At 37.6% G+C, this 54868-nt stretch overlaps 3 protein-coding genes across 7 annotated transcripts; all 3 read left to right on the top strand.

Annotated features, from left to right (window-relative positions):
• Positions 1–209: 209 nt before the first annotated feature.
• On the top strand, positions 210–12428 carry znf143b (zinc finger protein 143b). 2 transcript variants are annotated; one of them, XM_053622959.1, is made up of 16 exons: positions 210–291; positions 1998–2113; positions 2200–2292; positions 2421–2504; positions 2646–2726; positions 5928–6112; positions 6273–6341; positions 6451–6567; positions 6712–6787; positions 6891–7016; positions 7146–7325; positions 7436–7663; positions 8496–8632; positions 9983–10138; positions 10307–10453; positions 12015–12428. In XM_053622959.1, the coding sequence occupies exons 2-16, from the start codon at positions 2005–2007 to the stop codon at positions 12096–12098; spliced, it is 1872 nt and encodes a 623-aa protein (XP_053478934.1). In that variant the 5' UTR covers positions 210–291; positions 1998–2004; the 3' UTR covers positions 12099–12428. The 2 variants fall into 2 exon arrangements, 1 of the variants encoding a protein (XP_053478934.1); XR_008385718.1 differs by lacking the exon at positions 12015–12428 and having other exon boundaries at positions 8496–8635; positions 9985–10138; positions 10307–10441.
• Positions 12429–12998: 570 nt separating this feature from the next.
• wee1 (WEE1 G2 checkpoint kinase) lies at positions 12999–20311 on the top strand. Of its 3 annotated transcripts, none has more exons than XM_053622962.1 (11): positions 12999–13800; positions 14137–14641; positions 15245–15450; positions 15746–15812; positions 15996–16168; positions 16426–16694; positions 17171–17263; positions 17360–17445; positions 18254–18424; positions 18542–18687; positions 19047–20311. In XM_053622962.1, exons 2-11 carry the CDS (start codon positions 14162–14164, stop codon positions 19201–19203), a joined length of 1848 nt encoding a protein of 615 aa, XP_053478937.1. In that variant the 5' UTR covers positions 12999–13800; positions 14137–14161; the 3' UTR covers positions 19204–20311. The 3 variants fall into 3 exon arrangements, with proteins under 3 accessions (XP_053478937.1, XP_053478936.1, XP_053478935.1); XM_053622961.1 differs by having other exon boundaries at positions 14105–14641; XM_053622960.1 differs by having other exon boundaries at positions 12999–14641.
• A 2467-nt stretch (positions 20312–22778) lies between these two features.
• On the top strand, positions 22779–51397 carry swap70b (switching B cell complex subunit SWAP70b). Of its 2 annotated transcripts, XM_053622963.1 has the most exons (12): positions 22816–22985; positions 26778–26918; positions 31150–31323; positions 32170–32397; positions 32894–33040; positions 33481–33589; positions 33756–33937; positions 41116–41223; positions 44747–44913; positions 46936–47134; positions 50391–50487; positions 50677–51397. In XM_053622963.1, exons 1-12 carry the CDS (start codon positions 22890–22892, stop codon positions 50793–50795), a joined length of 1767 nt encoding a protein of 588 aa, XP_053478938.1. In that variant the 5' UTR covers positions 22816–22889; the 3' UTR covers positions 50796–51397. The 2 variants fall into 2 exon arrangements, with proteins under 2 accessions (XP_053478939.1, XP_053478938.1); XM_053622964.1 differs by lacking the exons at positions 50391–50487; positions 50677–51397 and adding an exon at positions 49102–49383 and having other exon boundaries at positions 22779–22985.
• The last annotated feature ends 3471 nt before the right edge of the window (positions 51398–54868 follow it).

The following is a 54868-nucleotide window of genomic DNA, read 5'->3' as shown; positions in this document are numbered from 1 at the left end:
TACCCAGACAATACTCGTGTTTATTAATCGCTAAACAATACGAGAGACAAACCAGAATGGCGTGATCATGGTGCCCCTGACTCTGAATACCCTCTGAAAAACAAATTTCTATCAAATCAAAACGCTAGAGTAACAGCTAAGAGCCTATCAAAATAGTGCAGTGTGGACTCCACCCCGCCCTTTGACAGGCATCACGCCGTTATTCATGTTCCGGGGTTGTGTTCACTACACAGCGTTTCCTGCCCTGATGCATGGCGGTCGAACGAAGGGATTGTTGGAAAATTTTTGGAGGTTAGTATATAAATGTGTTTTTACCCAGTGTGCCTTATTTCCTCAGTCAGTGCAGAGCTGGAGAAGGCGCTGATGGAAATGTCATGGAAGTTCCAGAGGAAGCCTGTTTTCAATAAAAACAATTCAAATGCATTGGGAAACAATGTTTTATTTATTAGAGGCAACTGGACACGGTGTTCTTATCGGTTACAACGTTGTTAACCTTCCTGTTGTGTTTCTTCAAGTTAACGGAGCTAGCGCTTGCTTACAGCATCTTTCTTTGATAGCCGTATAACATTTTAACTTTAATAATTGCAACGCTTAAATGTATTGTATTGGATTACAAACTATTATAACACCGACTCTAACGTAAGCATCGTGCAGATGTTAAACAAACTCTAAAATCTAAACGCTTTAGCGTATTTGCTAACGTCAAACTAGCACAGTTAGCTGGTAACGAATTAGCTAGGTAGCTAGCGGGGTTTGTGTTGCTAACTGCTTGATGGGATTTCAACACTTACCTTAAAAAAAGAAATATTGAACGTATTTGTTTTATAAAATTATAGTTAGAATGCACTGTGTCATGCAAGGACTGGATTATCTAGCGCAGATGCTTAGCAGGTTGATGGTTCGCATAGCTAGGCTAAGGTGGTTAGTTAGCTAGGAAAGGCTCGTGCTTGGCGTTAATGCAGTTTTACAGACGGCTTACAAAATTTTAATGAAGACTTTTTAATTTTGACATGTTTTAGGATAATTAGGAATATTTAACAAAACGAAAGCAAGCCTTGTGATGACATTTGATTTGGTGTTGCGGCTCTTCTGAGAGAATACACACATTTGTAAAATTGAGTCATTTCAAAATCATAAGTACAGGCACTGGTTTCTTGAAATATTTGCTATGATGATTGTGTAGTTGTGTTAGGATTATGTTAGTTGAACGCTTTTCACAGCTGAATGACTTTTTTAAAAGCTCACATGGCTGGGTACTTGGTCATAAGCCTTAAATTAAAACGAAACCTTTAGGTTAAAAAAAAACAACAAAAATGCTACAGTTTTTTTTCTTTTAAATCCAGGAAGATTCTCATTTCCTTCAGATAGGCGTGCTATTAGATGTAACATCCGTTTAGAACCTTAGTCAAAACCTTCATATTTTGAATATTAAATATTTATCTGAAAAATAAGTTGGTTATAGTTGTTTGTTAATAAATCTTAAGTAATTGCTTTATCTTGGTCAGAGTCATGGTGAATCCTGAACCTATCTCAGGAACACTGGACTCGAAATGGGCAAATTCACCTCGAATTGGGCACAAATCCATGTATGCACACATTCACAAATTCATTCACACCTAGTTAGGATAGCCAAACTGCATACTTGCATGTTTTTCAACAGGGGGAGGAAAATTAAATGGATATGCAGAGGATATGTGAAACTCCCCACAAACAGTAACCTAAGCCTGGACTCTGGAGCTATGAGGTGGCAATACTACTTACCGTGCCACTGTGTCCTCCAATTACAGATATTGTGCACATTTAAAATGAGTCACTTTTTAAATGGAATTCCCAGTGTACACTGTTCATAACCAACTTGCAATTAAAAATGGACATAGGCACACCTTTAAAACATGAACAAAATTTTGTTGTTCATCATACATTATACGTTTGTTGTATGTCATACATACATATTTCAACCTGCAACTGTAAAAGTGTTGATTGGATGCTTCTCACAGGTAGACCATGCTCTTGGCCCAGGTGAATCGGGACACCCAGAGCATGGAGTTCCAAAGTGTTGACGGTGATCCACAGCAGGTCACCCTTTGCCTCACTGAGGCTGTGACAGTTGCAGGTGGGCCAACGTTTTATTTTATTTTTTTAAAGTATGTTTACATTCATTCCTGCACAGGTCTGTAACTTGCAAATTTTGCTTTATAGACAGTGACCACATTGAGGCAATGGATACAGTGAGTTTGCAGGCAGTGACTCTGGTAGATGGCTCAACTGCATACATACAACACAGCCCGAAAGGTATAGAAATTGTGTAATATCAACTCTTTTTTTGTGCATTTCAATTAATTCACTGAATGCAAATATGCATATTACAGTTATAGAAATATTTTCCTATAAGTGAGATGTATCGTATGTTTATTTTTAAGATAACAAGATAATGGAAGGACAGGTGATCCAGTTGGAGGATGGATCTGCTGCGTATGTGCAGCACCTACCAATGCCGAAAGCAGGTACCTTTCACAGGCCTAAAATTAACTCAGGTTATTTACTTAGTTGTGCTTCATTTATGATTCGATTATTATTCACATATGCATAATTTACATCTCCTTAATGATTCAAGACATATCTTTTAATCTTCATGTAACTTTCAGCTGGAGAAGGTCTAAGACTAGAGGATGGACAAACTGTGCAACTGGAGGATGGGACAACGGCATACATTCATGCACCCAAAGGTACATCTATGCCAGTAGTTACTGTTTTGTGTAACATGGAATGTGCCAAATATTTTACTTTTTTTAGGATGCGTTGTCCCATATTATTCCTAAAGCCAGGTTCACACTGTGTGATTTTGAATAGTCTTTTGCGACTGTTGCTTGCCAGACTGTACGGACATGATACCCACTGTAAGCCATGTCACACTGTAGGATCTCAGTTGTCATTAATGTCAATGTACAACAGTTAAGACATGAAAAATGGACGCACACAAGAAGACTCGTACGGAATAGGAGAAGCCACACTACAGTACTTTGCCTCAAATCTTCTGACACTGACTACGTTTACATGGACCGCAGTAATCTAATTATTGACCTTATTCTGAGTAAGACAATATTGTGATTAAGGTGTTTACATGAGTCGCTTTTAGAATACTCCTTTCATGTTCCCGTTTTACATGCTATAGGACGTAGTTCGATTAATGGCACACGTCATTACGTCTCCACGCCGACCGACGTTCCCTCCAGAATTTCACCTATCAACATACAGTTCGTCTTTTTTTATGGAACCATATACAGTTTCGGGTGTTTTTATTTTAAATTTTTACAAACGCTTTAAGTGCGGTTAATTAATTGTCATGCTGTACTTGCAAATAGCTGACTGCTTGAAGCCGTGGGCTGCGTCCCAAACCGTGTACTTACCTACTATATAGTAGCTGAAATACATGTATTTCGCCTACTATATAGTAGGTAAGTATGTGGTTTTGGACGCAGCCGTGCTCTCTTGTTTGCCGTAAAACTGTTGAGCACTGCCGTGTGTGATCGTGTCCTGTCGCGGTGAAAACTCCCACGTGACGTTAATAGTGTGATTAAGGTGTTTACATGTCTGTAACACACGTCAATAATGCAACTAAAACAGGAGTACTCCACATGTCTTAATTCGATTTGTGTTTACTTCGAGTATGACTTTAATCAGATTAAGGTAATAAAAAATTGCTGTTTACATGGTAGTTTCTTAATCAGAGTATTGTCTTAATTGGGTTAATATTGGATTATTGTTGTCCATGTAAATGTACTGAATGACAGAATTTCATCGGAGGAAAAATTTGATCGCAACCGCCATCAATCGGCTGTTGGGGAACATGTCAAACTTGCAATCAAAGTCTATAGATTTTGGCCTAGGATTATAGGAATCTTTTAAGATTCTCAAAATTTTTCTCAGATTACCAAATCGTGGCCAAAATCGTACAGTGTAAACCCGGCTTAAGTCTGAATCCAGAGTGAAAACAGAGTGAGATTTTACAGTTGCAGTCAAAATTATTCAACCCCCATTGCAAATCAGGTTTACTGGCAAAATTAAGACTTTCAATTGTTTACAATGAACAAATCAAATAAAAGCAATTGAAATAGTTCAACACAATGAATGCTTCAAGTGGTTTCCCCAAATTCAACTGAAAATGCAACTTATAATGATTTCTCCAGTTTTAAAATTATTCAACCCCTTCATGGCAAGAATCTTTAGTAGTTAGTAGAACACCCTTTTGCTGTTATGACCTGCTGCATCAACCCCCTGAATAGAATCCCTCACAACAGCACAAATATGCAAAACAGGTGTTGTCTCAAGCACACCTCATACAACTAATCAAGGGCTTCATTAGTTGCGCCAGCTGTGCTTGAGCTGGAACTCATGAAATACTTGAACTGGCTAGGGGTAGAAAAAATATATGAAATACCTGGACGGGGCAGAAAAAGGAAGCTGTCAATGGTTGCAACCAGATTTCTGAGAAGGCAGCTTGTGAAAAACCCTTGAGTGACTGCAAAAGACCTGCAGCAAGACTTGGTGGCAACAGGCACTGAGGTTTCAGTGAGCACAGTAAGGCGCGTACTAAACGCAGAAGGTTTCTGTGCCAGAACTCCAAGACATACACCACTACTGACCCAAAAGCACAATAAAAGTTGCTCTAAATTATATAAATAAGCCACAGAACTTTTCGGAAAACTGGAACTTTTCGGCACGATGGATCAGTGGGATGTCTGGAGGAAGAATGAAGAATTAACATTCTGTCCACAGTTAAGCATTGTGGTGGCTCGGTGATGCTCTGGGGCTGCTTTGCATCCTCAGGCACTGGAAAGCTTCAGCGTGTAGAAGGCAAGATGGATTCATTGAAGTATCCGGAAATCCTAGGAGAAAACTTCATGCCGTCTGTGAGGAAGCTGAAGCTTGGGCGTCATTGGACCTTCCAACAGGACAATGATCTCAAGCAGACCTCAAATTCCACCAAGGCTTGGTTGCAGAAGTAGTCCTGGAAGATTCTTGAGGGCCATCAAAGTCACCTAACTTGAACCCCCTAGAAAATCTCTGGTGGGATTTGAAGAATTCGGTTGCAGCACACAAACCCAAGAATATCACTGAACTGGAGGCCATTGCTCATGAGGAATGGGCTAAGATTCCTCAGGAACACTGCCAAAAGCTATGTATCTTGTTTGCAGCAGGTCATAACAGCAAAAGGGTGCTCTACTAAGTACTAAAGATGCTTGCCAGGAAGGGGTTGAATAATTTTGAGACTGGAGAGGTCTTAAGTTTAATTTTCAGTTGAATTTGGGGAAACCACTTGAAGCATTCATGTGTTGAACTATTTAAATTGCTTTTGTTTGATTTGTTCAATGCAAACAGGTGAAAGTCTAAATTTTGACAGTGAACCTGATTTGCAATGGGGGTTGAATAATTTTGATTGCAACTGTATTTGGTCTGCTTTGGTGTGCACATTTTTGTTAAGAGGTGTATGGGAAAGGGTGTGGCTTAAAAATTTTCAGTCACTAGTCAGAAATTTGCCTATGGAAAATGTAAACAAACCTTTTGCAAACACATGTAAAAATGACAGAACTCAACCAAGAATGTAGAACTTGGAACCAGTCCTAAACAAAAATGTGTAACTTATAAACATTAGTATATTCCAACATTCCTTATTTTGTTCTTTGACCCAGATTTACAGAATACATTATACATGTTCAGCACTTCTGATCTTTCTTATGATATTCTGTTTGCGTTGTGCAACCCTATTATATACTTGGGTCAAATCAAGTTCTTACTGTAATTGAATTACAAGTATGCACCCATTCATTTACACTGACCCAAAAAATTTACTAAATATTGCATATGTGAAGGTGTCCTTTGACTAAAGTCTGTAATAATATATAACAAATGCATGTAATTATTTGCAGAAACATATGATCAGGGTGGATTACAGGCTGTCCAGTTGGAGGATGGCACGACTGCCTACATCCAACACATGCCCCAGTCAAGCACCATTCTGGCTATTCAGGCTGATGGTACAGTGGCAGACCTGCAAGCAGAGGGCACTATTGACCCAGAGACCATCAGTGTGCTGGAACAATATTCTGCCAAGGTTACAATTACACCTCTCACCAAAAACAAACAAACTAAAAAAACACTCAGGCCACAATAAGATTTTCTGCTGTGGTATTCAAGTGATGTCACTTTTAAAATTGTAGTACTTCTTTTTGAAGCACTAATTACTACTTAATACACTTGAACTGCTCTTTCAGATGGAGGGAACAGAATGTGGCACAGGGCTGCTCAGTAGAGGTGACACTGACGGTAGTGTGCATATGCAGGTACAGTCTTCTGTATTATTTTTTATCATTCAGTTTTGCCGCAGTTTACAGTTTCCATGGGACCTTTTGAATCACATTTGATGTGTTTTTGTGTGACTGGTGTGTTCAGATTGTACTTCAGGGTCAGGAGGGCAGGTCTCCTAGAGTGCAGCATATTGGGGAAAAGGCCTTTCGCTGTGAACATGAGGGTTGTGGAAAACTCTACACAACAGCACATCATTTAAAGGTAGAGCTTTGATTGTTTGCTTAGAGTGTAGCAAAATTAAAGCTAGAACAGCTGTTTTATTTAACATTTTTATTGATGTATTTACTTATTTATCTGTTAATTACTGTGATTAAAGTTCAAGTGTCATTTGTTTCTCTTGAAAAGGTACATGAACGATCACATACTGGGGATAAACCTTACATGTGCGATCATCTTGGATGTGGAAAAAAATTTGCAACAGGTACTGTATCACATCCAGGTGTACCTTAATGTGTGTTTTTTTTTTGTTTTGTTTTTTTTTTCTCCTGTACAATTTTTCACACTGATTTTATGTTAACTAACAGGATATGGCCTAAAAAGTCATGTTCGAACACACACTGGTGAAAAACCATATCGCTGCCAGGAACTCAACTGCCTTAAGTCTTTCAAGACATCTGGAGACCTACAAAAACACACACGAACACACACCGGTGCGTTTTCTGTAGACGGTATACTGCTTAAGCCAATGAATAGCATTTATAACAGTGGTTATCCAATAATGTTTTGTTATGCTGTAAAAGTGTTTGTAGTTTATGATTCCTACATGATTGTATTTGTAGGGGAGAAGCCTTTCAAGTGCCCATTTGAAGGGTGTGGGAGATCTTTCACCACCTCAAATATTCGAAAGGTTCACATCCGAACACACACTGGTGAGCGGCCGTACTACTGCTCGGAACCCAACTGTGGAAGAGCCTTTGCCAGCGCCACCAACTACAAAAACCACATGAGGATCCACACAGGTACCTACATTTTTCTACCACATCCTAAAAAAATGAGTATTTGATAGCTAAAATAGCAACAATTTTGGAAAATATGTAAATAATAAAGTAAATTTTGTTTGCATCTGTAGGTGAGAAGCCATATGTGTGCACTGTGCCTGGCTGTGATAAACGCTTTACTGAGTACTCCAGTCTCTACAAGCACCATGTGGTCCATACTCCCTGCAAGCCCTACAACTGCAACCACTGTGGGAAGACCTACAAGCAGATCTCCACTTTAGCCATGCACAAACGCACTGCACACAATGACACCGAACCCATTGAGGAGGAGCAGGAGGCCTACTTTGAGCCACCTACAGGTCCGTGCAAAACTGAAATGAAAATGTATAGAACTTATTAAAGCTTTGAGATGATCATATTTTGATTTAACTAGTCCTGCTCAGTCACCTATGTTGGAGCTGTTTTAATGCTAGCAGACTTTTGTGAATAGGTGTGTCATGGGTTGAAATTTTCATTGATGACCTTGATATACAAAATATTGTGGTTTCTGGTGTCACGGTATTAATTGATGTTTTAAAAACACATAAGCTGCTGGTGAAAATGAAAAGGAAAAAAGCTCAAAAGTGTCTTTGCCCAAAGAATCCCCTAACTGTTGTTCTTTCTTAGAAAGATATTTTTTTCCATAAAATGTCTAACGTTGTCAGTATTTATCAGATTGTCATTATAAGCTGAACAAGAGAGTAGATGTGAAAAAAGGCAGCTTAACAAACAAAATGGACAATAGTTGTTTGGTTTAGTTCAGGTCAGCAATGCCATGTTCTCATGTGCATTTGATGATTGTGTATGAAAAAGTTATAAACATTCTAGGAGGGGCAGTAGAGAGAGCCATGTAGCATGTTCTGGTTTACACAGCAAAAGGGTTTCAGTGCATTGTGTCCACTGCATTCAGAAACTGAGGTGGATGTGTAATGTCTTTTAGGGTGAGTTCAGGGACGGGACACAAAAGAGATAAGAACCACTGGAGTACTTGATTGGGCAAAAAAGTAAATGGGTAGACAATAATAGAGGAAATGCATTTTGATCACTATTTTGTGACCAACCAAGAAACTGTAATGACACTACTTGTGAAAATTGTTTTTACTATAATCACATTTTTCACCAGACTTGACTCTGTGTTAATATCTTGCTCAGAGGCCATTGATGACCCTGCACTGACTTTTACCCCTGCTGTGGTGGATGAGGATGGAGGATCAGACCAGGTTTCAGGAGGAACGGAGCTCATGAGTCAGCAGCACGTAGCACTCATATCTCCGGATGGCACACAGCAGGTTGGGACAGTTTAAAATAAAATTAATATGTACATTTATAGTCATAATATATGTAGTTCTGCATTTATTCAGATATTCCTCTTATGAATTTCTGTATTGTATAAATGTTCCAGCTTCATTAAAATTCTAATAGCCTAAAATTTGGCCCTCAAAGTGTTACAACAAGGAATTTACATTATATTAATTAGAATTAGGTTTATTTACCTGTATCTATTCTGCAGCTTAAAAATGCTTAAGTGATAAATGCATTCATTAGTAGTTGAATGGGGAAAATCGTATGAACGTAAACAATTAAGCATTAATAGGAAAGAAGAAGGTTTTACCAGGTCTGTCTAGTTATTCTCACTTTTTTTCTTTTTCATTTTTTTCCAAATTTAGTAAGCTTTATGGGCATGACCATATGCAGTTGCAGTACTGCTAAAGTTTATATCGAGGAATGGAGATTAAAGAACAGAAATGAACATTAATAATAGTGACAATAATAATAGTAACAAACATACTATCTCTCTGTCTCTCTCAATCAACCTCTGTTCCTTTCTGTCTGTCTCTCTGTCAGACTGGTCTGTCTGTGTTACAATTCTGCTGTTGAAGTAAACATTTTACTGTTTTATTGTTTCTCCACCTGCACAGTTGCAGCAGAAACTGTTTTGGAGTAATCTGGAAATTGAGCAGGTGCTGATACACGGTTACAATGTTAAGTTTCGGTCCTCACAACTGCGTTAACACTGCAACTGTGACTGAGAAGGAGGTTACAGAAGTCTGGCATTTTAGCTGACTTTGAAACTCTTTTTTTTTTTTTTTTCCCCAGTTAAAATTACTCCTTAGATGCTGCTATGGAGCTCGTTATGTTTCAATCGATCATTTTCTCAAGGCCAGAGACTTATCTTTGGGAGAATTTATAAATGTTTGTTTATTTTTAAGATATGGTGAACTTAGTACATATTGTTCTCAATATTAAACCTCTGTTCATAGCAATTTTTATTTAGTTTTATACAGACAAAAATGCACATTGTTTGATTCAGAATTTTTTTTTTTTTAAAGGAATGTTTTCAGTCATCATTTTTCTTCTATTAAAATTTTGTTCAAAATATTCTGGGAATCAAATAAAATCAAATCGTGAAGCCAAGGTCATGAATCGAATCAAATCATGTAACTGTGTATCATTACACCCCTACTTGCTGTTTTTTTGTGTTTTTTTGTGTTTTTTTTTTTTTTTTGGTAGGTTAATATTATCCTTACTACATATTTTCATTACATATCTTCATGAATATGCTGAAACTAAGTGTTACACTACCTGATAATGTAGTGTATGGAAAATATGAATAACTAATACTTCCACTGTCCATTCAGGTTTTTTCTCAGGCAGACGTTCAAGCAATGAGTGGCACAATAACAATGGTAACACAAGAAGGAACGACTATAACCATCCCTGCTCATGAGGCAATGCTCTCCTCTGGAGAAGGTCATTCTGTCACCATGGTTTCTGCAGATGGCACAGAAGGACAGGTATTGGCTCACATTTGCTTTAGATTTCTTTCAAGCGATTATTTTTTCTGAAAGGTTTTTATCTGTATTTATATTAATTCAGCTGAACTAAGTGCTCAGCTAACATGTGCTATGCCATATTTGTCCTATGTGTTTGCTGAGGTATCTTGGTTTTTATTTGTGTTGTAGGTGGCAATTGTGACGCCAGATCTGTCTGTGTTCCAGACTGAGGACGGAGAGCTGGTTCAGGAGCAGCACCAGCGGCCAATGGTGTCCACCAGCCCACATCCAGTTACTCTGCTGGCTACCTCTAATGGCACACACATTGCTGTGCAGGTACATAAACACAAACGGAGTTCACTTAGTTAAAATAGCATTTTCTAAGCCTTTAAGCAAGCGAGGTGAGGATGTTAGCCTGACCTAAATACTATTTGGGGTGGAGCTGACTAATTACCCTAATCCTGTGTTTTATGTGATGAAAACTATTAGTATGTTTACATGGACAATACTCCGATATTAACCCGATTAAGACAATACTCTGATTAAGAATCTACCATGTAAACAGCAATTATGGATTAACTTAATCCAGCTAAAGTCATACTCGAAGTAAACACAAATCGAATTAAGACATGTGGCGTATTCCTGTTTTAGTCGCATTATTTAAGTGCCTTATAGACATGTACACACCTTAATCATACTATTAATGTTATGTTGACGTTTTCGCCGCATTTTGCAACAGGACACGCACACACACGGCAGTGCTCAACCGTTTGACGGCAAACGAGAGTATGACTGCATCCGTAACCGCATAGTTACCTATTATATAGTAGGCTAGATACATGTACTCATGGCTCCAAGTCGTCTATTTGCACGTATAGCATGACAAATAATTAACTGCCCTTGAAGCTTTCGTAAAATTAAAAATGTAACACCCAAAACTGTATATGATACCATAACCAAGAGGAACTGTATGTTGATGCGTGAAATTCTGGAGGGGAACAGTGTGGTGTGGGGACGTAATGACTTGTGCCATTAATTGATCTGTGTTGTATAACATGTAAAACCGGAACGTGAAAGGAAAATTCTAAAAGCAACTCATGTAAACACTTTAATCAGGATATAGTCTTATTCAGAATAAGGTCAATAATTAGATTATTGCTGTCCATGTAAACGTAGTCAGTGGTGTTCATGGTATAAGGGTGTGGAAAGCAGATGTAGTCCCTGTGTGGCTTTATAACTGATTATTTCCTATCAATTTATTGTTTTATGTTAATATTTGAACTGCCCAAAATTTTTCTGAATTCCCTGACTATACTAGAGCTAGACTCTTGGATTTACTCTTCACTCAAGCTGAAAATAACAATATCATCCAAGTTCTTGGTCATAATTAATTTCTTAATTGGACCTGATTGTCACTTCTTTCTGCTGATTGGGGTTTAATACACTCATTTAATGTACAATCATCAAACCATTCATCTCAGACTGACCTGTCAATTACATCTGATTAGAGAAACCTACTACTGACTGAGGTAAGCATTGAGGTGAAGTGGGTACATTTTCAAGCAGTTATAGGGCATAAGGAGTGAATCATAAGGTATAACAATTAGATTAAAAGCTGTAATAACCTAAATTCACTCAAACAAATGCATGAAACACTTCTGTATTCTACTGCATTGTTAGATGCCCATACATTCTGATGATGAGGGTAACTTAAAAATTATCGCCTGTTCAGGTGTATGTACACCAAAGCATGACATGCTGATGCGGGGTGCTACTGTCCTAAAAAGGCCTCCACATAAATTCCTACTGCACAACAGGAAAAATATTAAATAAAATGATTTAATATATTCTGTGAAAGAAAGCATTGCATTATATTTCTCTTGCTTTTGTCTTGTAGCTCAGCGACCAGCCTTCATTAGAGGAGGCCATCAGAATCGCATCACGCATTCAACAAGGAGAAACCCCAGGCCTAGACGATTAAAGCATGACCTTCAACATAGCAAAATCAGTGTGTGTGTGTCGGTTGGATGTTCGTGCGCGTGCATGTGCTTGCAGTGAACAAATGAGTCAAGTATCCAAAAAATTTTTGCTAGCATCCTGATTGCTCTATTTGAAGAGGACTGAATATATTTTTATGTGGATTTATGTACATAATGTTTTGAAACTGGAGTTTTTGCTGTAAATATTTATTTGATTCTTCTATTGAATACTTGACTTTTTAGGATCTTAATAAATGACAATTGAACAACATCCCATTTACACCTGCCTTGGCCATTTTATGGACTCTACCTACAACGTAGATATGTAATTGCTGGTTGTAGTCCATATTTTTCTATGCAACTCTTCCTTTATATGGAAAGGAATCCAATTATTATTTGGCCAGAGATTGCTGTTTTTAGCACAGCAGTAACACTGACATGGTAGTGTTTGTGTGTTGCCATTACAAGTGTATCAGGTGCAACAGCTTTGCTGGAATGTTTAAAAAGCTCAGTGTCACTGCTTGGTTGAAAAGAAAAAAAAAAAAAAGTCCATCATCAGTCAGCACCCAATATACAGAATAGCTGAACCATGATCTCAACAGTGACTACTGGTTTACCTACAGCACAGGTTACCAAGAGTCCTACCCCCTGTCCTTCAACTCAGCAAGGACTAGACAAAGGAGAACACACCAGTATCAGTGTTGTGGACGTGTGGATTACCATAGATCAGCCATGTGGGTTTCGATGTATGCCCATATATATATATAAAAAAAAATGATACACTTCTGTTTTTAGACACACAAGCATACAGACCTGCAATGGTTTGATGTCACCCTACAAGAGCGTTGTATCCTTATAACAGAACTCAGACGATTTAATGCCCTACCTTGCCGCAACGGGTTGGGAGTGTTCCTCTTTTTATGGGTGGAGACCCACATTGAAACCCACGTTGCTAATCTAGGGAGGCCCCATATTGCTATATGCACAATTTATTAACGTGTCATACCTCTTAAGTGTAAGAAGCACTGACTTTTAAATGTAATTTAGATATCAGGATAATAATTAACTGTGTTCGTAAATTAAGTTTTAAACAACGAGCAGTTATAAGGTTGAAGATGTATTACATTAACTGCTACTCTTTACGAAGTACATTTTTTGCGTAAATGCAAAGTATGAAGTACCCACGTATTTCTAAACTCGAATTTCCATTATAAAGTCGGGCCTCAGCTCAGCAGAGAGGAATGAGATTAGAGAGATCAAAGCGCGGCATTCGCGCCAGTTGAAACCAGCGTCAGTCTCCGGCTAGGTTACAAAAAGCACCATCAATGACGTCAACGTTCTGGAACCGCCCATCATTCAAACTTCACGGTGCGCTCTGATTGGTCGATAGTGAGTCATTTGACCAACGGTCGCGGGAAGACTATGACCACGCTTGTTGTAGGTGGGAGGAGTAGCAGTTCGCCATTCAAACTACTTTCGTAAACAAAATTGTTTTTAATCGGTATAATTATGAAGGTTTTACGTTTTGTTGGTCTTTGATTTAGTCGTTTATTACGGCGCATTGTCTTTTCATGGACATTATATTTCACTTTTAGCGCAGTGACTAATCTGGGGAGTAGATTTGGGAGACTCGGAGAAGAAGCCATTTTTTTTTCAAACTTGGCCGCTTTGGTGCTTCGTGGTAACAAGTCAACTTATCAGTCGGTAAGAGCTTGTCTGATTCGGTTGTGTGGATATTGGGGTTGCTAGTGGACTATACTGTCGCCAGTCGACGGTGGAAGACAAGCGGGATTGATATTTTATTAATGTGACAAATCTAAGAGAAGTTGTAATTAGCAAAGTGGCTAGCTAGTTATAGGAGTCGTTAGGTCTCCACGGGGAAGCCTCCCGTTAACTAAGGTTAAGTAGTCCGTGTTTGTTAGATATGCTTAGCTTCTTTCATTTCTTTTCTTTAACTATTTGACTTTATTAATTTGTTTTGAATAACGTTAGCCTAATTGTACAACAGCGTTTCCGTGTTTGGGTTTGTCTAACTCTCAGTAGAGAGTTTCTGCTGGCCGAGAAAATGAGTTTCGGCTGCCGCCGGCAAGCAGACTTTTCCCCAAACCTTCGAGCGATTCGCCAGAAACTGCAGTTTGCACACAGCGATGGTGAAGAGGACAGTATTGAGGAGGCCAACAGCAGTACCGGGGCTGAGTCCGGTTTTAACGAGCTGGATTCTCCGGTATCTCTGCGGCGTAGCAGCGCGGATAAGAGACCCGACGAGCTGAACAGCAGTCCTCTGAGCCGAACCAGGGAAGACGACGACCCCGAGTCTTGGGACGAGGAAGGTTTCGGCTCTCCGTCTCACCTCAAAGTGAACTTTTGTGTGAAAAACTCTCCGTCGCCGAGAAAAAGTCCTCGCGCCTACGACAGCTCACCGGAGAGGACGTGTATTCAGGACGATGTGGAGGGCTCGAGCTCTCCGATTCCTGACTGTCCTGATACACCACCCCATAAAACCTTCAGAAAACTGCGACTGTTCGATACTCCGCACACTCCAAAGGTTCGTGCTGTCCTATTCTGTAAAAATATAGCTTTAAAGCTCGAGTTATCCGCAGTGAAATACAGAGTACTTTGGTAACATTTAAGTATGGTTGCATTCGAGCTATTTTTATTTTAGGAAGTGCACAGTGAGGCATGGCAAACATGTAATAATGAGATACTCAATTCAGTTTTATTTGTATAGCGTTTTTAACAATGGACATTGTCACAAAGCAGCTTTACAGAAATGTAGACAGAAATTTTAAACCTTATACATTTATTCCTAATGAGCAAGCCAGAAGCGACAGTGGGAAGGAAAACCTCCCTGAGATGATCTGAGGAAGATTTATTCAATATTTTTTTCCTAAGCACGTCAGACTACAGTTTCTCCTTTCAGGTGACTTCAAAGCTCATTGACCCAGTTATTATCTAACTGTACAGGTTACGTAATGTGTTTCATATGCAGTGAATCATCTCATTGAATACAGCGGCGGCTCGGAGCTTTGTCCATGTTTTGCTTCGCACTTTAATGCCTGTAACGCAGGACTTTTAACCCTAATAAATAGTTTGCGTATTTCAAGGAGCACCATTAACTTTTTTTTTATGTCTTGTCTCTAATGAGCAGAGTTTGCTGTCAAGAGCAAGGACTTCGGCTTCTACAAGCAGGAGAGTCGCGCTTTTCAAGAATGTGGATTCCAAAGGAAAGGCAAGTCTCGACGGAAGGCGAAACCAAACACCCCTGGTCAACATTAACCCCTTCACCCCGGACTCAGTGGTCGTCCAGTCATCAACTCAACAAAGAAACAATAGAAAGCGCTCTCACTGGAATGAGTAAGCTCTTTGACTTGGTTATAACAGCTTTTGGTTGATTTTATTCATTCGTTTGTTAGCTTTTGGGATAAAAAAACTTTTGACATTAAACCTTTAGATGCCATGTATTTAATGTTCAGGTTGCAATGAGGTTCGTTAAATCCGTTTACTGCCCGTGTTGCGAGTCAACACATTGGCAAGAAACCAAAGCCTCAAGTACACTCCTACACCACGCCACGTGCTTCCCCCAGGCCTCTCTGCTGCCCTCTTGTGTCTGTTGTGAAATAATAACTCCTCTTCTCCCATTGTTTTGCAGCTCCTGTGGAGAGGACATGGAGGCAAGTGATGCTGAGATTGAGGATGAGGTTATTCCACCTTCAAAGGTAGACATTTTTACAATATAGACCATAGTGTATCTGAGCACTTTTTATGGCTCCGTTATTCTTCTTTTCATTGGAAGAAAGTACTTGTTGCCCATCACATATAAACAAAAAACACCTATCTTTTAAGTGTGTGCTGTGACAATGTTTTGATTCTAGTTCTAATTAAAAACCCTTTTTCTCCAGAGAATTACAATGATGGAGAGTAACATGATGTCCAGATATGCATCAGAGTTCCATGAACTAGAGAAGATTGGTTCTGGACAGTTTGGCTCTGTGTACAAATGTGTGAAAAGACTAGATGGTTGCATCTATGCAATCAAGCGTTCCAAGAAGCCTTTGGCAGGATCTGTGGATGAGTAAGTAATAGTTACTGATATTGACTACATAATACAGACTTTATCTGAGAACAAATTTTTCTTTTTATTCATTTATATTTTTATCACTATATTGATGGCAATATGCTATTTTTGTCCATATTGTGTTCCCTAATCAAGTTGATTTCTGACAATGTGTGTTGTAAAAATGATTATACAAATTGAATTCATATTTAATACACCTTTTTGTTAGATTGAGAAGCTTACTGTGCCTATTTTTTTTCTGAAACCAACTACAGGCAAAATGCACTTCGTGAGGTTTATGCACATGCAGTTCTTGGACAGCACCCTCATGTAGTGAGATATTATTCTGCCTGGGCTGAAGACGACCACATGCTGATCCAGAATGAGTACTGCAATGGTGGCACCTTGTCTGATGTTATTGCTGAGAACTACAGACGTTTGCACTTTCTGTCTGAGCTGGAACTGAAGGACTTGTTGCTGCAGGTCTCCCGCGGGCTCAAGTACATCCACTCGACAGCGCTTGTGCACATGGACATTAAGCCAAGTGAGTTGTTCTCATAGGATACTTTGATATTAATTTGCACTTGGTTGTTTTTCCTTTTTGCTGCTCACTCAGAATACCATGTGAATTCTACTTTAGAGCATGTCGTCGTATTTTATTTGGGTTTAAAAACATGTTTGCCATCATATCATGCACCCTATATAATAAATGGTTGTGTGAGAAAGGGGTGTGTTAATAGAGGCTTGTGTTAACTGCCTGTTATGAGCCAGTATACAGAGTGACATGACGATATGGAAAACTGTGCATGCAGTACTGTGAGCTACTCTGTAAAATATTTTCTTAAATTCATCAGAAGTTTGTCTTCAGTATATTGGGTTTTTTTTTCTTCTTGTATATATTATTGCAACTCTTTAAAATAATTAAAGTGGAAGTACTAGGTCGTATTATCTGTGAAGTACAGAACCATGAACTTGACAATGTATTTAAAATTGTTTGTATTTGAAATTTTTTTGTTTCAGGTAACATATTTATTTCAAGGAAGTCTGCAGTGAGCGTTGAGGAGTTTGAAGATGAGGAGGATGGGCCCAGCACTAATGTGATATACAAAATCGGTATGTACACACTGACTATACCGTTTGTATGCCATGTACAGTTCTCTTAAATTGCAATTAACTGACAGCCTCTCTTTATTTTTATTTTTTTGTTAGGTGACCTAGGCCATGTGACTAGGGTGACTAATCCACAAGTTGAGGAGGGTGACAGTAGATACCTGGCTAATGAAGTTCTTCAGGAGGTAAAACAATGGTTTTCTCTGATGTCAGAAATTCTGTAATGGTCATTCGTATTTAAGCAGCGATGTAAATGTTTTTGCTCATTGGCTAACTGTGAACTGTCTCGGGATATTTAATTTCATTTGGAGATCTAATATTGTTGAAGTACACTATCTGCAAAAATTTGGACACCTGACTGTCATACCCATATGTGCTTTTTGAACATCCCGCTCCAGATTTAGTGCCCCCTTTGCTGTTATAATAACCTGTACTTTTCTGGGAAGACTTTCAAATAGATTGTGGAGCATGACTGGAGATTTTTGCCCATTCAGCCACAAGAGCATTAGTGAGGTCAGATACTGATGTCAAGCAACATCCAGTTCATCCAAAAGGTCATGGGATTGAGGCCAGGGCTTTGTGCAGGCCACTTGAGTTCTTCCACACCAACCTTGGCAATTGAATGTCTTCATGGACCTCAGTTTGTGTGCAGGGGCATTGTCATGCTGGGACCTGTTTGTACTAGCCTCTTTAATTCCATTTAAGGGACATTGTAATGCTACAGCATACAAAGACATCCTATATAACGGTTTGGGATAGACCTATGTATGAGTGTGATGGTCATGTGTCCACAAACTTTTGGCCATGTAGTATGTCAGTGAACTCAAATTTTACTTGGTTAAGTCCTCTTGAATGGCTTATTTCAGTAGTATAGATTTGTAGTTAACTATAAAATATTAAACTTATTCCACATAGATTATGATGACTATTTTGCGCTGGTGGGTGGAGGAGTATTTAGCCTGTTTGATGTACTGAGTATTTTGTTCCTTTCAGGACTATAGTAACCTGACAAAGGCAGACATCTTTGCTTTGGCTTTGACTGTTGTCAGTGCATCTGGAGCTGAGCCTCTACCAACCAATGGGGAACAATGGCACAAAATCCGACAGGGAATTCTACCCCATATCCCACAAGTGCTTTCTCAAGAATTTTTAAGCCTATTAAAGGTAAAAGGGAAAAAACATGCTTTCTTACTTTCCTTATTTATTTACAATACTTTTTAAAATGGTAGTTTTCTGCTTACTTCAGTAAATAATTTTTTAAATATATATAATTTATTACAGCTTATGATTCATCCTGACCCCACACGCCGGCCATCGACCTCTGATCTCATCAGACACCCTGTTCTGCTTACCGCCTCCAGGATGAATGCTGATCAGTTGCGTGTGGAACTTAATGCAGAGAGATTCAAAAACGCCCTGCTCCAAAAGTATGTATTTTGCTGCCAAGTCGTATTATAAATTGCTTAGTTTTAACAGGACTTGTTTTGATACAGACAGATGCCTTGTTCAGTTTTTGTGAATTTGTTGTGTATGTAAGCCTCACGAGGGCAAATGAGTACAATGTCATTTGAGATTTCGCTTTTTATTCAGTTCTTAAAACCTGAATAACAGCAAAGCACCACTTTTCATTTGCTCTTGGCTTGTTAAGTTTATTTAATGCTTTGTAGTGTGTAGAAGAAATACTTAACACAGTTAACTGTGTACTGTGAAGCTCTTGTTAATTTCAATTCTCATCCTTTTTAAATTACAAAAAAAAGTAAAATTTTTTATTGTTCTTGTTTCTCAGGGAGCTGAAAAAAGCCCAGCTTGCCAAAGCTGCAGCAGAGGAGAGAATTTTGTCCACAGACAGAGTCCTGACACGTTCCACAATCCAGTCTAGTTCCAGAAACTCTCGGCTTATTGGGAAGAAGATGAACCGCTCTCTCAGCCTCACCATTTACTGAACTGAACCTCGAATTAAATATTTTGACAAAGAAGAGTGTCCCCCAGAGGGAGGAACACTGGTGCTGTATCACAGATTTTACATGGAGACTTTTTTTTTTTTTTTTGGTGTGTCTATTACTGGTTGGACAGCTTCCATTGTCTCATGACTGTTCGTGCTTACACTGTTCTGATAGAAGCGAGATGGTTTTGAATGGAAGAAAACCACACTTTCCAAGCAACTGATAATATCAGTTAAAACATCTGTCAGTTTGTACTGGCCATGGACTGCTTTTTATTGCATGGTCAGGTTCCTTTTGCAGAATTTGTTTTGCATACATTTCATGTGTAGATATTTCTTAAGGTAGAGAACTTCCTTGTCGTTTTTTCCTTATTCCTTCTCCAACTTCCACAGAGGGAGGTCTGCATGTTGGTCATAGACATGGGGCATCTATGAACCCCTGTAGAGACCTGATTTGTGAATGTTCCAGACCTAAGAGTTGTGCACCTTACTGCCTGTAAAATGCCTTATGTTGAGCAATGAAGGTTGGGCCCTATGTGTCGATTACCGTTAAACTGAGCACTTTGGAGGCAATGGGGAACTCGCCAGAAAGCCTGCTGCTATTCATGTTTGTCCATTTTCCAGTTGTGGTTGGAAAATATGATCTACATTTTTATCATTCTTCTTTTTTCCCCCCACCTCAATCATTGATCTTTTGTTATACAGCAATTTCAAAATAATTTCCTTTGAGGTTATGTACAGTTCTTTACAGAAATAACATGTATGCATTTGGTTTTTCATGTAGAAAAGGTATAGAATTGATCATGTGTACATGGGATTTGGTTACATTTAGAAACTGCAACTTAAGCTAAATTTCATATCCCCAGTAAAATATTTGCTTAGACTTCAACAAGACTTCAACTTCAGCCTCAAGCCTGTTTGTAGCATTAAAACAATAGCATCCTTTTTTTTTAAAGCCTTATGTTATCCGTTAACAAGTCATTTTATTTTCTGTATTGCCACTGTACTGTTATTAGGGTACTCTTTGGTTTCCCACTTAGATCTTGTACCATAGAACATCGGCTTATTTTTTGTAAATATGTTCTTTTTAATAAACTAGATCAACACATCGTTGGTGTGTTTTCGTCAGCGCTGATTGCACACAAATAGTAGTAGTGCCTGAGTTACTGGATGTCTGCAAATCTCAGGCCAAAGTTCTGAGATTATTTAATCCAAATTTATTTCAGCCAACAGTGTAATCAGATGATTATTTTTCGGATTTTATTTTATGCAAGTAATGTAATGTCTTTATTTTACCTCCTAATTAACCATAATATACAGTAACTACAGTGAAAGTAAAATGAAGTGGGTGTGTTACAGAGGTGAGGACTGTAGGAGTTTAAGTGGGTAATGTTTGTGTTTTCATTTATTGGGAATTTGCATTAGAGAAAGTATTAGGGGCAGTCAGTTGAAAACCTGATAAGTGAGAGAAAATAGAATTTAATTTTCTTGTGCTGAAAGAAATTATATAAAATAAAAAAGAAAAATAATACACTTGTGACACCTATTTGCGATAATCAATGCAAAATAAAAGGTTTTCATTTGACATCCTCATATATTACTTAATGTTCACATGGATTATGACAAAGATATTGTATCATGGCCATTGCACATTTGCTACCATTTTATTTTTTGAGAGTTCTAGGTATATTTGCTCTTGCTTTGGTTAAGTGTGAGAATACCGGGACGCTATGGGATTGTGTATATATATTTAGCATTTGGTGTTTTAATGTTGCTGGTCTTTTCTTGTGTTGCTTGTGTCAAAAATTGTAGCTACATAAGCATCACACTCCTTGTTGATGGAGTCAGTTGACTACCTTCTCTGCAAATTAATGAGAGTATATCCTTTTAAAAGCAGACAGGCCTCTTCTGCTAAAGTTCAAAACATTTCTCTTTTCAGTTAACATTTTTGAGCTAATTGCCATTTATTTATGCTTATCTCAGTGAATAGAACAAAGGAACACCACTTCCTCCTTAGCCAGAGGAGGGCAGCAGGTCATCCCGAGCAACTGTTTAGGCATTTACATTGTCCAAGCTTTTTTTTTTTTTTTTTTTTTTTTTTTTTTTTTTTTTAAGACTTACAGCTCATGGATGTACATACAGCATAGTTTTGCAGTAAACAATGTGCCGGCGGTGTCAGAATTTAGGTAAGGTAAGAGAGTTAGAAAATAAAAACTTACCTCTGTGAAACGTTCTGCTTAAGTTGTGCTTGCAAAGTTGGTTCCGCTTGATCTTCCGCATTTTCGGAATCGGAATCGGGCTCAAACTGATGCGGTAAAACCGACGACATTGCTTAGGAGCTTAGAATTACTTTAGAAACTTTAGAGGCTAAAGCTAAGCCAAGGGGCATTACATGTACAACACACACTGAGGCTTTTGGCCAATCACAATGCAACGGGTCATCTGGCCAATCAGAGCACTCTGGGCTTTTCGGAAGGAGGGGCTTTTGAGAAAGCGAAGCGTTTCAGGCAGCCTGGGAATAGAAGTACTGCAATAATGTACAGTATGTGACAAATAATGCGTTTTTTTGGAACATTAAAGCATGTTAACCTATTTTATTACACCCATTAAACAAAATAATGAACGTTTAAAAATCATGATATGACCCCTTTAAATGCTGACAAAAACAGGTCTGTGAATACTTTCGCAAATCAGCTAGTTCAATTAGAATAACTTTTTATTCATCTGAGTGTTCCACTTTTAAGGTTATAGACTTAAGAAAATAAAGTTCCTAAGTCTAATGCAGATGGAATTTATATTTGTCCTCAGAAGCCACAAATCAGACATAACAATGTGTACTATTAATAATCGGTATATGTCACTGACTGTTACTTTTATTTACTGTTACTAACTTTCTATCTATCTATCTATCTATCTATCTATCTATCTATCTTTCTATATCACATTATATTCTGCCACAGAATTTGACCAAGATGTTATTGGTATCATCTTCTGCAATGTGACACAATAAATATGACAGTTGAGTAACAGCAGAGTTAGTTAGTGATCTATGAGTTGCAGGCTGACAAAGTTGACAATGGCATTGGCATGGAATTTAAAGTATTTGAACCCAGTCTGTTTGAGCAGAGTGTATAGATGAGGTGACACGAGAGCTGGACTGACTAAAGGACTAAAGCGCTGCTGCATCAGTCTCTTTAGTTTTGGCATGAAGAATTTAGGGTTAAATCCCAGTAGCACCACTATCAGTGGGTGGGCAGTCCACTATGAGTAATACAGGAAATGTTAACCAAAGTGAAAGTAGACCAATTTAAATCAGAGTAGACCAGTTTAAATCAAATCTTAGCTCGGAATTTTAATGACATAAAACTTTTGGACCATCGAAGATCACATTAATTATGATAATGAATATTGTTAATTAAGTCGTCCAGGGTGAATTTTTCAGTTGCATGAATAGTACGTTGCACTAGCTCAGCAGCAATTACAAAGTAACTAAGTTGAAATATCGTGTGGTTTTAATTATTTGGTGTAAGCACTTTCTGAGCCGCTTTGACGCACTTTGAGCTGCTGTGAGTGAGCGCTGAGCCGACTCCTTTAGCGTCACGTGACCGCTGCTCGGACCGTGTGAGAGGAACCTTCTCAGGACAGAGCAGACGTGCGACGAGCCTCAGCCAGACTGTACCTCTCGAAATGGGACTAAGGGACGAACTTCTAAAGTCGATATGGCATGCCTTCACAGCGCTGGATTTGGACAAAAGCGGGAAAGTGTCAAAGTCTCAGTTAAAGGTATGATTTTGTCCAGATCGGAACATTTTGTGGCATTTTTGTAACTTTTTTGTTCCTCCTCGCCGCTATGCACTATGTCACCTAGGCTTAACAATTACATCAAATATTTGTCTAACGACGTAAATATCAGCTATGCGTGTTTTGTCTTCACAAATATTTAAGAGGCAAGTAAGACACAGGAATAAAGTTGGTTTGACGTTGGACGTTCTATATTCGCGGATATGTGGAAATTAAGGGACCGTCTCTAAAGTTACATACGACATTGTTAAACACGTTTCTAACTTCAATAGCATTTGAAGGGAATGACTTACAGTTATATAACCAACTCTAAAGTGTTCATGTAGGTGTCAGCTATAATGCACACCTCTTAGATTTTTGATATTTAACAAAATAAACTATTAAATCATATATAAATATTGCCATGTATTTTATTACTGCATGGGCTCATACACAAAATATACCATTATTTAAAGCTCAATAGCATTTGAAGGGAATGATGTACAGTCACACAACTAACTATACAGTGTTCATCTAGGTCTCAGCTATAAGGCACACCTTTTAGATTTTGATATTTGTTAAAATGAGCTATTAAATCACATTTAAATTAGACATGAATTTCACTGCAGAATGGGCTCATACACAAAATATACTATAATTTAAAGCTCAATAGCATTTGAAGCGAATGATGTGCAGTCACAAACCCAACTATATAGTGTTCATCTAGGTGTCAGCTATAATGCACACCTCTTAGATTTTTGATATTTAACAAAATATACTATTAAATCATACATAAATATTGCCATGTATTTTATTACTGCATGGGCTCATACACAAAATATACCATTATTTAAAGCTCAATAGCATTTGAAGGGAATGATGTACAGTCACACAACTAACTATACAGTGTTCATCTAGGTCTCAGCTATAAGGCACACCTTTTAGATTTATGATATTTATTAAAGTAAGCTATTAAATCATATGTAAATATTGCCAGGTATTTCACTACTGAATGGGCTCATACACAAAATATACCATAATTTAAATTTAAAATTAAATATATATATATATATATATATATATATATATATATATATATATATATATATATATATATGTGTGTGTGTGTGTGTGTGTATGTATGTGTGTGCGTGTGTGTATGAATAGCATGTATATATATATATATATATATTTATATATATATATATATATATATATATATATATATATATATATATATATGAATTAATAGGAGAAGAAGAAAACCATTCAATCCAGTACAGGTCATTTTGACCCTGTTTATGCATTCGTGAAGGTTTTTTTGGTTCATGCATTGTAGGGTTAAATATCAAAAATCTAAAAGGTGTGCGTCATACCTGACACCTAGATGAACACTTTACAGTTGGTTGTGTGACTGTAAGTCATTCCCTTCAAATGCTGTTGAGCTTTAAATAATGGCATATTTTGTGTATGGGCCCATTCAGTAGTGAAATTCATGTCTAATTTACATATAATTTAATAGCTTATTTTAATAAATATCAAAAATCTAAAAGGTGTGCGTCATACCTGACCCCTAGATGAACACTTTCCAGTTGGTTGTGTGACTGTACATCATTCCCTTCAAATGCTATTGAAGTTAGAATCGTGTATAATAATGTCGTATGTAACTTTAGAGACGGTCCCTTAATTTCCGCATATCCGAACATTGAATGTCCAACGTCAAACCAACTTTATTCCAATAAGAAAGACCATGACCTATACAAACATTTTAGGTTGCTCCAGCCGATTTCCTAACATTAAATAAAAATGTGTTTGAACCAGAGACATTGGGCTAAACTGATGTGAATGTTAAACTGTAAGCAGGTATATATTTTTTTTTTTGCTGTGGTTTTGTTCTGTGTTAGTAGCGCGATGTCATGTCCTCAAGCGTCTTAAATAGCCTATGTGGGTTTCGTGCTTTTTGTTGCCGTTAAAGGGGAAATGTTAAGAAATGACTGGTAGTTCAGTCTTTACTTAATTGCTAGCAAAATGTGCTGCTTATTGCAAAGACCACTACAGAAACACTCACATAGGTGGTCTATAAAATCCAGGGCCTACCTACTCGTGTCCTGTCTGAAATTGTTAGTATGTTTTGTGAAGAGAATGGACTTCGACTCCCAACTGCCACAAAAAACAAAACAAAAAAAACAACCGTAAAATGTATTCAGGTATGTGTGGTCTGCTTAAATAGATCACGAAGAAAATCTATGATGACTTTTACCTTTTCTTAGGTAAGCGACAAAATTTATGCAAATTAATGTCAGTATAAAAATATTCATTTAAATAAATAATAATAAAAAACCCCATACATATTAAAATAACAAGGAACAGAAGAAACAAACAATTGGTTAAAACACCAAAGTAGGATAATTTGATAGAAGGCTTTCAGTTCATATACTGTTTTTTAATACTATAGAGCAGGTATGTGAACAAAATTTGCCAAGGTCCATTTATGAAAAAGTTACCCTTTAATGATTAACCATTCGCGATAGTTCATAACTATAATAAGACACATCAGTCTGAAGTGGTGATATTTTTTGTTTTGCTCTGGTGCTTTTGATTAGGGCCACAGATTCTGAACTGACAAGATATCTTTTGTTTTGAACTTAAACCAGAGAATAAGCTCACCCTTCTCTGTCCACTTATCTTTGAAAATTATTTTTTTATAGTTGACTTTTTTGGGACCAAGCCATGTTGTCACTTTAATAATCAAACCAAGGAGTGTAAATGAAATAAAAATCTAAGTCTGCAGGAAAAAAAAAACTTTGCTCTGAGCTGTCTTCAGATAAAAATGAGTTGTTGAACAGCCATTTTTTTCATACACTGCTATAGTATTTTTCAAAAATTCAGAAAAAAAAGACAAAAATTTATCAAAATGACAGTGTAACACTTTTGGTTGTTGTTATAAGGCTCACAGTGACTAGTCTCTTATCTTTGGAACATATATTTGGTATTTTATAACTTCTGATGGTATAAATAGTAATGAATAATAAACCCAGGAAAGAGTATAATAATGTAATTTTTATGCCTCCACCACTATGCATCTCTTTGAAAGGAAAAATACAAAAATAATGCTGTCATTAGAAGCATGAAGAATTGCTTGAAATATAAGCTGGGGCTGATTTATTTCTAGCCCAGTCTGAAGGTTCACACCGTCTACACAGAGTGAAGCACCCATTATAGTGTTTATTTTATTGGGGCTTATCCATTTAGTGGGGTTCATTTATTTAAGCCTGCTTCATTGAGACATCCAGACACAAGGTGGATTACTTTCATTTTATAATTTTCAAAATGCCTTTGGAGGAACTAGAAGTACAAATACTAAGCATACATTGTCAATTCAAAGTAGAAATTACACAAAAGGATGACAGAATTGGGTTTGAATAAAAAGGTTTGAACAAAAGAGCTGGCTACTGGCCAGCACAGTTTTTTTGTTTTCCATACTTACTATTAGGAAAAGACAGCAATCATGAATGGTCTTGTCTATCTGTCTTTCTGTGATTGTGTTTGCATAATAGTTTATGTCTACAATATGACCTGATGTTATATGACACCATGTCTAATGGTTTCATAATAGTAATGCTGAGTTATTGATATGTAGTAGAATTTTATGGTCCCATTCAATATCATGACCAGCCATCACTGATAATCACTAAATCATGTAAAAAAGGTAGGAGTTAATTCTACGTGATTGTATAAAGTACACTATACCAGAATACATACTAAAACAGGGTTTTATTTTATCGTGACTTTCAGGTGCTTTCTCATAGCCTGTGCACTGTGATGAAGATTCCTCATGATCCAGTGGCTCTGGAGGAGCACTTCAGGGATGATGATGAGGGACCAGTCTCCAATCAGGGATACATGCCCTACCTGAACCGATTCATCCTGGACAAGGTGAGCTTCTTGTGCTCAATATTGGCAGTTTTCTTGCTGAAAGTGAAACAATGCAATCTATGGAAGACCTCAAGAGAGGCACTGAAGGTTAATGTGAGTGAGGCTTGACATTCCACTGTTGATGTCATTTTGATTGGCTGTAGGTATATGAACTGGAACACAACACTTGAATGCTAAAGACTTCTTCACTGGACACTTAGTTGTGTTGTAGCATCTTCTAGTCTTTCCTTATGCACCAGATGGTAGTAATGAAAAAAATAGGTTTGATTAAATTTTAAACATGACTTTCTATGTTGGCATAGTCATTGTGAATGGCTTTTTGAAGCAGTACTGGTTGTTTCTTCTATCGTTGTGAAAGAGGAAGCAGATTAAGGAAGAGTTATATTTCATAACACATGTCTTATTGTGGGATCCAAGAAAATGAGTTTTAAATGAACATTAGTCACTGCACATGTCTTAAAAATTAGGCACTGCACATGTCTCCAGGCTTAATATCCGGTCAGTAATCTTAAAGCATATTATTTAGTAAACACAATGGATTATTTGGTAACTACAGTGGAACTAATTGGAAATAAATGTTTGGTGCTGATGAGTTCTGGCAGTCTAAGAGGTTAATGTGCTATAATTAGGTGCCTCATTATTCATATTAAGCCTGTGCTCAGTATATGAAATCACAGGATATTTCTTTAGTGAGTAAATGTGTGGTAGTGTTTTACCCACCCCCAACTTGTCTCACTTCTTTTGAGATCCGCCTTTCCCATTTCCTTGACCACCAGCTTGATTTACAGCCAAGTCTCCTCACTCAAATCTGTAGTTTGATTGTACCAAATGACTCACCTCTTTCTTTCTTTCTTTTTTTCCTTTCTTTCTTTCTTCCTTTCTTTCTTTCTTTCTCAGATATGTCACCCTTGTATTCTCTCTCTCTCTCTCTCTCTCTCTCTCTCTCTCTCTCTCTCTCTCTCTCTCTCTCTATATATATATATATATATATTACTGAATCAGCTTCTTGTCAACTCTACACTCTGCCACATTGGAACTGCATAGGTTACACATTCTATTATTTTAAGACAATGTTGCAATGGACCTTTTGTGTAGAACTAGATGTTAGTCAGAAAACTCATCTCTGGACTGTTTTGTAGGTTTTTGTGATTCAATAAAATGCCTGCTTTCACACTGTGCAAGTAGTGTTTTATAATTTAAATATTTGTCATAAAAAGCATGGTCTCCAAAATTGGATGGTATGTTTAAGACTTTGGATAGAAAGCTGTGTTTTGCTGTGGCAGCTAGTGAAATGCTTCCTCTCTCTCTCTCTCTCTCTCTCTGTCTGTCTCTCTGTATCTGTCTGCACCTTCCTCTTTTATTATATTTTGTGTAGCAAAAAGCATTTAACAATTATGTATAATTTCTGTCACTATCACTCAAGCACTCACTCAAGCACTAACAGTTTTTCATTTGAAACTGCTTGTGTGTCTAAATAATCTTCACTACATTTCATGCCTCCTGTGGTCTCTTCCCACTAATATAACATGCATGGACTGTATATGAACTGCTTCTGACCTACACACTATTGACTAAGCACAGATGACTTCAAGTTTCAGCACATGGGTTCTGTCAGTGCATGTGGTGGATTTCCTGGTCTACAAAAAACAGTGTTTTTTTTTTTTTCTACTGTATTTTTCTTTTTTGTAGGTCAGAGTACTTTTTCCACCACATTTGTTTCAGAGCCTGGAATGCATTGTTAATGAAAAACCATGATGTCAGAGGTTGAACAAAAGAGCAGGGCTGCTATACAAATGCAAGACCAAAATAGAGAAGCTATCTTAAAAACCATTGGTGCTGGGTACCATGATGGTGTTGTGGTGAACAATTTGACCCCGTTTATACAATCACATAAAAGTGATCACCTTGATATTACTTTTTTCAATATGGCTGTATGTAGTTTATTCTATATAGTCTATGCAGTTGTGCTTAATTATCACTTATCCAATGGAAGTATGAATTATAATAAATATCTAGTTCATTGTTAATAAAAGGGGTATTTTGTGAAGGATTTTGTCATGTGGCACAAACATGAAAACCCTTTTCCAGAATTGTTAGATTGTGGATGGAATTGTGGAATTTTTTCTTATGACTGCTTCTGGTGATAAGGGCTGTTTACAAATCTCACTGCCTCTCAGCTCTGTAGAATGCAAATGCCCAGTTTTCTCTGCAGCTCAGCAGCAGTTGTGACCGTTTAGGCCTCCACAAGGCTCCTATTGTGTAGTCCCACAGTGCACAAAACTAAATGGGAGGTGTGTGTGACGTAAACTAGTGCACACTTTTGCAAAAAAAAAAAGAGCTGCTCTTTCAAAACAAACTGTCTTACAAATCCAGCTGTATGTTGGTGGATTATGGTGAGACAGCATTTGTGCATGCATGTTTATTTGACAGCTAAGGTTGTTTTGAGCACTATAACAGCTATATATAGCAATAGACTGATTCAGAAATAATGACTGCACATTTCCGTGTTTTTGCATAGATAGCGTTCTGTACTAATGGAGACTACTTCCTGTAAACCCCAAGGACACCTTTGTGGCACACTAAGATCATAATATGCCCTGCAAAGCACTCCAGCACCATTTACTACCTTCAGTTTTTGCTCTGTGCATGGTGCCTTGTAAAAGGTAATTTGCAAGTTGTAATAAGTTTCCCAACTCATGGAAAAAAAGTGGGGAAAAAACATGGATGCCTCCACAAAAGTGTCTTTTGAGTGCTCTGTCAGAAGACAGATATAAAGTTAATAAAAAGCTACTTTAACTACACTTTTACAGTTACAGGCCTGGGTGGCTATTAGTTCTGTTTTACTATAGTGAACTTTAAACATTCTTGCAACATTTTCGACTGAAAGTGCAGTACAGCAACAACAGCTGACAATAACGTGTAGTTTAGCAGCAAACTAGCTAGCAGACAATAGTAAGGTAGCTTTAGCAACAAGCTATCTGGCTAACGTTTGTAATAACTCTGATAATTAACTGATCTAAAGCCAGTATTTCTATAAACTAATTTAAAAGTAGAGAAGGGGCACTTTACACTGAGCAGCCATGGTAATATGACGTTACTTGGTAAACAGGGAAGGATCTGGTAATTGAGAAGACTACTCCACGTTGACAAGTTGAAATTGCAAATTGAGGGGACCATGTTTTTTTTTTGGTGTTTTGTTTTTAACTGATTGTAGTTGGGTAATTACATGTGGAACTGTTGCCTAGAATGTAACATAACAGTAGTGAACAAGTGGTTTTAGAAGTAGGAGTAGATTAGAATTTTCAAGTTCCCATAGGAGAGAATATTTTCAATTTTAATTCAAGTTTATTACGCCAATCATGTAAGAAATGTTGTGTTAAAAATAAAACAGGGGTGGCATGGTCATGCAGCAGTGTGCCTGTATGTGTGTGAACTCTACAACAGACTGTGTCCTGTCCAGAGTGTTTTCCTGCCTTGTGTCTAGTGTTCCTGGGATATCCTCCAAGAATGAATAAAACAATTTAATGATGATTGCATTATTGGCATCCTGCTCATTCAGTTGTTCTGTTGTTCTCATTCAATTGTTCTTACAGACAAGTAACCAGAGCTATATAACTGCAGTGTAGTGGAAATAGGGATTAGGCCCTTCATGTGACATTTAAAGTGACATTCGTTTATTCATTCATATTCAGTACACGCTTTTTCCTGGTCAGGGTTGTGGTTTATCTGGATCTTATCCAGGGAACACTAGATGGAAGAAAGGAACACACTCTGGATGGGATGCCAATCCATCTAAGGCCACCATGCGCATGAGGAAACATTTACATACCCATTTACACACTCATTCACACCTTGGGGCTATTTAGAATAGCCTGTTCACTGGCCAACATTTTTTTATGAGTTGGGAAGAAACCAGAGAAGCCAGAGGAAACCTACACAGACATGGGAGAACATGCAAAACTCCACACAAACAGTAACCTGAGCTCAGGATCAAACCAGGAACCCTGGAGCTGTGAGGCAGCAATGCTACCCACTGTACCACTCCCTAACGGCCAGCTAACACTACAGCCAAACATTATTGACACCTTCATTGAAGTGCTTAAATGAATTAAATATATTCAATTAATAAAATGCAATACATGACGTTTTGTGCTTAAACATTTTGAGAAACTAAAAAAATGTATTTCATTGTAATTCATTGTCTATGTTTAATTCATGTCTCTCGCTTCAGGTACAGGACAACTTTGATCGAGTGGACTTTAACAGGATGTGCTGGACGCTGTGTGCTCGGAAAAACCTCAACAGAAATCGCTTGCTCATCTCTGATGATGATGCATTTAAAATCTGGTGTATATTTAACTTCCTCTCAGAGGACCGGTACCCCTTGGTCATAGTTACAGAGGAGGTAAGACATGCACCACTGTGGGAATGCGTGAAACTGTAATTGTTGAAGAAGAAAAAGTAGTTTACCTTCTAACAATACGTACAGCCAGCATTTTTGGAAATGTTGTTGATATGTAAGAGATAACAAAATGTATTGGAATTGTCCTGACATTAAAAATGGATGGACATGGGGAAAGTGAAGAACACCATGTCATGAAGTGGATTTCCTCCACAAAGTCCATTATTTTGTTGTATTGTAAATGTTTTTTTTAGTCTTAACTAAATAAGATGAAAATAGTATGATCATTATTTTATGTAGCTAACTTTCTAGTCCCCTAGACATTACCATAACATTATATGGTCTTTTTTCTATAGCACAAACTTTGCTGCCTCTTATTCCTCTCAAGACAAATTATCACTGATGTTAATATTAATTCACTGTCGTTAATACATTAAATTAATTCCTCTTAATCGTCTTTTAACGACATGATATTAAAGGCACTAGTGAATAGTGATAGGCCATGATATCTATTATAATAAAGAAGTACCAGTAACAAAAAAGGAACTATGCAGCTTCCTGTAATACCCACCAGGATGTGCATTCTGACCGAGTTATCCTATGTTGCCATTGTTATTTGGATTATGTGCAATGCATTGTCATAGACTTGTGACTGTATTATTTTTTAATCATTTTTGCATATTTGTTTATTTTCTCTGAAACCTTGCTGCATTCATATAATTAGGTTGACAAACATTATAAAACAATTTTGCTTATCTTGTATTAAATAGAGAGCATCACTTAATATTTTTTACTATTTAACATTCATGGGCTGCTTTTCATGAGTAACCTTCATCCTTTGTTCCACAGATTGAGTATTTCCTGCGTAAGTTGACAGAGGCAATGGGAGGTAGCTGGATTGAGGAGAAGTTTGAGGACTACAAGATGCAGCTGAACTTCAAACAGCAGTGCCTGAATGTGTGGGAGCTGATCGAGCTGGTCGGCATGGGCCACTTCAGCAAAGGGATGGACCGCCAAACGCTCTCCATGGGCATCAGTGAAGTCTTCCAGGAACTCATTCTGGATATGTTGAAACAGGTCTCAGCCCCACATATATGGTTCATGTACATTATAAGTCTATGATATCTGGTATGGTGCATCTAAGGTAGTCTTGGTGGAGTTGATTTGTTTATTTTACTTGAGCTACTGTGTTTTAAGCTAGTTTATGTCAATCCAGTGTTACTGGCTGATCAGCCTACTGTATAGGTTTGTTCTCCTTTATGAGCATGTGCTGAACATGTAGTTCCTGCATAACTCTGCATGGTGTGCAGTGACAGCTGTGTGAGTATGTTTTGGAAAATGCAGGTGGTATCAATAGAACTCTCTGATTCCAGTGGTGTTTTCTCTTTTGGATTTAAATTGGTATGCACAGAAGAGGGGGAAGAGACCATTGCCAAGGCCAGATGCACCACCACAAACAGAGACTAGATACAGAATTGCAAAGTAACACAAAATTGCCCATGCTCTTTATAGTTGACTGCCACTTTCAAAGAGGAACCCACTGGTGGTTAGGTTAAATCTGCTCTATTTTTAGGGTTATATGATGAAAAAAGGCCACAAACGGAAAAATTGGACTGAGCGGTGGTTTCTTCTCCGCCCCAATTCAATCTCATACTATGTGAGTGAAGATCTGGCAGAGAAAAAAGGAGACATACTGCTGGATGGAGACTGCTGTGTTGAGGCAAGAGATATATTTCTAAACTAATCTTGTGTCTTGCATTATGGTAGCCTAGAAACTGGGGAATGTCCTTATTTACGTAGCACTATGTAGATGGTTTGGTAATGCGAACATAGATTACATATTATTTACAATGAGCAAATATTAATTAAGATAGATGATTACTAATATTTGGTTACTGCCCTTAAGCCTAAATATAACAATTTTAGCTTATCATTAACTTAAATCTAACCTTAACACAAACTGATAAAACCAGTATAAGCCTCATGTCATTCCAAGTTTATCCAAACACTTATTATTTTAGCAAAGTTTAATACAAAATAGTGGATGGGTGGTGAAGCTGTTGCAGTATGTTGATATATTCCTGTATGTTATGTGATCAATTTCCTTCCGTTTCCGGCATGATGTGATACTGATGAATCACTTTCCTGCCATTTCTGCAGTCATTACCAGATAAGGAGGGGAAGAAATGCCTTTTCTTTGTCAAGTGCTCAGACAAAAGTTATGAGATCAGTGCCTCTGATAAAAAGAAGAAACAGGAATGGATCCAAGGTGAGAAAATGCATCAAGTTACTCTAAGGATGCATGTAGAAACCACCACTAATATAGCTGCTTGTAAACTTTGCTTCATTAATTTTATATAAATAATATTACAATATATCAGTAATATTATATAACGTACATATTCTCTTTTCTGATTTTTCTCTTTGACTCTCAGCCATTCAGACGTGTATCTCTCTGCTGAAGATAGGCCGCCCGGCTCCACATCATGAAGCTCGACAAAAGCGGCGAGAGCTACGGCAGAAGCAACAAGCTGAGCAGGAACAGCTGGAGCTTAGGATGAAAGAACTGCAGACAGCCAACGAGAACAAGCAGAGAGAGCTCGAGGCCATGAGAAAGGTCTGTAAGGTTCTCTTATTATAAATCCTATTAAGTACGCAAGAAAACTATCACCCCTTTCCACACCTGCCTTCAAGACGCACACATTTCTAAACACAATGTACATCTCTCTTGAGAGAGTGAAACAACACACTGAGCCTAATCTGATTTAAGCTTATGAATAGCTAAATACGGAATACACTTACACTGAAGGGGTTCTAAAGAATTGTTGAGGGATTCAAGGTTTTAGTTAAATTAGTAAATAACAAATGGAAGTGAATGTGAGTGCATTTACATATACAACATAATCTAATTGGATTTTTAGATAAATTAGATAAATCCAGTAGTGAGGTGGCAGCGCTGGTATTTTTTAATCAAGTAGCTTGTAAGTAGTTAAACTGTATTATTATGCTTCTGTGACTGAGTGGGGGAAACATTATGTTTTCAGGTTGTCTGTCCATGTACCCGTCCGCCTGAGATTATCGTTAGCACAATATCTCAAAAACAATTGGTTGAATGTTTGTAGGATTTATATGGAATTATCAGTGTAAGCAGCAGGTGAACTGATTATATTTTGGAATTGATCCAAACAGGGTGAAGGTCACAGCAAAGTCAAGTGTCTGAAATACTTTTTCCTCAATAGTTTCCTTCCTGATTGAAGTGTATTTTAAGGGTATTTCTGGCATGCAAATTAGTAACAAGAGGGCCTAGACTTGTGTCAGAAGCATCCCTATCAACTCAGTTAGTTGTACGAGTTCTACTTGTTGAACAAGTAGTGGTGTACTGTTGATTCATGTCTTTTATTAACATATACAATGCATATTTTATACCAGGATTGTATGTATTTCTTTTTTTTTTCTTTTTTTTTTTTTTTGAAGTACTTGATGTACTGACTTTACTTGAAAATAAAAGATTTAAGTTAAGTTATACATGCACTGAATAATACTATTATTAGGCTTACTTCCAAGTGTGTTTATTTGACCCCCTGAAATGTTGTAATGTCTTTTATCTCTATCACTATTTGCATATTTATTAGATTTTAGTGTGTATGTAAATGTACTAGTAAACCACTGAGAGTTTTTGTGGAAATATACATTACTGCCTGGTGAATATGGTTAAAAAAGTGGTTGTTCCTGTTTTGGATACTGGTTGTTTTCTCTTAAATAGAAAACTTTCATTCATTATGCAATACATGTACCACCCTTAGGTACTTTAGTATATTCATCCCGTCAGATTTGAATATGAATCTAACTGCTTTTTTCACTCCTTCATTTATTCTTACTTGAATAAACTTGCTAAACATTTATAGAAAACATTTACACACAAGCTTAAGCATTAAGAAGACTTGGTGAGTTATTTTACAAGAGATTGGGCATGTGAAGGGGATAATGGTGGGTACAGAGGCAGAAAATGGTTAACTCTACTTAACCAGTGTTTCTGGTAGATCTTGTTGTTTTGACTGTATTGTCCAGTGAAACTGAAGAGCTAGTACATTAAGTAAGCGGTTAAGTTATGAGTGGATTTTAGGTTAGCAAAATGTGCAAGTAGGTCATAGATTATTATTTGGACAATGATGGTAAATTCTCTTGGTATCACTGGCAAGTGAATTAAAATTTTCTCATGGATTTGCTCATTGAAGAATACTTAACCACAAGAGCTGTAAAAAAATGACAGAACAGTGTTTGATCCATCTGAACCATGTTTGCTTGTATACAGCAAGCAACACTTGCATTACACAACATTTAAGAATTCTGGTACACTACTACTGTGCAGACAGTGTGACTTACTCTGACAACAAGTTTCCCTTGTCTGGCCCTGACTGAGCCTGGGCTATAGTGCGAATGGAGAACAATTTGCTATTGATATCTACTGCCTGCCCCACTTGCCCCTTACAGAGGTCTGAACAATAAGTGTACCAGGAGAGAGCTATCCAGGCGCGATGCATGCCTGTGGAGCTCAGTCTGAGACACAGTACCTGCCTTGTGTCTCAGCTGTCCCACCTGAGATATCTCACACTACCCTGAGATACTGCAAATGGCACTGGCAGGACGAGTCTCACCCTGACACGTGCTCGTGAATAATGGGAGGTGAGAAAGTAGTGACAGCTGCATTAAGTTGCCTTGATGGTGCTACTGAGCATAGCTTTGATTCTTCCAGTTCCAAAAGTAACACTAAATTAAAGAAGTAAATGTGGTTATAATGACTTTATGATTGCACAATATCTTTAACTGTTAAGTGTTATGGATAGAGAATGTTTCCTGCCTATGTACTGTAGCAGAACAAGCAGTAGTGGAGTTGCTTGCAGCTTTGCAGATGTTTATTTTTTTTTACCCCTGGAAAAAAAAGTAGTCAGTTTAACAGGAAAATCTCTGAGGAAATAAGCTATCCTGTGCTTGGTTGCGTGTGTCTGGTTTAGTGTGAAGACCTACTGTGTTGGCATTTACTGCTGGCCAAGCTGTCTTTTGCATGCTGGTTTATTACTGTTGTTGTTTTCCCCTGCCCACTTTTAATGCCCATCACTGTTGTGCTTATGCACTGTAAAGCCTCTGGTATACTTCATTTTTTTTACGCGTATGCTAGCGTATGTGTAAAGTCATACGCATAACCTTTCAAAGTATACTCCATTTGACATGTACACGTACGCAGGCGGTCAACGCATGTGCATTACGACAACTTGCACTACCCCTCCTGGCCTACAAGAGTCACTATAGAGCAGTAAAGCAGGTCTTTTGTGTGAAGGACGACAACGAAGAAGAATCACAACAATATGAAGAACAATGTTTGGGCAATCTATCGCCACGATTAGCACCCAAACAAATCCATATACTCTTTAAGGCTAGAATTATACAAATGCTGGTCCTTTCTAAATTGCACTCATTTCCATCTCTTCCATTCATTCCATTTTTTCTTCATCTACCTTGAGAATCAGTGGCCCTGGGTCACTGATGCCACCTTGTGGAAAAACTAAAAGAATGCAAAAGAATTAAATGCGCATGTGCGACATGGAGAAAAATCGGGTGGAGCGCATACAGTACGCACGTACTCTGCTGCTTATGAAATTTGTGTCAAGTGTACTGTACACCGTTCTTAGCGTAAGTGAAGCATACTTTCTGCTTAATGGTCTAATGATCATGTCTTAGGGTCAAACTGCTTGGTTGCCTTACTTAATTGCCAGTTCTTGTAAGGTGGCAGAGTGACAACTTACTTGACACATACAGTGCATCCGGAAAGTATCCACAGCGCTTCACTTTTCCCACATTTTGTTATGTTACAGCCTTATTCCAAAATAGATAAAATTCATTATTTTCCTCAAAATTCTACAAACAATACCCCATATTAACATTTATTAAAAATAAAAAACAAAAAAAGCACATTTACATAAGTATTCACAGCCTTTGCCATGACACTCAAAATTGAGCTCAGGTGCATCCTGTTTCCACTGATCATCCTTGAGATGTTTCTACAACTTGATTGGAGTCCACCTGTGGTAAATTCAGGTGATTGGACATGATTTGGAAAGGCACACACCTGTCTATATAAGGTGCCAAAGTTAACAATGCATGTCAGAGTACAAACCAAGCCATGAAGTCCAAGGAATTGTCTGGAGACCTCCGAAACAGGATTGTATCGTGAGCACAGTGGCCTCCATCATCCGTAAATGGAAGAAGTCTGGAACCAGCAGGACTCTTCCTAGAGCTGGCCGCCCGGCCAAACTGAATGATCGGGGGTGAAGGGCCTTAGTCAGGGAGGTGACCAAAAACCCGATGGTCACTCTGACAGAGCTCCAGCGTGCCTCTGTGAAGAGAGGAGAACCTTCCAGAAGAACAACCATCTCTGCAGGACTCCATTAATCAGGTCTGAATGGTAGAGTGGCCAGATGGAAGCCAGTCCTCAGTAAAAGGCACATGACAGCCTGCCTGGAGTTTGCGAAAAGGCACCTGGAGGACTCTCAGACCAAAGATTGAACAAAGATTGAACGCTTTGGCCTGAATGGCAAGTGTCATGTTTGGAGGAAACCAGGCACCAGTCATCACCTGGCCAATACCATCCCTACAGTGGCAGCATCATGCTGTGGGGATGTTTTTCAGCGGCAGGAACTGGGAGACTAGTCAGAATCGAGGAAAAGGTGAATGCAGCAATGTACAAGACATCCTTGATGAAAACCTGCTCCAGAGCTCTCTGGACCTCAGACTGGGGCGAAGGTTCATCTTCCAACAGGACAACGACCCTAAGCACACAGCCAAGATAAGAAAGGAGTGGCTACAGGACAACTCTGTGAATGTCCTTGAGTGGCCCAGCCAGAGCCCAGACTTGAACCCGATTGAACATCTCTGGAGAGATCTGAAAATGGCTGTGCGCCGATGCTCCCCATCCAACCTGATGGAGCTTGAGAGGTCCTGCAAAGAAGAATGGGAGAAACTGCCCAAAAATAGGTGTGCCAAGCTTGTAGCTTAATTCTCAAAAAGACTTGAGGCTGTAATTGGTGCCAGAGGTGCTTCAACAAAGTATTGAGCAATACTGTAAATACTTATGTAAATGTGCTTTTTTGTTTTTTATTTTTAATAAATTTGCAAAGATTTCAAACAAACTTCTTTCATGTTGTCATTATGCGGTATTGTTTGTATTTGTAGAATTTTGAGGGAAATAATGAATTTAATCCATTTTGGAATAAGGCTGTAACATAACAAAATGTGGGACAAGTGAAGCACTGTGAATACTTTCCGGGTGCACTGTACAGTGATGTTCGAAAGTTTGTGAACCCATTAGAAGTTTGTATATTTCTGCATTACTTTGAACTACAACATCATAAAATTTCCATACAAGTCCTAAAAGTAGACAAAGAAAACCCAATTAAACAAATGAGACAAAAATATTATACTTCGTAATTTATTTTTTGAGGAAAATGATCCAATATTACATATCTGTGAGTGGACCATTGGAACCTTTGTTTTCAGTATCTGGTTTGACCCCATCATGCAGCAATAACTGCAACTACATGTTTCCGATAACTGTTGATCAGTCCTGCACATTGACTTGGACGAATTTTAACCCATTCCTCAGTACAGAACAACTTCAACTCTGGGATGTTTGTGGGTTTCCTCACATGAACCTCTTTGCTTCAGGTCCTTCCACAGCATTTCTGTTGGATTAAGACCAAGGCTTTTGAGTTGGCCATTGCAAAACATTAACTTTATTCTTCTTTAACCATTCTTTGGTAGAATGACATGTACTTAGTGTCATTTTTAGGGTCATACTTAGGGTCTTACTGCATGCCCCGCTTTGTCTTGAGAAACGTCCTGACATTTTCCTTTAGAATTTGCTGGTATAATTCAGAATACATTGTTCCATCAATGATAGCAAGTTGTCCAGGCCTAGATGCAGCAAAACAGGCCCAAACCATGATACTACCACCAGAAAATGTCACAGTTGGAATAAGGTTCTTATGCTGGAATGCAGTGTTTTCCTTTCTCCAATCATAACGCTTCTCTTTTAAATTCTACAAAAATTCTCACAAAAATTCTTCTCACAAAAATTCTATTTTGGTCTCATCAATCCACAAAATACTACCAATAGTCTTCTGACTTGTCCATGTGATCTTTAGCAAACAGCAGATAGGCAGCAATGTTCTTTTTGGAGAGCAGTAGCTTTCTCCTTGCAACCCTGCCATGCACAGCACTGTTGTTCAGTGTTCTCCTGATGGTGTACTCATGAACATTAACATTAGCCAAGAGAGAGTCCTTTAGTTGTTTAGAAGTTACCATGGGTTCCTTTGTGACCTCGTGGGGAGGGTAGCAATGGTCTTGAATTTCCTCCATTTATACACAACCTGTCTGACTGTGGATTGGTGGAGTCCAAACTCTTTAGAGATGGTTTTGTTACCTTTTCCAGCCTGATGAGCATCAACAACTCAACTCTTTTTCTGAGGTCCTCAGAAATCTCCTTTGTTCATGTCATGGTACACTTCCACAACATGTGCTGTGAAGATCAGACTTTAATAGATCCCTGTTGTTTAAATAAAACAAGGTGCTCACTCACACCTGATTGTCAACCCATTGATTGAAAACACCTGACTCATTTCATCTTCAAATTAACTGCTAATCCTAGAGGTTCTCATAATTTTGCCACTCACAGATATGTAATATTGTAATCATTTTCCTCAATAAATAAATGATACTTTTGTCTCATATGTTTAATTGGGTTCTGTTTGTCTACTTTTAGATCTTGTGTGAAAATCTGTTTATGTTTTAGGTCATAGTTATGCAGATATATAGAAAGTTCTAACAAACTTCACAAGCTATTCACAAACTTTCAAGCACCACGGTATGTAAACAAGACAAAAAATGTTGCTTATCATGTTATTGAGAAATGTAAAATGCAAAGTCCTTTGTTCTGAAAGCATCACATCAGAAAATTAAAAGAAACAGCTTTATATGTGATGTTATGTAACACTGACACCTGAGACTATAACTGCTAAATAAACATCACCGAACACCATTTCAACAATACATGTTCTATTTATGTGGAGCATCTGTCATGCAGCTCCCTGTGCAAGTTGTTACTATGCAAACAATAACATATTCGAATAAGCATATCAATATAACCTGTGATTTGCCTTGCAGCTGGCACTGCTGTCTGAGCCAAGCATTCTGTGCTGTGGAATAGTGCTCAGAATAGTGCACAGTGCTGTGGATTAATTACATTTATGCTACCATTTTTCTATAACAACTTGCCCTGTCGTTTCTTATTCCGTAATTATGTTCACATCTTTCATTTGGGACTTATATTATCATCTTATGCACTGTGACTTACAGAAACATTTGTTATATTTAATAGGGATGCATCGAAATGAAAATTCTTGGCCGAAGCCGAAACCGAATATAATGACAAACTTGGCCGAATACCGAACACGTTTTTTTTCGCTTTTTTTGCATTTATTTTGCCATTTTTTTCACCATTGCATAAATTAAATAGTCAACATGTGCTTTTTAGTATTTTGTCTTGCTTTTCAAAGAAAAAAATCAATTACAAAAACCGAAAATGCTTTTTTTCCTATTTTTGGCCGAATAATTTCGGTTGCCGAACATTCGGTGCATCCCTAATATTTAATGGAAGTAAAAAAATTGCATCTCTTGCATTACTATCACCTTAACATCGAGATAAATCAAAGCATGTTTGTCATTATCTCCACTGTTGTCCAGAAACTGGAGGAAGCAGCAGCCACGGCAGCTGAGGAGGAACACAGGCGTCTGCAGACCCAGAACCAGTTGGAGGACCTTTACAGAGCTGAAATGGAGAAGGAGAAAATGGTTTTTTTACTAATTCTATAATATTACTATTCACACAGCTGAATGGAGCTGTCTTTTCAGTGCTGCTCATTTTAGTATCTGGCTATGGCCTAGTTTTGCTAACAAACATGTTAATGGAAATTCCCCAGTGAAAAAGCCCCCTCTTAGTCTAGGACTGTGCTTTGTCTATTGGCACACCCTAATACAGTGGTATGCACAAATGAACAGTAGCAAACTGCAAGGTGACTTCAGCTACTTTCAACTATATTTTCAATAGTTTAGGAAGTTAATTCAAGTGTAACTTCTCTTTTCTACTGTTATTCTGTAAAATGTGGAAGCACACACAGCCAGACAGATCTGATTAATAACAACAACAGCCCAGAAACACAGGCACTCAAACCCTCACTCACATGCACACACACCTATACACACAATGAGTATCACATGAAAACACAGATTTAAAAAAATATTTTTATATAACTAATAAATAAAATTGTTCATAAACATGACTAAAAATTAGGGATGCACCGAAATGAAAATTCTTGGCCAAAGCCGAAACCGAATATAATGACAAACTTGGCCGAATACCGAACATGTTTTTTCGCATTTTTTCCATTTATTTAGCCATTTTTTTCACCATTGCATAAATTAAATAGTCAAAATGTGCTTTTTACTATTTTGTCTTGTTTTTCAGAGAAAAAAATCAATTACAAAAACTACAATTTCAAAATATTTATTTAACACTGAACTTTTTTTTCATTTCAGCAGGCATAGGCTACCAACAAGGCACAATATAACTTTAAATAAATAAATTAGTAAAATAAAATATTTTTATGTGGTCATCTTTGAGCCCCCCTTGAATAGCCTATGTTAGGCCTATAACTGACTGCTGAAAGAATGTAACACTCTGTAGCCTACAACAAAAAAAGTGCATTGACAAGAGTGCAAAAAAAGGTTCTATTCGGTTATATACGGCTGATTATATTGGGGATATATACCGCTCGCCTCCCTGTACACCTCGCGGAGTATTAGAGTAGATATAGGATAGTTAGATACGTTGTTAATTTTATGTTCCTTGATAGATTTAGTTAGTTTAAACTATAGATTAGTTCATTTAGTCCCCGCTGGTTTTTCCGCTCCCAGTCCGTAGTACTAGTTCATGTTTCTTGTTTTGTGTTTTGACCCTGTTTTCTGTGACCGCGACTTTGATTCCCTTTGCCTGTCTTGACTAAGTTTTTTGGATTACGATGTGGATTTGTCTGCATGCCCTTAAATAAATACGTCTTTACCTGCTTCCATACTCTACTCCCTTATGTCTCGCGACGTGACAGAATACTCCGGAACAGAAACAAAACAAACCCACGTGTCCACAGTAAACATCCAAAGAGCACGTGGCTCGTGCACGTAGATCGTGCATGCGTGTGCCCCCTCATCGAAGTCGTGACATTTTCATATTATAATTTCGGTTGCCGAACATTCGGTGCATCCCTACTAAAAATGAATGTATAAAATACACATTGCATACAATAATTAAAAATTTCCACTCAAATAATAGGAGAAACTATATTTGTTCTAAAAAACAATAGTTTTTAAAATGTATTTGTGCAAAAATTATTGACACCCCTAAAGAATAAGTTTTATAAATGCACTAACAATCTCACTAAATATGAGGTTCCACACATAAAATCCCTTTGTTATATATTACTGTGGCTAAAAACAAAGACCTTTCAACACAACAGAGACAGATGATTGCTGACCTGCACAAATCAAGTAATTGACATAAAAATGCACAAGCAGATAAAAATACAAAATTTGCTCCATAAGAAAATGTTTCTGGCACAGTTTAAATTTTGGTAAGTACCAAAATATTTCAGCCCGAAACCTGATCCCCTATGTCAGTTCAGACTTGGCTATAGCTATAGCAATCACCAAGATGATAACCTAAATATATTTGTGGACCTAACAAAACACAAGGTCAGTGATTGACAATTACCATCTCAGTCACACAATTTGTCAACTCAAATGAAAACCTGTTGTTTACTTAGGGAAGTCCAAACCTAGAATGCAGAAAATTATATGATGGAGTGTTTATTTCCACTACCAGTTTAACATGTTGGCTGGTTGGAGCCATTCTTTTTTCTTTCAAGTCAGATCAATGGAGCTTATGGAATCAGTATTTAGGGACTTAGATTACATTGTAACTTAACAGACAACTTCATTTTAAAAATAGATAATAGGGGAAAATTTGAGAAGAGCCATAAAAATGTTGTTTGATGTTTTAGAACATCTTTTAAGCTCATAGTGCTACAGTTCGCAAAAGGCTCTCTCTGAAACTGAAAAATATGAACTTCCCACCCTCCTCTACATCAGTTAGCCAGTATTGATGTGTAAATGGATGGGGGTTGGAAATGGTGGGAGTTCCTGTCTGTGCTGTTTACTAACCCTCCCTTCCTCTTTGTTTGGTGAACAGCTAAATTAATACTGTATTGGAATATGATGAACACTTAGGGTTTCCCAATGGTTGTTTTGGAGACTTCTCAGAAGCCAAACCAAAATCATCCGTCAGGTACTTGGCCCCCTGAAATGGAGATTTATACGTGTTCACCAAAGATGTAAATACCCTCATATTAAAGCCACCTGTGCTTCATCTGACAGACACTAATTTGTTTCAAATTAAATGTGCTAAAGTTAAAAGCAAAAAAACTACAACACCACCATTGTCTAACTATCCAATTACCTGCACACATTGGGCCGTATTCAGACTTAAGTTACTTGCCTGTTATAAATTTTTTTTTTTACTGAAGTTGCACACACCGGTATTCAGACTTCAGACATGAATACAGAATTGAGCACTATTCAAGTTACGCAGGAGTTACACACAATGGGTGGAGTTTGCAGAAATCAGAGGAGTGTCTCTGGGCTTGCATGATGTCAGTTAGAGCAAGTAATGATACTGTCTGACAAACTGATATAACCACAATATGTCACACTGAAATTGACAAAACCATGGAATGCAATTTGAGGCCAATATTATTACATAATTATGACACTATTAAGTATTGTCCCTTGTAAGTGAGTGAAAACATTTTTCGAAATAGACAGCATCTTAATCAGACACATTGCTTAAACTGAGTCGATGAGTGCTCAGTCAGAATATTCTTCAAATTGTGAGCATGTTTTCTTTATAGCAGAGCACATTGAATTAACAAAAACTATATTTTGTGCACACATTACATTTTCATTACCTCATGGCTTTACTCTATGGCTTTATTAAGTTGTCTTCACAATTAACCATTGGTGCGCAATATAAGAAAATAAATTCCAAACTCAACAAATAGGGATTGGAAGTAGGAAAAAATGACAGCAATAGATAAACTGCTATGAAAACTAACTGTAAAAGCATTATACACTTGTACTGAAGTTCTAGGACAATATCTGTTCATCTTGTCATCAGTTATGTCAACAAATACCTTTCAAATTAGACTTTCAATAGCTGAATGTTTTCTGCAGGTAAACTGTAGTAATATTTATGTGCATGTATTAGGTGAGGCGGCAGATGGAGGAACAGGTGGCGCAAAAGTCCAGTGAGCTAGAGCAGTATCTGCAGCGTGTCCAGGAGCTGGAGGATATGTACCATCGCCTAGAGGAGGCACTAGAGGATGAAAGACAGGCCAGGCAGGATGAAGAGACTGTTCGCAAACTGCAGGCCAGGTACTCACACCACACACAATTTACACACAGATAGGGTAGTATGGGTGTAAAGATTTTAAGATTTTAATAAGTTTTTAATGACTATTCAAATCAACATGTATTGCGAAAAAGTTAGCAGGGAATTGCTGTTTTCTTTCTGTTGATTAGGTCCAATACCACACAAATAATCCCTTTATATAGCTGGCATACTATAAAAAAAAAACTATCAGACACATTTTCTTTCACACTGTCAGTTTATTTTTAACTCTTTCTTCCGTCATGAGCCCTCTTCACACGGAATTTGATTTACATGGGAACCTGGGGGTCTTTGGTTTTATTTAATTCTAGATCAGTCATTTAAGTGTTTTCTCCCTACTCCCTTGAGAAAAGTACACACCAAATTAGGTACTTTATTTATTTATTTATTTATTTATTTATTTATTTATACAAACTCTGTGGTGTTCTGTTAATTTTAGTCCCCTCTATATAGATAGTTTGATGCTGCTTCTTGTTTTGTGAAGAAAAGTTGGTGCTTTTCACACAAAATTAGAAGAGCTCCATCCTGCAGGCTATTGTAATGACAGCTATAGTTCTTAAACTACTTTATATTGATGTATGTCACATTACAGAAATAAATGAATAAACTGTCATTTTCTTTTGTTTTTTCTTTTTATCTTAATAGTAGTTGCTGGTCCAAAATTACTCTTTATGTTCAACCCGATAATGCACATAAAACATATGACCTTGTGTGACAAAACATTTAGGGAAAAAAAACCTTAGGAAATTCCCTCATTCTATTCCATCATTAACTGCTGTCTGGATGCAAGTTTTCTCATAATTTATCATAATTTATTACTGTGTGATTACAGATCCTGTATGGATCTCTTATTGTCAGTCCCAGTGAAAGAGAGATAATACTCCATGAAGATAACATACTTTTAATTTTCATACATTGAATTTTGAATCACAAATCAATTAATGTGTGCTTAGTTGCTTCAGAAATACACATCCAAGTAAGCAAATAGTAAAACATGCCAACAAAGAACTTTGAGAAGTGACAGTGGAGGAGGAAGTAACAGAGACAGTAACACATGTGAGGCATGTGAAATGCTGTGATTTTTGGCTGTTCCCAGCCTGACCTGGCACAGGCCTGCCGTCTTCCTGCCATTGTGCTGACTTATTACCAGCTCAGCACTTTACCAAACCCCACTACTGCCTACTTGTTTTATACATTTTAAGAATGTGATAGGAGGAATCTTTTAAAACATTGGACTACAAATCTTTTTTGCCTTTTTTTTTAAATATATTTTTTACTTCATTTACTTATGTATCCAACCAGAATGTTTCTCTTAAGGTTTTGCAGGTTGACAAACAACAATGTTCATATATTTAATGTATATAGAGTTACAATCAACAGGAGCTACTATTGCATTTGTTCTGGATTTTATGGCCCTATCCCACTGGCATACATGCACATTTATGAAGCTTGATTGTGTATATGTGTGTATGATATGCATATGCACAGTTGATCCAAATTTTATTGTGCAAAGAAGCCTTCTTAATTATATACGCAAGAAACTAGTTTAAAATTTCTTGCGTTACGTTGATAAATGAGGACCCAGATCTTGGATGGTGATTTAAGCCAATTTGAAGTGGAGGAAGATTAAGGAAGTGAAGGCCAGTGACTATTGATTAATATATATATATATATATATATATATATATATATATATATATATATATATATATATATATATACATATATAAACAGCACAAAAAATTTCACAAAATTAGACAATAAAAACAATTTTATTGAAAAACTCTTTGGAGAAACTGTTTACAGAGCAAAGTAATGGTTCTAAAAGCCTTAAATACATAAATCCAATACATCAAAATTGTTTGCAAAAAAAATAATTTTGGTCACAGTTATATTCGAATAGGTTAACACATCATGTGTTTTAAAGGCAGACTTTGCAAAGCAAAAGCAAAACAAGAAACCTAGTAGACCCTAAAGTGGGTCTATGTGTGGCCTGTGTGATGCAGATTGCTGGAGGAGGAGGCAGCAAAGCGCTCAGAGCTGGAGCAGATCCACCTGCAGCAGCAGCAGGCTATATCTCAGACAAAGGCAGAGAAGGAGGAGCTGGAGAGAGCACGAGTGGAAAAGGAGACTGCGCTGGAGGATGCCATGCAGCAGCTACAGAGGCTGGAGACTGAGAGGCAGAGTGCGCTGGAGCAGTATGAGGTACTGCACAAGTTTTTGTCTGTCCCTAACATTATTTTGCCCATTTACCTAGTAGAGTGTCACATGTGACACCTTTTTGACCTTCAGAGCATGATTAGTAGTACTGTTGATTAATGGGACAGAATGGTATGTATATACCATAAACGTGAAACCTAATTTCATGTAATATACCTATAATGTTCCTTGGGCAAGGCTGAGCTATAACCCCTGGCAAAAATTATGGAATCACCACACTTGGAGGATGTTTACTCAGCTTTCACCAGGCAAATAAACAAATCACAGATACAGTATCTCACAAAAGTGAGTACACCCCTCACATTTTTGTAAATAATTGATATCTTTTCATGTGACAACACTGAAGAAATGACACTTTGCTACAATGTAAAGTAGTGAGTGTACAGCTTGTGTAACAGTGTAAATTTGCTGTCCCCTCAAAATAATTCAACACACAGCAAGTAATGTCTAAACCGCTGGCAACAAATGTGAGTACACCCCTAAGTGAAAATGTCCTAATTGGGCCCAATTAGCCATTTTCCCTCACCGGTGTCATGTGACTTGTTAGTGTTACAAGGTCTCAGGTGTGAATGGAGAGCAGGTGTGTTAAATTTGGTGTCATCACTCTCACACTCCCTCATACTGGTCTCTGGAAGTTCAACATGGCACCTCATGGCAAAGAACTCTCTGAGGATCTGAAAAAAAGAATTGTAGGCTATAAGAAGATTGTCAAGGCCCTGACACTGAGCTGCAACACGGTGGCCAAGACAATACAGCGGTTTAACAGGACAGGTTCCACTCAGAATAGGCCTCGCCATGGTCGACCAAAGAAGTTGAGTGCACATGCTCAGCATCATATCCAGAGGTTGTCTTTGGGAAATAGACATATGAGTGCTGCCAGCATTGCTGCAGAGGTTGAAGGGGTGGGGGGTCAGCCTGTCAGTGCTCAGACCATACACCGCACACTGCATCAGATTGGTCTGCATGGCTGTCGTCCCAGAAGGAAGCCTCTTCTAAAGATGATGCACAAGAAAGCCCGCAAACAGTTTGCTGAAGACAAGCAGACTAAGGACATGGATTACTGGAACCATGTCCTGTGGTCTGACGAGACCAAAATAAACTTATTTGGTTCAGATGGTGTCAAGCGTGTGTGGCGGCAACCAGGTGAGGAGTACAAAGACAAGTGTGTCTTGCCTACAGTCAAGCATGGTGGTGGGAGTGTCATGATCATGCATGAATGCTGCCAGCACTGGGGATGCTGCAGTTCATTGAGGGAACCATGAATGCCAACATGTACTGTGACATACTGAAGCAGAGCATGATCCCCTCCCTTATTCCAGCATGATAACGACCCCAAACACACCTCCAAGATGACCACTGCTTGCTAAAGAAGCTGAGGGTGAAGGTGATGGACTGGCCAAGCATGTCTCCAGGCCTAAACCCTATTGAGCATCTGTGGGGCATCCTCAAATGGAAGGTGGAGGAGCACAAGGTCTCTAACATCCACCAGCTCCGTGATGTCATCATGGAGGAGTGGAAGAGGAATCTAGTGATCTAATCTCCATGCCCAAGAGGGTTAAGGCAGTGCTGGAAAATAATGGTGGCCACACAAAATATTGACGCTTTGGGCCCAATTTAGACATTTTCACTTAGGGGTGTACTCACTTTTGTTGCCAGCGGTTTAGACATTAATGGATGTATGTTGAATTATTTTGAGGGGACAGAAAATTTACACCATTATACAAGCTGTACACTCACTACTTTACATTGTAGCAAAGTGTTATTTCTTGAGTGTTGTCACATTAAAAGGTATAATCAAATATTTACAAAAATGTGAGGGGTGTACTCACTTTTGTGAGATACTGTATAACACAAAACAATTTTTGTTTAATAGCTAAACATTCTGGCTTCATGAAACATACCTCAAACAAATTAAATGAAATTATTTTAATTAATGGCATATTTTATTCCAGATCAACAGCTGGACAGGGTGCCAGTCCATCGCAGGGCACGATCACATACACATTCACACACTACAAGCACTTTGGACATGCCAATCAGACTACCATGCATGTCTTTGGAAACCCCCGCAGCACAGGGAGAACATGCAAACTCCTCACACACAGGGCAGCAGCGGTAATCGACCCGCTAACCCTGGTGGTGTGAGGCGAACGTGAGGTGGCTTAACCACTAAGCCACTATGTGGTGATTCCATAATTTTTGCCAGGGGTTGTAGTTGGCCCCTAGACTTTACTAGCATTTTATTGGCTCACTCACTGTTTTATACTGATTACTCCAGTGGTTTAACATGCCTTTTAAATATTTAAACAATCTATGGACTACTGTCTTCTTGAGCTTTAGTCTAGACAGACACTGTTTGATTTTAAAAATCTTATGCTGATCACCTGTTGAATATCATTGATGGCAAAATTCTGCTTTCTGAAGCAACATCACATTTCTTCCACAAGTCTTTAGGAAACAAAGTTAACACAACATGGTGCATGTATGGTGAAGTGCAGATAGTAATGTGTGGGCTTAACTAATATGTAAAACATAAGGCTTGTTGTTGTACATGTTGATTTTGCCAGTGAGATTATATATATATATATATATATATATATATATATATATATATATGTGTGTGTGTGTGTGTGTCTGTGTGTGTCTGTGTGTGTCTGTGTGTGTGTGTGTGTATAAAATACAGTTTCTTACGTATAGACAATATTTTGTTGATATGAGTTGACATGAGAAAAAAATCTCTGTTTCTAATTCAATTCTTAAAACACAAAACACAAACTATGGTTTGTCACATGGTTGTGTGTTGAAACAAAGCTTTGGACTTCACTGGCCATGTTTAGTTTTGGTCATGAAGGAAAAAATCAAGCACTGATACAATGCTACAGTAATGTTACAGTGTACTGTTTTTTGACACATACCTCAGAGCCTGAGGATCATGGGAGCATCACTATAAAATACCATCACTCACAGTTATACCAGGTCGTGCAACATTTTTATTGTTCCTGATTCTGACAGTCCTGGTTGGATGATAAGATGTGTTGAAATGATGAAATAGTAGCTTGTTTGTACTGCAAGCATTTGATAACGAGTAATACATTTGAAGTCAGTTGGGGAATTTCAAAATCAGAACATGCATGGTCCTAAGGTATTATCTTTATTTTTGGTTTAGAACATCCTCAAGTGGCCTGATCTAGTTAAATGTATGACTTTAGACTGATTTGATCCTGTGTGTCCTAATGAACAGGAAGTAATAAAGAAACTGGAGGATGCTGCTAATAACACAAAAAGCTGGAAGGACAGGGTGGCCCATCATGAGGGACTCATACGTCTTATACAGCCGGGTAATGATCTGTATTTTTGCTCACCTCACAACCTTTATTGCACCTCTTTTTCATTATAACACCCCCTTTCTTGTTTTATTTACTCTTCTTTAGTCCATGCTCTGTTATGTTTTTCATCAGTTCCACATGGTACTGCCTGAATGGTTACGTTGTCTTTTTATTTATGTGTCCGTGTATTTGTTTGTTCAGGCCCAAAAGGCCCTCAGAAGATCACCAACTGGGGTCCTGCAGCCTTCACAGACGCAGAATTGAGTCTGAGAGAGAAGGACTGGCAGGAGAGAAAAAACACTCCTGCTCAGACTCAATGAGGCATCATTGTTGTTCTGCCTGTGTTACTGCAAAGCATTCCTGTGCATCTAACCACTACTGAATAGGGAAACACTGGCAAAGCATTTCACTCAAACCTTTGGAAAGATTTCACTCAAACCTTTGGACCTTTGGAAACACTCTGTGTGACTGCATAGTAGACTCTAATTACACGGTATCTGTCATCATTCCATTCATACTGTAACAGTGCAGGGCTTTGTGTCACTTTTGTGGCTCCTTTGAAGGGATTTATATATTTGTTTTTATAAAGCACCATATTCTACATAGATATGTTGATTTAGTTGTACTTTCTGCCAAAGTGGTGACAGATTTTGCACAGAAATAAATAAAATGTCAAAGATTGTTAGTTTAAAAGAAATAACTGTCATTCACCAAGTAATGTGTAAAACCTCTAAAAAAAAAAAATGAACCTGTAACCTTATTGTGTGACCTAATTTAGTAGTGTTAAAATGGAATTGGTTCACTATAAACAGTTAAATGCATTGAAGGGATGAATGAAGTACTCTGAAGAAATATGTTTTTATACTTTGTGTAGAATAACATGGTTTATTTTTTTGTTTTTACCACACTGACACAGACAAAATACATTAGAGGCATTTTTATGGCGACGTAGCTACAGCATTAAGCTGTTATAACACCAGAGTAGCCCTATTATTCAAACGTTTACAAAATATCAATGTTTTTGAATTTTTTTTGCCACGAGCAGTATTCTGCATGTTTGTATCAAACTAACATATTGTTCAGAATTGAGACCTTTTTTTCTTTATTAAAAAATTAGAATAAAATGTTACATGTTATGTTTAAAGTGTCTGAAATTATTAGTTCTGATGAGTTTAAATGTATAGATTAGATGTAGCAGCAATGTAGCTTGTAATACTGGTTTTTATAGCTATTAGAATATTGGTACTAATTATTACTTTTTTTCTCAAAAAAGTCCTCTAATTTGCTTGTATGGTATAAAACACAGTTTCCCTGCCCTGTTTCTGCAGCTCTAATGCCCTTCATGTAACTTTTTACTAAGTGTTTCTCTGTGTTTTTTGTGATTAAACAATTAGTTTTAAAATTACTCTCCAAGGATATTGCGATTTCTACCAGCAGATGTCTCCATACACCAGTGAGAGAAAAGGTCATGTAGTGCGTGAAAAAAAATTGCATTATTAATATTGGCAGAATACAAAAGAACATTTTGGAACTGGGATCATATTATAATTAGATTTTTGCAAAATAGACATTGAAATAGCTTAATGATATAATCTTTGCACACATGAAGAAAAAGTAAGCTCTTGCAATTCACTTGCAGAAATAATGGTGTACTATTTCTGTGTCTATCATGTTTCTCATGCATTTAGGGTATTTGTTAGTGACATTTATGGCAAGCTGTGAAAAATACCTGTTATGAATAGCTGTTCATGGAATTTTTAACATTTATTTAAGTTTTTAAAAAATACGTATATAATTTTGGACTTTTTTCTTCACTTTTCTAGCTCTCTTGAGACTTGCTCTAAATACATGATTTATAGCTTAGATTGTTGAAACTCTTTAACTTTAACTTAGTGTGTAAGCATGAATAAATGTGTTACTAATCAAGTGAGAGTGAGCTGCTAATAGTTGGACATCTCACACCTTGCCATTGTACTTCAAAAACACGACCTCATTCCTCTTACACTCATATTTTCCATAAACACATTGTGTCTATTAGAGACTAAAATGCTCCAAATCTAAATATAATCAACACACATGTAGACTCACAACCTTGGAGAGCAAATACAGATTGAGGTTAATTTCTAAGATAACATGAGGAAATTAAATTTGATGTTCAGATTGAAATAGGTCAAATGTTATACAATTATGAAAAAAACAAATAGCTTGCACATATGTATTGTGGAATGACCGTGGTTGTTAATTTGCCTGCACATACATATTGTTACCAAATATGCTGTAAGGTGATGGAGCATTTATATTAATTAAATTAAAATTGCACTGAAGCATAAATTTAAGAATGGGTGTGGGTTTATTAATAAATCTCATCGATCAAATGTATTTCTATTATCTATTTCATAACTTCCAAATACATCTCAAATGGGCTATATATGTATTACCTCTGAAATAGGCATTCTTCAAGGGATCTGAGCCTGGGAACGATGGGATACCAGTCTATCAAAGAGTGCACATTTAATAAATAAGGATTAAAACATATTGCATCCTGTTAAAGAAAAAAAAATCAGTGACAGGGTGGTGTGATATGGCTGGACGTGAAACTATACCACAAGGCAGACTATTTTCCAATAACACTCGATCTTAGCCAACATGCCCTGATGTGTTTGATTCTTTTATACTACAGCAATTTACCAACAATTGCAATTTGTTATTTGCTGTATGAACAGAACAGCCCATTGTATTTTCTTTTATGTTATGTTATGTTACGTATGGTTATGTTATTTTATGGAACCACTATGAAACAAAGTTCTTATCATCACTTACAGTTGCAATCAAAATTATTCAACCCCCATTGCAAATCAGGTTTATTGTCAAAATGTACAGACTTTCAGCTGTTTACAATGAACAAATCAAACAAAAGCAATTGAAATAGTTCAACACAGCAAATGATTAAAGTGGGTTCCCTCAAATTCAACTGAAAATGCAACTTATAATGATTTCTCCAGTTTCAAAATTATTCAACCCCCTGAATAGAATCCCTCAAAACAGCACAAATATGCAAAACAGGTGTTGTATCAAGCACACCTTGAGCTGGAACACATGAAAGACCTGAACTGGCTAGGGTAGAAAATTTATGAAATCCTCAAAATCATATAAATAACCCACGGAAGTTTGGGATTCTGTTCTGTGGAGCGATGAAACAAAACTGGAACTTTTCGGCACGATGGATCAGCGGTATGTCTGGAGAAAGAAGAATGAAGAAAGAACACTCTGTCCACAGTCAAGCATGGTGGTGGCTCGGTGATGCTCTGGGGCTGCTGTGCATCCTCTGGCACTGGAAACCTGCAGCGTGTGGAAGGCAAAAAGAAATTAATTGAAGTATCAAGAAATCCTAGGAGAAAACGTCATGCCGTCTGTGAGGAAGCTGAAGCTTGGGCGTTATTGGACCTTCCAACAGGACAATGATCCCAAGCATACCTCAAATTCCACTAAGGCTTGGTTGCAGAAGAAGTCCTGGAAGATTCTACAGGGCCATCAGTCACCTTGAACCCCACAGAAAATCTCAGCTGGGATTTGAAGAAGGTGGTTGCAGCACACAAATCCAAGAATATTACTGAACTAGAGGACATTGATCATGAAAAATGGGCTAAGATTCCTGAGGAAAGGTGCCAGAAGCTATGCATCTTGTTTGCAGCAGGTCATAACAACAAAAGGGTGCTCTACTAAGTACTAAAGATGCTTGCTATGAAGGGGTTGAAAATTTTGAAACTGGAGAAATCATTATAAGTTGCATTTTCAGTTGAATTTGGGGAAACAACTTGAAGCATTCATTGTGTTTAACTATTTCAATTACCTTTGTTTGATTTGTTCATTGCAAACAACTGAAAGTTTGTGAATTTTGACAATAAACCTGATTTGCAATAGGGGTTGAATAATTTTGATTGCAACTGTATGTTATTAAAGCTAGAAATAGTAGTACCCTCACTTTGTCATGATGTTTATAAGACAGCATAGTGCACTTTGTCATTTTACTGAGAACCAAAAAATAACAAAATCCTCTGTCCTGACGACTCTCATGTGTCAACCTAAATTTACAGCCACCTCAGACTAATAAAAAACACTGACACTGGATAGTCCATCCAAAATGCACAGAAAAACAGAAAACCTCAACCAACTATTACACATGTTTTAGGTATGGTTATGTGGAGTCTTTGCAATGTCCCTGTGAATTAGTAGGTTTTTTTTTTCTTTTTCTTAAAGCTAGCATATTAGAATGATTTATATTAACCTATGATTTGCCTTATAGCCAGAATTACATTCATAGATTCTGATATAGAAAGTTAATAAACTTTCAACCAATCAGAATCAAGAATTCCACAGCCCTGGGGTATAAATA

This window comes from Ictalurus furcatus, chromosome 4, assembly GCF_023375685.1.
Source record: "Ictalurus furcatus strain D&B chromosome 4, Billie_1.0, whole genome shotgun sequence".
Classification (NCBI taxonomy): Eukaryota; Metazoa; Chordata; class Actinopteri; order Siluriformes; family Ictaluridae; genus Ictalurus; species Ictalurus furcatus.
Note: the sequence above shows the minus strand (reverse complement) of the source record. Positions and strands in the feature narration are given on the sequence as shown.

Coding starts and splice junctions, on each gene's coding strand:
- swap70b (XM_053622963.1), top strand. CDS start 22,890: ATGGGACTAAGGGACGAACTTCTAAAGTCGATATGGCATGCCTTCACA. Junction 33,041..33,480: donor ATGGAGACTGCTGTGTTGAG/GCAAGAGATATA, acceptor CCATTTCTGCAG/TCATTACCAGATAAGGAGGG. Junction 33,938..41,115: donor AGCTCGAGGCCATGAGAAAG/GTCTGTAAGGTT, acceptor ACTGTTGTCCAG/AAACTGGAGGAAGCAGCAGC.
- wee1 (XM_053622962.1), top strand. CDS start 14,162: ATGAGTTTCGGCTGCCGCCGGCAAGCAGACTTTTCCCCAAACCTTCGA. Junction 14,642..15,244: donor ATACTCCGCACACTCCAAAG/GTTCGTGCTGTC, acceptor TCTAATGAGCAG/AGTTTGCTGTCAAGAGCAAG. Junction 15,451..15,745: donor AAGCGCTCTCACTGGAATGA/GTAAGCTCTTTG, acceptor ATTGTTTTGCAG/CTCCTGTGGAGAGGACATGG.
- znf143b (XM_053622959.1), top strand. CDS start 2,005: ATGCTCTTGGCCCAGGTGAATCGGGACACCCAGAGCATGGAGTTCCAA. Junction 7,326..7,435: donor CCACATGAGGATCCACACAG/GTACCTACATTT, acceptor TTGCATCTGTAG/GTGAGAAGCCATATGTGTGC. Junction 7,664..8,495: donor CTACTTTGAGCCACCTACAG/GTCCGTGCAAAA, acceptor TATCTTGCTCAG/AGGCCATTGATGACCCTGCA.